The sequence below is a fragment of the Leopardus geoffroyi genome, chromosome B3 (genome assembly GCF_018350155.1).
Source record: "Leopardus geoffroyi isolate Oge1 chromosome B3, O.geoffroyi_Oge1_pat1.0, whole genome shotgun sequence".
Classification (NCBI taxonomy): Eukaryota; Metazoa; Chordata; class Mammalia; order Carnivora; family Felidae; genus Leopardus; species Leopardus geoffroyi.
The window spans coordinates 63,034,184-63,093,953 of NC_059337.1; the positions used below are offsets into that span (position 1 = coordinate 63,034,184).

Below are 59,770 nucleotides of genomic sequence, written 5' to 3' on the forward strand. Positions count from 1 at the left end.
CTCCCTGGGGGCAGGCACCAGGTGTTTGGCTCCTAACTCAGTATCTGGCACAATGTAGGTATTCAATACATGAGAAATGGCCTAGGGACTCTCGCACTGAGAGTACGAGATCTGCAGGACACATTACTCTCTTGGCAACAACCAGCACCACCTCTGGACGCTGCCATAAACAGGATGTGTGTCAACTGCTCAAGCAGCCCTTGCATTCCTGGTCTCTCCTCTCCTCAGCCAGATGCTCAAGAAGAAGACACGAGGGTCCCTTTGGATGTGTTTGATCTGAATGTCACCCACTAACAGCGCCAGACACACGTGTTCTCATGCTTCTTACAGATTTGCACCTGGAGTTTTTTCTGACAGCCTAGGCAGGCGGGAGGGTGCTTTGCTACCAGGCCGGGATCCACCGGGACCCGCACCTTGCACCCAGCGGACACCGCCAGACGCTTCTAAAGGCTTCCGGCTTTCCTCCCCTCCGGTTTGTACGCTCCGTAATTATTCTGGCCATTCCCGAGAAAAAGAAGATAAAAGTCACTTTGGCGCCCCCCCTCTCCCTTCTAATAGAGAGGACTCAGGGACTCTCCAGCCCTTCCCCAGCTTGCGTTAGGAACGGAATCTGCTCGGACTATGGCGCTCCAATTGCGTTTCTGATGGGAGCCGGAATTTCGCTCGGCCCCTTGCAATGTTTCCAAGGGAAGGTTCGTACATTCGTGACCGTCCCTGGCAGCCGCCCAGCCCGGGACTTGGGGCTCCACTCGCCATTGGCCAGCCGTGGGCATGACGCGCTGGAGGCGGGGCCTCATCAGCTGTTTGCGGGATGCCCCGAGCGGGCGTATTTTGGAAACAATACCGCGCGGTGCACAGTGGCCTCCTCCCGCGCCAGCCCGCCAGCTGCCGCTGCCGCCCCTGCCAGCGCCTCCCGCCACCCGCCGCGGCCCGGTGAGCGCGCCAGCGGCCGGGGACCGGGCGGAGTTGGATCGCACCTCCTCGGGGAAGTGGGGAGTGGAGTCGTGCTGCGCTTAGGGGCCCGGGAAGGGTTGGGCTGCGGGCGTGTGGGGTGACCATGAAGGACTGGAGTGCTGGGGTACGGGAACGGGGTACGGAACCCTCATCTAGTGCTCTGCTCCACGAGGGAACTTGAGGGTAGTAGCATTTAAGACCGCAAGCAGTTGGGTCCAGGTGGGTAGGGGAACCTGCGGCTCACTGCTGAGCAGACCTGGGCTCCCGCGAACGGCCCTGCCTCTGGATCTGACTTTGGGGTAGGACAGGGAGTTGTGGGGCGTCCTGCCTCCCTGCGGAGTCTGAAGGCTCCTCTCCTTAACAGCTGGGCTATTTCCCTCCTTCCCAATTGAGTCTGGGCGCCAAGCCCCCGAGTGCTCGTCACGCTGGACCCTGGCGCGGAGCCCTGGCATCACGACTCGGAGGCTGAGACTCTCTCCTGGAGTCACCCAGGTCTGCTGTGTGTTGTGTGGGTGCGTGAGTGTGTATGCTCGTATGTGTGCGTTCCCAAATTTTAGCTCTTGTCGAAGTTCAGAGTGCGTGGCTACTGCCTTCTCCTGGGAGGAGGAGTCTTAAATTCAGCATCCCTGTTAGAGCCCTTAGGGGCTGGGATGGCTCCAGAGCGCTTTGGTTCCCCTTGCTAGGAATAAAGCCTTCCCAGGCAGTGCTCTCAGGAAGTGTGCTCCTCCTACCAGTTTGGACATCACCTTCTCAGCAAGGGGAGTAGAGGGTCTCTTTACAGTATCCCAGTTTACACTTGACCTTGCCCAGCTCCCCTCTGGAGGCTCCCACTTACAGAAGAGCCACCTGCAGTTCCTGTGGAGAATGGGTAGGGTCCCCAGGGCTTGCAGAGACACACCCTATGGCTGCATTTCCCCCACAGTCCAGTCCAGGCAAGGCTTGAACTTTGGGGCTTTGCTGGGAGGGGGAGGGGGAGGGGGAGGTGGCTGGCTTCAAAGGAAGAACCAAGACAATGACTCCTGCTTGTGATTAGCTTTGGAGGGCCCCTTCTTAGGCTGGGATTGCCAGCTTGTAGAGAGAAGGTTGAGGGCAGGAGGGGAGCCCCTGCCAGGTGACTGGCAAGACAGCGCTCCGTCCTTTCAGCCGGAAACTTTGTTTCCTGGTGCTGATAAGCTGAAGATCTCCTACCCTTCTTTGGGAAACACTTTCCAGAGAACACCACATGCCTGTTTTGCCATCCGAGTGGGCGTCTCCTCACCAGGGAAGAGGACAAAGATAGGATCACACATTGCTCATGGACTGGCTGGGATGGAGGGAGTTGAAGCAAGCACCTCAGAGAGAGCTTGCATTTGGGAAAGCCAAGATTCTGAATTTAACTGAGATTCCTTTAAGTACTTTACCAAGCCACAGACCATTTGGCTTGTTCTTCAAAGGCAAGAGACGGAGAGACAAAATTCCCAGGGGATCGCTCAGTGAGTCTGGCAGTGACAAACAGTGTCCCTCTGTATCCTTAACCATTCAGGTAGTTGCAGCTTCGGGCTGCCCCAGGGGTCCTAACAGGTTCTTCCTGTGTGTGTAGGGGGCTGAGTTGGGAGCTAAAGATGCTGGGTGGCTCCAAACTCAGACTTCCAAGAGCCATCAGGTGGAGCAAGAGGAACTTCTTTATCACCAAGAAAACTCATGCCAACAACCTGAGTAGTATACAGGCGGTGAGTGAGGTCACAGAAAGAGGGCTGAATTTCACTTCCTTCTGTGAGGAAGGTTATACCAATCTCACGTTCAGCGCTGACAGGAATGGTAGGCTGTGGGAAAAGAAGATTGAAGTCACGGAGACTCGTGAGTAGTCATGGAGGCTAGTGAGCTGGGGTGGGGGAGGCTGGCCACTTTGCCGGATGTTGGACCTACCATCTAGGCCAAGATGTGGTGGGCAGACAGCTCCCCTTTGCTGTGAGGGCAGTGTCTAACTTGGGTCTTTCTGCCCTTTCTTCCAGGACACACTCTTACCACAGCTTGGAGCCTGTTTGTTGTGTTGAGCAAGCAGGGGGTGGAGACTAGAGGAGATGGGCAGCTGGGCGGGGCCTAGCAGGTTTGGAGGGAACCTGGCTGCCCTCGGATTGCTGGCTTTTGTTTTTGCTGCTGAGCCTGGAGCTCAGCTCAGACTGGGATGAGAGCTTGGTGGTTACTTCTCAGGGCAGTGAGTGAGTGAGTGAGTGTGTGTGTGTGTGTGTAGTGACCACTGTGTGTACAGCCAGTCACAGCACCTCTGCCCTCCCATAGCCACTCGTAGGGCCTAGTCTTGTTGACATTTCCCCGGGTGTCCTGAGTACTTGCCGTGGTTGATCATGCCTCTGCTATTGCTCAGAGTCAATAGCAGTCAGACTTCATGACCAGAACCAGCCCGGGTCGGAAGAAAAGGCCAAGGTGGGAGTGGCTCTGGGAAGGCCCAGGGAGGAGGTGTGGAGCCTCCTTGAGCAGTGAGGCAGGCCACATTTGGGGAGGGTGTCATCCTCAGTGGTACTTTATCACCAGGTCGTTTGTCATCAGTATCGGGCCCCACTTCCCCCAGGTAGAAGGGAAAGGAGAAAGGTAAGGGGGAGTCCTTCAGGTTCGGCCTTGGGGCAGGGGACAGCACCCCAGATGCCTGCATTGCACCCCAGCAGGGGAGATGGAGCCGCCTCAGTGTGTGGAGGAGCTGGAGGATGATGTGTTCCAGCCAGAGGATGGGGAGCCGGGGACCCAGCCTGGGAGCTTGCTGTCTGCTAACCTGTTTGCCCCGAGCCAGCTGGACTGCCCCCTCAGCCATCTGCAGCTCTTCCCTCTCACCCACTGCTGTGGTCCTGGGCTTCGACCCACCAGCCAGGAAGACAAGGCCACCCAGACCCTCAGTCCGGCCTCCCCGAGTCAGGGTGTCATGCTGCCTTGTGGGGTGACCGAAGAACCCCAGCGACTCTTTTATGGTGAGTGCTCTTAGCCTCAGGACTCCTCCCATAGAGACTGGGGGAAAAGAGGGGACTTCCCCTCCCCAAACCTGCGCTTTGTTATTTCCTTCCCCAATTGAGCCGCAGGGGCTATTGATTCCTCGACTCTTGTCACCGTGCTTCTCTGCTTGTTCATGCTCTTCACCTGTGCTCCATGGGCACCAACAAAGGCAAATTGCTATGCCATTATTTCTGCCTTTTTGTCCCTTTCTGCAGGGATCCTTGGGTCCATGGTGTCTTCTTGGGTCGGAGAGAGGGTACCTGGGCCTCAGCTTTTACATCTTGTGGCCAGTTGCGTGGCCCAACCTTTTGTGTCCTGGTAGTGCTATGCCTTCTGCCAATTGGCCAACATTGCCCTGGAGAGGGTTACGGGATCTGTGACTCGCTGTTGACCCTGAAGGGAAAAACCCAGCCCTTTCTGGGAGGGAAGGTTTTTGAAGGCACAAGGTGTCACTTGGGACTTTCTGGGCTTTGGAAGGGGAACTGGAGAAAGAGGTTGGGCCTGCCAGGGCTCAGTGCCAGCAGAGGGGCTGTTTCCAAGGCTCGATCAGACAAGACCCCTTCATTTGTGGGCTTAAATGGTTTGTTTTATGAGTAACATGTCCCTCCTCTGGCAAAGGCACAGTGTTAGACACTCAGTCTTCTTTCTTCTTTTAGCACAAAGCTTATGGAGGGAGAAGAAGGGTTCAGAAGCTATCTTGCTATGTCTGATGGAGCATATTGAAGAGACACTACAGTTATTCCTGGAGGGAGCTACCCCGTAGTTCTTTCGGGAGTCTGGGAAGATGGATAAGGCCGGCCGGCCGGCAGGGAAGAAGGAACAGAGGGAGGAGGGAGGCGGGCACCCCTAGCGGCAGCTCGATTGCCAGCATTTGGTTAGGGTGCAGCGCTGGTCTCGAGGTCTTGTGGTCTGGCCTGGGGCTCCTCCAGAGAGGAACTTGGCTATCCAATGGGTTTGAGGAGTTTTCTCTACCTAGTTTTAGTTCCATTGCCCAGGGCTCCAGGACCTGAGCCCAGCCAGAAGCAAACGCGAAGGCACATTTTGGTTTTCTCTTTCTCTCCCTTGCTTTGCTCAACCTAGGAACTCTAGAGAACTGCCTCCAGTGCTTTTCCAGAGTAGAGCTTCAACCTGCTACTGCATGAAAAATAAATTGTGGTCAAGCGTAGCTTGGTAAATAAGGACAGAGGGCTGGCAAGTTCACCCACGCATATTACTTCTGCCCTGGCACTGCCTGTGACTAGAGAACTACAGGGAAGGCTAGGACCATTCTCTGCTGTTCTCTGAGTATCAGCTTTTCAACGCTTGGGTAACAGGCAGGTTAGGCTACCCAAACTGGGTGGAGCACCCCGATAAAGTCTCAGCCAGGAGTGTTAGGCACGGGGTAGGTGGTACAGTCGTGGAGAATGCTGAGATGTGGGCCCTCTGTCTTTGCAGGCAACGCTGGCTACCGGCTCCCTCTCCCTGCCAGTTTCCCTGCAGGCTTGCCCCTTGGTGAGCAGCCCCCTGAAGGGCATTGGCAGCATCGAGCAGAGGTACAGATTGCCCGAAAGCTTCAGTGCATTGCAGACCAGTTCCATCGGCTTCATATGCAGCAAGTAGGCATGGGGGCTTGGGGCGGGGGGAGAGTCTGCTGGGGCTGGGGGGCCAGGACCTGCCTCAGCAACTCTGTCTCTGCCAGGCCTCGAGGATATGGTCCCAGAGTTTTGGCCTCGGCTATTATGATCCCCATGAACTGGATGGGCCCAACTGGCCGAGCACTCTTGCCCTCACCTCTGAGCTCCACCTTGGTTACCTGCCCTCTGTCAGCTCGGGCTTCATAAAAGCGATTTGTCCCACGGTTTGTCAAGAGACACTACAATCTCTCCTAGGGCCTGGGGTGGCTTTCCTCAGCCTTGCTCAACACACTGTGTCTTCTTGAGGCCAGGTTGGGAGATTGTCCCTCACAGTCCCGAGGGGAAGATTTTCAGGGTGCTGCAGTGAAACTGGACAGTTGGGGGTGCCTGGCCGAGGTGCAGCGGGGAACTGGGTAACCAAGGCCGAGGGATGGGCCTGAGTGGGGGAAAGTGGTGGAACCGGTTGTAACCTGACACTTTCCAGCTGGGGAGGCTGCTCCTCATTGTCTCTGTCTGGGAACTGGGACCTGGGACTCTGGAGAGCGAACCTCGGAGAGGCTCTCCAGACTGGCGGCCGGGTGCTTGGCCGGCAGCCTGGCACCAGCCCCGCCAGGGCGGAGCATCGCGTGTCAGTCGAGCATGTGGCAGAGTCCATCAACAAAGGCGGCGGCTGGCAGGCTCGTGCTGGAGGAGCCCTCCGTGCCACGGGCTGGAGGCTGCCCTGCTCTGCAGCCGCTGTCTGGGCCGGCCCCCAGACACTTAACCCTTCCTCTCTGGGCTGGCTTTCTGGATGGCTGCCAAGGCAGGGAGAGGAGCCCAAGCTGAATCTGTGCTAGTACAACCACCACTGAAGCAAAGGCACGCCACCTGGAAATGAACATGTTCCCCACCTCTGGGACTGTCCCAGCAGTGTGTGTGTGTGTGTGTGTGTGTGTGTGTGTGTGTCTGGAAATCAAGAGAATAAATGTCTCATCACTCTTGGGCAGACCCTGAGGTTAGATGGGTAACTTCAGGGGATCAGAGTAGGTTTGACTTACGGGCCAAACCACTGCCAGCACCAGGAGAAAGAGAAGTTGTCTTTTGGTCTCCTGGTCTCCTGAGAACAGACCGCCGGGGGTTAGATATGGTTCGTGCCTTCTGCCAAAGAGTTCTGAGGGAAATCTAGGGCTAGATCTGGTCCTGGTCAGCTCTCCCAGTCCCTCAGTGATCTGGAAGAGAGAGTGGCCCTATGTTTAGATAATAAGGCAGCTTAGCCTCCTCCTTTGGCCCCACGCTCCAGTCCCCAGTCCCTCCGCTGATTGTTTTCTGGAAACTTGGCTTTGAGTCTCCCCTTCAGTCCACGTGTGGACTCACTCTGATTCTGGATTTCCTGCTCTTGGCCTTCTTCCTGCCCATTCACTCTAGCCTGGTTGTACAGGCCGACGGCTGAGACCAGCTCACAGCTTCCAGTCCCGGTGCTGGAGCTGCTAGAGGACACAGGAGCTGTGGGTCTCCTGGACTCATCTACAGGAGTGTCTGGAAGGTAGCTTTCTTCATTCCCAGGAGACCTCATCTCTCTCAACAGTTGTTTCCCAGGATATTCCTCCCTCCATTGGTGAGTCCCTGTAGGCTTGGTGGCAGGCTGGGAGGATAGGACTAGAACATTGCCCGGGGCCCTTTCTTGCTAACTCAGTCCTGAAAGAGAGGAGACGGTCCTCATCCCAAGGTCTGACCCTGCTCTTTGCAGTTTGGCATCATTTCCCCCAGTCCAGGGCTGCCTCTCGGAGGGCAGCTTTCATCTATCAGCCAGAGCCACCCCAGCCTGGGGGAGGGGCAGAGCTGAAGGAGAACCGTCTCTCCTGCTCTGCACCTCACCCAAAACTGGCTCCTGAGTTCCCTGTGCCCCTCCCCCTCCTGCCTGCTGTCTACTCCTACCTCACAGTGGCAGGAGGCTGGTCAGCTAAGCCTTTCCAGCCCAGAGCTGGTTTTCCCAAATTTTCCATTACAGAGAGAACCAATCTTTTTGTCTGTGGAATCCTCTTGCTTTTAACCCTGTCCTCCCCACTAACCCTGCTCACAGACCTTCTCCAGGAGCTCATCCTGCAGAAAGGGCTAGGATGCTAGCCACAGGCAGATGGAACACTGGCATGCAGAGGAACTTTTAGTAGCTAGTTTTTTTTTTTCTTTTTTTAAGATTATTAATTTTGGGGGGGGGGCGCGCGCGAATGCGCGTAAACAAAAGTGGGGGAGGGGCAGAGAGAGAGAATCCCAAGCAGGTACTGCACTGTCAGTGCAGAGCCCAACATGGGGTTCAGGGCTCTGGGCTCAAGATCATGACCTGAGCTGAAATCAAGAGTCAGACGCTTAACCCGCTGAGCCACCCAGGCAGGCGCCCCTTAGCAGCTAGTTTTAAGAAGTGAGTCATTTTCTGACCTTGATTATTACATAAACCAGTCTACTATTTCATATCTAGAAAGTGCTGTTGTGACTCTTACATTCTTTTATTTTCTTTCTCTATTCCCTTCCCTAATCTTTGCAGGCAAGGAAACTGAGTTACTAGGATTTTTAAATTTAAGTCTCTAGGCTTTGAGTCCAAAGTCAGAAGGCCCAGATTTGAATACCAGCCCTGCCACCTGCTAGCCATCAGGAAGGCACTTGACCTTGCCAAGTGTAGCACCTCTTCTGTAAATTAGAGCTAATACCACAGAATTTTATTGTAAGGATTAAGTGAGAAAATACCAATGAAAGTTCCAGGGACACAGTAGGTACTCTTTAATGCTCGTTTCCTTTTGTCTGTCTATAAGCTTGATCATCTCTCACATTTGTTCTTGTCAGTTCACAGTGCTTTTCCCACTGCTCCCATCAGGCTGATCCCTTAGCAGAGCTGCCTGCCCTGAGCTCCCCTCCACCTGCCCTGCACAGAGAAATTGGTGTCCATGCTGTTCAGTTGTAGGACTCAGCCTCATTTGTTTCTCCTCAAAGAATGGTCATTCCCCATCATTATAGGCTGAGTTTAGAAAGCCAAGAAACACAACTCAAGAGGCAGTAAGATGTTGAGTGGGCTTGGCCATTTCCTTTCTCCTTAGATCTGGAATGGTGTCCAAAGACCAGACCGTGGCCATTGGTCCCTGAGTCCTGTAGGGAGTGTGAGCTCCCACTTTTTGTCCCTGGTTACGGACCTCAGTTATTCTTTTTCTGTATCAGGGGAAGCCTTCTTCCTAGGAGATGTGGACCAGAGGGGGTGGGGGTGGGGTACGATGACCGGGTAGTGCTTTGTAGGATGGCATTATGGCAAATTGAGTGCCATGACCTCAGATTCAAACAGTTGCAAATTCCACTGGATGTCAGTTTTTGCTAGCCATAAGCCCTCCCAACATGCTTCCTAGGGAGCATACAGGATGGGCTTCTAGCCCCATTACCCAACTGATCAGTTCTGGGTGGCTCCAATAGATGGAAAGGCAAGGATTTGAAGGCAGAAGATCAGTGTCAGTGAGGTGCTTGCTGTCAGCTCTTTGGGTCTCCAAAGCAGCAAGACAGGTGGAGGCCAAGTGATTGGAAGCAAAAGCCTTTCCAAACCGGGTCACATGCCCCATCTTCCTTTGACTGGGCCAGGAATAGAACTTTCCTCTCTTTGTTGCTCTGTAGCAGGTGACTTCTTGTGGTCTGCTGACCATGGTCTGCCTTGACTCAGGCTCTGTGAAGGTGCCCTGGTGTTTTTGTGTCTGTCCAGCTTCAGCAGCAAAGAGGAGGTACAGGTTTGCTCCCTCACTGTGTTCATGGGCTGCTCTGGCCAGAAGGTGTGGGTTCTGGTTTCTTTTCATTCCCCCTGCCATGGTCTCCTCCAGCATGGGCCTAAGAATGGATAGTAGCTGCTGCTGTCCTCTCTTGTCCCAGCAGCGCTATCTTGAAATTTATGGAGGGTATTTCTGGGCAGTGTTAAGAACCCAAGAATCCTCAAAACAAGTAGCTACTGTAAACCATTGAGTGAGTAAAGCTACAGGAGCATTGGAATTCTTTAAGTCGGAAATGGCTTTTTTACTTGGACCAAGAGTGGTTTCATTGAGAATAGTCAGATTTGGAAAGTCTTTGAATAGTGATTAGACTTTCTGGAAAATGCCATCTGAGGAAAATTTCAGCCACTCACTAAAAACTATCTTTAGTTGTAATATCACAGAAAGGATCCTAGACTTAGAGGCAGGCCTCAGTTCAAATCCTACCTCTGTCACTTATGAGTTCTGTGTCCATGGGCAAATCACTTAACTTCTCTGAGCCTTCATTTCTGATACCCAGCAGAGCAGATGTGAAAGCCCATTGGAGATTATAATACATATAACTATTAAGGTGTGGGCAGTTTAACACTTTGGGAAATGTGTCAAAAGATGATGTTAGGATTTTGCTTGGACCTGTCTTTATAGTTCTTAGGGAGCTCATTTGGAAGTTGTACCCAGAAGTGGTGTTTACATCTGCCAACAGCCTGGATCCTTTGTTCAGGGTGCCCTTGAGTGCTTCCTGACCCTTTGGGATGCCCTCCTTGTTGCTGAGTGGTTTTGGGGGCTCAGGCTGTGGCTAATGAGGTTGTTCAGGCCCTAGATGTGGCAGCCCCGGGCAGGAGCCCCAGAGATTTGACCTTAAAGTGGGAAGGTCTCTGTGGAGCCAGCCTCTGTTCCAGCAGTGGGAGGTCTACCTAGGAGGGCGCCTGGGGAAGAGTGAGACTGGGGGAGGGGCCGTGGAGGGCCTCTGTGCGTGAGAGCCAGGCCGGGGCTTGGGGGCCCTGTGTTTGCTCTGTGGCTGGCTCTGTTTATATCGCTCACTATATTTAGCTTCTGAGTCATCAGCGTGGCTGACTAGAGGCCGAGTTCCCCACACAACTCTGCACCTGACTACTCTCTCTTCCAGGAGAAGGGCCTTGTAGTTCCGGATAGTTCACTCCCTCCCCACCAAAGCCAGGCCTTGGGAATGGGAGTTTTTTTTTTGTTGTTTTTTGTTTTTGTTTGTTTTTTTCCTTAGGGGTGAGGGGGGGGTGATGGGAGAGGAGGGGTTGGGAGAGGTACTAGAAAAGGAGAATAAAGAAAAATCTTTGGTTTGCCTTTTGATCATGTCTGGCAACCAAGAGGGCATGCTCCCTGACCAGAACGAGAACAGTCAGTGTATGTGGTGAGGAGGAGGGTCCAGCTTTCTTCCATGCTTAGCTTGCCTTGTCCTGTCTAGGGAACCGGCCCCAGGCAGGACAAGAAGAGCCAGCTGCCAAGGCCCCAATTTGGGAGTCAGAGCCTTGGGGTTCCTCCTCCACAGCCTTGTAGATGTACAACGGATCTGCCACTCCTCAGTCCCCTCTCTCCCTCACTCTCGGCCAGAGCACACACCCCAGAGTTGCTTTGTGAGTTCTTTAGAAGTTGTTCAGTAGTTCCCATGGAGGAGTTCTCAGGCTGGGGGAAGTCAGGTGAGGGCCCCAATGGTTCCCGCCCCCAGAGGCTGTGGAGATGCAGCACAAGTCTCTGGGGATGTGGAGGGGCACATAGCCCGTCCCTCCTCTCCCGCCATTCCCCAGTGGCTGAAGCCAGTGGCCTTCAATTGCATTAGAGGAAGCCCTCCTGTCTTCCACTGAGAACCGGCTGGCCCCAGGCTGCCGTTTCTTCCTTGAAGAAGGGATTGGTGTGGCCACGGTGGCAGTCAGTGGCTTCAACGTCCCAGTAGCACTGCTGGCTGCGCTGAGGAAGCTCTTGGCGAGGGGTATTTTTTTTTCTTTTTCCGTTTTGCCACGTTGCTCGTTCCTCCCGCGTCTGGGTCAGAAGCTTTCCGGGGCAGTGGGCCCCTGGACCCAAGGGGCTGCCCTGTGGGTTTCAGAATCCTTTGCTCAGCTTGGCAGCCTGGAATTCTGGGCCCCAGCTGCCTCTAGCTGCCTTGGCCCATCTCAGAGTGAAAAGTCAGGGATTTCCCCAGGACTTCCTAAGTCTGTTGAGAAGATAGCGCTCCCGGGGCGGGCGCTCTGAGCACAGGGTGTTGAGGGAAGTGCTCGGCAAGGTTAAGTGGGGGCCCGCGTTTTCCCTGTCCTCACTGTGGAGAGGGAGCTGCTCAGTGCAGCCACCAGGCCAAGGCCGTACATATACTTTTCTCGTTTGATCGCCACGGCAACCTCGTACTTCTAGAGCCCATTGTCCCCATTTTATAGGAAACTGAGGCTCCCAGAAGGGAGACAGCGTGCCCAAGTCACACTGTAAGTGGCTGCACTGGGAGCCATACAGCTCTGACTCATCCTAAAACCACGGTCTTCGGTCTTCCCGCTACCTATACCTCTGCTCTCAGCGGGAACCTCCTAGAAAACAAGAGCCTGAGGGACGCCCACTTACTGCCCTGACCCAGCTCTGCCTCCTGTAAAACTTGGTTCTCTGCTCTTGTTTTCTTCCCTCAGATTGGAAAATAATTGAGGACAGTTTACATCTTGCTCATCTTTGCGTCCTTCGAAAGTCTTAGCTCGGTTGGGTGCTCGATAAAAGCTTGCTTAATTGAACAAAAATATCTTCTCGACTTCTCTCAAGTGGAATTTTCCTGAAGTGTCTCTTATCTCTGTGTTCCTGTTCTCAGTGGCAAGGTTCTTTCCCTCAGCTCCTGCCAGGGTGAGTTTAGAGTGTGACGGTAAAGGGAAGAGGTAGGAAAGCGTCACTTTGGAGAGTGCGTGTCTCCCTGTAAAACAGCGTATACGAAACTGCATTTTAAAGAAACCGAGCGTGGTTTCTGAACATGATCTGAAGTTATCATTTCGGAGCAGTTTTGGCTTTATTTCTGTTTGATCTTCAGTTAGCTCTGCCTCTGAAAGGTCTATTTTTTCTGGTCCACAGCATCCTTACTAAATAGTTAATGATCTGGAAACAATGTCTTTAAGCATACTAGGGGAGCAGTTCAGTGGCGATTCTCTTTGAAAAGTTAGTACTGTTTTCATGATGCGAATAAACATACTGTAATCTTTTAGTGGAAAAATGTAGCTCTGGAGTCAGAGGCCAGGGGTCCAAATAACCTCCCCTCCCAACGGACTATGCTTAGGGTAATGTTTCCAAGCCTTTGTTTCCCCATCTGTAAAGTGGGATTGATCACACCTGTCCTTCCTGTGTCCCCAGATCTTTGTGAAGAGCAAATGGAAAGATACGAAAGCACTCTAAGCATGAGATATTATAAACTGCTGTCAGTTCAGTAAATTGCCACTGTTCCTTTCAAGCGGGGCCACAGCATAGATTTGCTCTTTCCTCTGTTCTTTGGGGTGAAATTAGCTTTTTGCTAGAGCATCTGGAACACCGGTGACACACAAAGCCCCCAGAGGGTGTGAATTGGATCCAGAGGGAGAGAGGCAGAGGGAGATTGTTATCCGGGGAGGGGAGGGAACGCTCTTTGTGCTTAGGGCAGAGGCCACGTGGGATGAAACAGAGTTTGATTTGTGTAATCCAACCTTGTCAGACACCACAGCCAGCTCTTTTAAAAAAAAAAAAAAAAGAAGAAGAAGAAAAAAAGCCTTTTACTAGTTGGGCCTCTCCCCAGGCAAGAGGCTGATACTATCACATCAAGTACATCTTTAGACCTGGCCAGACATCAGTTGTTCCTGGCCTCAGACAAGTGGGTTATCTTGCGAGGCTGACTCTTCTGTAGTTGGTCCAGCGTGCACTTGTTGAGTACCTACTGTGTGTCCCTGTGAGTTCCCTGGTGCACAGGATGCATGGCTGTGCAGTCACTTGCCGTACCTTGTGCACAGTGCGGGTAACTTGAACACTTGTCAGCTGGTTGCCTTCCTCTGCCGGCCACAGCCAGAAAGTGGGCCGGGGTCAAAGAAGAACCCTAGGTCTCCACTGCCTGGCTGTGCTGTCTTAACTAGAGAAGATATTTTTATCCACTATATTGAGACCCTTTCCCTTGGACCATTCACCTCCATTTTTTCCCTCCATGCCTTGGTCTTACCCTCTGAACTCTGAATTCGAGGGCTTCTGGTGTAAGCTTAAATTCCCAGCAGTATCCCATCCCCTGTCCCTCAGCCCCCTCTCCCTGAGGGCACCCTGACTATGCATCCTTAGAACCCCCACTTTTTTCCAGGTTCCCTGTCTTAGAGGGGTGCGCAAGCTGAGTTTGGGAGAGTTGGGCCTTGCTCTGGGGTGGGGATGGGGCGTTGCATTCACTGATCTCAGATTCTATGCTCTGTGCTATGCCAAGTGCCTGAGAGTCAGAGGCCAAGCATACTCCTTCTTGCTTCCCCCTTCCTTCTGCCCTTCTCCTCCCCACCTTCTCCTGGAAGGATCTGTGTTCTCTGGTGTCTTGGTGTCTTTGTATTCCTCATCCTGTTCAGTGAATGTCGATTTCCTTCCTCCTTACTATTTCTCTCCCTGGCCTCCCTTCGTGCCTTTTTTTCTCCTTTTGTTTAATTTTTTTAAATATTGTATTTATTGTTGTTCCTCATAACCAGGGGATTCTCTGATAGTCTTGGTATGAAGCAGCTTGGTTCATTTCAGAAAAGGGCCTTTTGGGGGCTGCCCTGTGACAAGAGAAGACCAAGTAGAATTTGTGTGGCATCTGCTAGTGCCCAGAGAAGGGCCTTCTGAGGCTGTGCACCGGTTACTAGGCCCTACTCTTGCTGGTCTCCAAGCCCACCCAGACCCTCCAACAGGCAGGCTTGACTCAGCTGAAGGTAATCGTGGATGACAAACTTCCCGTCACAGACCTTAGGGTCGGAAAGCACCTCAGTGGTTTCCAAATGCCTGTCTGTGGCCTGGCTGCCTCAGAACCACCTGGGAAGGATTTACCTCTGGCTTGGCCAAGTCATTATTCTGATGGGAAGAGATTGAAGGAGACCGAAAAAAAATACTAAGTCGTGAAGTGTTTTCTTCTAGTCCATAGGATCACGAGTGATTTTATTTTCTCCTCTCTCATGTCTTGTATGGTCCAGTTTTTCTACAGTTAACATGTATTACTTTTATGACTAAAATATACAATAAATGTTACTTCTGATTTTAAAAATGTCAACCCAGGGAATTTGTTCAAAGTACAAATTCCTGGACCCCTTCCGTAGAGATTCTGACTAGCTGGTCTGGGTGGAACCCTGGGACTCTGTATGTATAACAGCTCCTCAGTGGCTTCTGTGACAGTCGGGTTTGGGAACCACTGGTCTAATAACCGTGCCTGCATTTCACTTATTAGGGAAGTGAGGACTCACAGACAGGCTGGTGGGAAATCCCAGCCTACAGCCAGGTCCTCTGATTCCTGGCCCAGGGACCATCCACCGCCCAGTGCCTTTCTTGCTGATTCATGTACCCTGAGGCCTGTCACAGGCAGAAGCATGGGACCTGGGTCCTTTCCGAAGGTGGGCCTATCTATGTGCCCTGCCTCCTGTATCTAGGCCTGCCTGTGTCACCCAGCAAGACCTCAGCCTTCTATTCTGACAGGGCTCTCTGGCCCACAGCTGTTTCTGGGTCTCCCAACACCCCCAAATGATGGGAGTGAGAATGCTGCATTGCCTCATCCCCAGATGCCTCAGGCCCCAGGAAGTTACCCAGGCAGCAGGTGGCCTCCATTAGGGGAATTTGGGGGGAAACTGAGGTGTACATAAATGGGATTGGCCTAGGCCCCAAATCATAGAATTGTAATCTCCCTTCCTTGGCCATTGAGCTCTTTTGATATGATTTAGAGAAGGGGAGGAGAGAGTGTCTGCTTTGGCATAAAGAAAGGTATATGCTGGCACTCAGAACCTAATGATAATGGGTAAGGACATTGCTCTAGGGCCAGGTAGTCTGGATTTAGTTCAGTCCCTGCCACCGACTAGCCACGTGGCCAAGTTACCTAACTCTTTCAATGTTCTCATCTGTAAAATGGGGATGAGAGTATATAGCAACCTCATAAGGTTGTTGAGAAGGCCGAAGGAGTTTAATGTGTCTCCATGTCCCCCGGGGATCTTGTCAAAAATGCGCATTCTGATTCAGTAGGTCTGCATTTCTAGTAAGCTCCCAGATGATGCTGAGGCTGCTGGTCCATGGACCACACTTTCAGAAGCAAGGACGTAAAACACTCAGAACACAGCCTGGTACATTCAGTGTTACTATTCTTGTCATGATCGTGGTTGTTATTGTTACTTGGCCTTTTCAAACAGGCACCTGAAGAGACTTGGAATTCCAGCAGACTGGCCTCTCTGGGGACCGGTGTTTTCCTGGATTTTCCTCCTGTTCCGCCAAATGACCTTTGCACCTGTCCTGGGCAGCAGCTGGGGGCGGGAAACAGGAGGAGGGGTGCTCTGCCCAGCTGCTGCAGACAGGCCAGAGTCTTCAGGTTTTGCAGCTGAGTTCGTTTTCACGCTACTTTACTCTAACCAGATTTTGTTAAGCCGGGTGTGTTTCCTCTTTTTACTCATCTTTGTTTACAAAACACAAGGAAGCCATCATTCTCCTGCACAGTCTGCCAGGACTCCTCTGTGGCACACCCCAATTTCCCCTCCTGGCAGTAACTGCGACTCCAACTTTCTGGGTTGTTTTCCAGGCTTCCTTCCTTGGGGGAAAGGGGCATGCTGTTGCCCCAGACAGGGGGCGTCCTCTTCACCTACCTTAGCAGGGCCCTGAAGTCGGCCTCAGTTGACATCTCACCTCCCTTCCCTTTGTGGCCTAAGGTAGGGTGAACGGAACCCGCGCTGTTTGGAACCCACACGGGTCCCCGGGGGAAAGTCCCGGAGGCCAGGGCCGGCCGTGCCCATGAAGCTCTGAGGGGGCAGGAGACCTGGGTTCACTTTCCATTCTGCCACTGACTTACCCTATGCTCTTCATCTGAGAGGAGTTGCCTGGTAGGGGCTGGGGCAGTGATTAAAGACAGCCTAAGAAGCGCCCCGGCTCTGCTGACGCTTCACACGAACATGCTCACTGCCACGGCCACTGAAGTAATCCAGGTCCAGCCCGTGCTGGCTTCCTCCTGCACACTAGGTTTTTATTCCCCTATCCACTGAGGACCCTGTGGAGAGGGCCCCCATCCAGTCCTCCTGCCTGGCAGACAAAGACAGCCTCTTCCAGCACCCCAGTCCCTTTGGGGCCTCCCCTGGCCCCCGGGGACATGGTACCTGTGTGGGCGGGGCACCAGCCGCAATCCTGAGAGCCACTGAGAGCCACTGACCCCTGCCCTTTGCCCCCAGCTTCCCTGCCTGACAGTAGGACCTGGGATAACCCCCAGAGAGTAGTGTGCATTCTTTGTTTTTGTTTTGTTTTCAAGTATGTTCTTGCTTAACGTTTAATTGGCTCCAGTCAGTAGGAAAGCGCTCCAAGAGGGATTATTTATGGCTTACTGTCAAGAGCAGCTATAAAAAGGGCAGCACTGAGCTGGAGATGCTGGGAAGGGAGAGAGGGCAGGCACACAAGTGTGTGTGTGTGTGTGTGTGTGTGTGTGTGTGTGTGTGTGTGTATGTGTCCATGTGTGTGCGTGTTTGCACTGGATGAAATCAGATTTTTGCTGCCTCAGCAGTGTGGTTTAAATTGAAGATTAACCCTTTGACCTTCACAGTGTCAAATCACTTGCAGATGGAGACTCCCCCCCTTTCCCCCCTTGTTCTCTGTGTTACTTTGGAGTTGGGGGAGGGAGGGGGCACTTTTCTTTCTTTCTGAAGAAAGTTTGTTGTTCGTGCAGCTGAGGTTTGAGGGGCTCAGGAGCCAATCTGATTAAAAGCAGCACTTGGCTAAACTCTGGAAAATCCTGCAAGCAGGGGAAAAAGTTTAATCCTCTTGTGCACAGTGCATAAAGAGCCTGGTCTTTTCTTTTTAATGTTAAAACTGCAATTGTTTTTGGAGCACTCAACTGTCTCCCCCTCCTCATCAGCCACTCCTCCCATTCCCTCCCCCCTCCCCCAGGGTTTGCTGTACTGATAGGATTAAAGTGCTGCCCTCAGACTTGTCGATCTGCACTTTTATTGGGAATGATAAGGAGTCATCAAGGCTACAGGCTACATTTAGGAATTATGTTGATTTTTTTTTCCCCCCACCGCCTTCCAGCACCAGCAAAACCGCCGTCGAGTGTGGTGGCAGATTCTCCTCTTCCTACACAACCTGGCTTTGAATGCAGAAGAGAACAGGAATGGGGCAGGTCCCAGGTGAGGCTGGGCTGCCCTCCTCGCATGGGGCACCACAGGAAGGACATCAGCGAGGACTGAGCCCGCGTCTTGTGAAGTTTATTCGTTGCTGTTTTGTGTTTGCATTTTAAAAGTTTCTGTGTACATAAGACGTACCCAAGTGAGACCTCTTTCCCTGTTCAGGACCTCACCAGGAATGAGGGCCTTTGTCAAACACTGTTGAAGTAGAGGCTGATGTGTCTGTGATGTGGGGCCTCCCAAGGGCTCTGACAAGTCAAGTCTTCAGTGAGCCATTGAAGATGACCAGGTAGTGATGTTCTCCAGGGAGTGGACTGTAGTTTTCCCATAGGAGCTTGGTTAAGAAATTAGGAGACTGGATTAGACTCCTGGTTGCACCAAAACTATCAGCCTTCTACTGTGGACGTGGACGGGGCCAAGACCTGACAGTCACACTGCCTTCAATCCCCCAGGGCCTCAGCCAGGGGCTTTCCAGCTGAGCAACTTCACTAGGCCAGTCTGCCAGCCCCGTATCTGGGTTCTCCTTTGGCCCAGCCAGTGCCTGCCCCAAGGGCTCAGGGATTCTCGCCCAGCCCCTGTCATCTCCAGCAAGACCTCAGGGAGGGTTGGGTTTCTCCAAGGACCCCCTCACATATGCCGCAAAATGAACCAAACTTCTGGGTAGGCCTCAAGTCTTACTTGGTCTCGCCCAGAGGCCCCAGGATTGGTCCCGAGGTGCCAAACCTCTGCCACCTCTAGCCGCCTGGGACTGGCTGGGTGTCAACCATGGATGAGCCACATAGCCAATGAACATGCCACAGACAGCAGCTTGTGCCTTCGTCAGCTCTTCTTTCAAAAGAGCCAGCCAACACACTGCTTTCCTCCCCCAGGATCAGCACTCTAGAGCATGAAGGGGCAGGATTACGGTGGGGCTGGGAAATGCGGTGGCCATCCCACCTATAATAGGAGTCAGCCCTCGAGGAACCCAGACCCCCTGGTTTCCTTGGAAACAACATACCTCCTCCCGCTTATCCCCATTCCTTTTTCACACCTAGTGGGATACAGGCAGAAGCCAGCACAGTGGCTTTGTCAGCTGAAATGTGTCTTTTAGAGTAACCGACAATGATTAGAGTGTGGAAACGGCAGAGCTGGGTACACGTTTCCTGTCTTCCTTCAGCTTCCAGCTAGGCCGGGAGGGCATGCTCTGGAGCTCCGTGGGATCACAGCTGCCTTTGAACTTCCCTCCTCCCTGCTGTGGCACTAATGGAGAGAATTTAAAGCAGCCAGTCTAGCAGCTCTGATAGTAGATGCGGGGAATCTGGAAAGACACGGGGAATCTGTTAACCAGACACCGCAGAAATTAAATTATAATTTTTGCATAAGTACGACAAGATAACATTGGTGCTAATGTGAAGCAAGGCCCAAAGAAAAGGCAGAGAAGACCTCAGGGCTCCCCAGGGAAATTGGAAGAGCCCAAGTAGACTCTTAACTCTAAACAAGTCCAAGCTCCTCCAGTTCTACAGAGAGGAGGTCTTCAGTACTGTTAAAGGAAGCATTAATCTACTGGATGTACAGTTGGGCAGGTTGTTCACTGCACAAGGGCACCTGCAGAAGAAGAGAATAGATGCTAAAGTCCAGCTCATGCTCTGCCCGCCAGGCTACATGACCTGGTGTCAGGCTACGTCTGCTCAGAGGAAGGGGTGCCTTTCCTAATTTGCACGAAGGTGCCATATGGGCTCACAGTGGCCCTGAGGTGAAGGACCTCAAACTGTGCATTAGCCTTTGTTTTGTTCTGCTTGGATGTTCTGAGGTATTACCTCTTCTTGGCTAGAATTCCATTCTCAGGGTGTGTACCATGGTTTGTCTGCTAAGAAGATGGGTTCCTGCTTACAAGAAGGAGCCCAGGGAACAGGTGAAGACCGGCTCTGGGACACGCTGACCATTGTGAAATGCAGCCTTTCTTGCGTGTCTCCATGCCATTTTATGATGTGCATCGGACATGTGTCGTTTCCCCCCCTCTTCTGGACCGAGACTACGACGGGCAGGGTGCTGATGTGTGCTCCAGTGGCACACATAAGAAAACCACGATTATTTCTGCCAGCCGCTTGGAACCCCTCCTAGTAGACTTCCCACCTAAGCTGAATGAGAGAGCAAAGAAATAGTCTAGGTGCCGAGAGGCAAAGCCGTCAGCTTCAGAGATCTTGCTGGCCCAGGCAGGATGTCCTGTGGCCTGCCCTGAGAACTGAGCCCAGAGTTTGACAAGCCCACCTGAACATTGAGCCTGGGGCCAGGTGGAGGGTGGTCTGACTAGCTGTCTCCATTTTATGTGACGCCAGGAACTAGCTCACTATCCTAAGCAAGCTGGGGCAAAATTTTAAACCCCTCCTTCCTCTTCCCCAAAAAACACCCAGGAGGTAAATAGCCCCAGGAAGGAGAGAGGTTCCTCCTGGCTGGCTGTTTTTAATTGGCCTAGTGATCTAGACTGGCCCCTTCCCCCTCGGCCTGCTGAGTTGGTCTGAACATTCCTCAAGTCCAGCCTCAGGAGACACATCCCTCCCTCTGGGCCCCCTTTCCCCATCCCCCCACCCCCAGGAGCATGGCTGTGTGTAGTTAGGGGGTGGAGAATCAGATTTGGAGGGAGGGAGACTCTGACCTGCCTCCTGACCTGTAACCAGCTGAAGACTTATGGAGTTGTTGTGGTTTGCCGAGGGTGAGGGGTGGGAGAGGGGCTGGAAATGTTCCTTTCATTATAGAAAAGCCCTGGAGGGAGGAAGCCTGATATTCAGGGTCAAAATAGCTCTTCTAATTCAGAACCCTAGAGTAGGGGTTTCTGGAAGCTGGTAGACAGAACTGGGAGAAAACCGCACCCACGCCAGACATCTGACTCCTTCAGTGGGTTGGAGGGCCTGAACTGGCCTCTCTGCCTTTGCCTGCTTCAAAGTTTGGGCTGCTGGAGAGCTGTCCCCGTGGCCTTTTCTTGCTTAGTCCAAGGGAGCGAAAGATCACCTCCCAGTGACCTCTCCAAGCCCTGAGGGGTGTGGGTCTGTGTCCAGAACTTACGTGTCAGGCGTGCTCAGAGGGACCCAGCTGACTTGTCTCACTGTCCCCAGTGGCCCAGCCTCATACGAGGATGGCTCCAGCCGGGGCATGGCAGGGAGGGGGTTGTTTGGGATGGTCAGCCAGGGCCTCCACCGGGAGCTGGAGAGCCACTGTGCCTGTCCTGGTCAGCAAGGAGCACACTGAGAGCTGGCAAGCTTGTGTCGTTTGGTAGACTTGATGAAGAGGGGGTAAGGAGAGTGGAGAGCAGCAAAAACAGAAAGACTTCTGCCTTCACGGTTCAGCGGGGCTTCTGGGAATCAGTGTTCAGCCTGGGCTGCAAAAAGCTACAGGGCCCTCTGGGTGCTGAACCCTGGCTGGACTCGGTCCAGAAAGGGGTTAACTTATCAGCCTTTGAGGCTTGTGGGCACACTGTGGGCAGGGGGCACATCGGCTGGTGAGGACTTTGAGCTTTGAGGGAGTAACACAAAAAGCCGAGCTCTTCCATAGATGCACCAGCCTTGTAGGCACAGGTGCTGAGAACAGGCTCCAGGTCTCCCCGCCCCCCCACCTCCCCGCACCCCCGCTGCCTGCACAAGTGGCCAGCGCCTCTCCCTCCTCTGTGAGCGTTGCCCAGTGGGCTGCCCCATCCCTCGGTCCACAGGGGCTGCAGGGGGAGACCCAGTGAGAATGTAGCATTTTGCTCAGCCCAGGTTAGTTGTCCTGGGCTCTAGGCACTCTGCCTCTGAGAGAGAGACAGGGAAAGAGAGGGAGGGGAATGGGGATCCGTTGTTTTTTAACCTGTACAGAGTATTCGGCTTTATGTTCTTCACATGCGTATATGTGTGTGTGTGTGTGTGTGTGTGTGTGTGTGTGTGTATTTTCCCCCATCAATTGGTACAATTTTTAATAAAACCATTTAAAGCAGAGCTGGTCTTTCTTTTTCAAGGTGTGGTAAAAATGCAAGGGGATCTGTCAGGGAATTAGACTCTTGTCCTGAGTTACCCCCAGTCTCCCTGCTTTTGTCAGGACTTCCTTTCGTCTCTGCGAGTGGACAAGAGCCATGCTGACCTCACCATAAGCAGCACAGGGAAGGCCTCATGAGGTGGAAAAACCAGGGAGGGGTGGGGGGGAGGGGCGGAGTGAGGAAGCTTTGGATCCAGACCTGGCTTTGGATCTGGGTCCAGCCTTCTGCAGGATGAGGGAGGGGGTAAGTGCGAAGGCACTCAGCGGTGGCAGGCAGCCTCGGTGACAGAAAATGCCTTGGCAGACCCTCTTCTCAGCTCTCCCCTCTGGTGTCAAGCTGGGCTTTGGTTTCCTTTTATCAAGGTAGCATCTCAGCAGTTACGCTAGTTGTAGGGAGGACTTCTGGCTTGCCTTGGGGCTTAACATTGTGTCTGACTCCAAAGGGTAATTTAAGGCCCTTGACAGAATTCTGAAAATCCCCGGGGGAGAACTACTTTTGGTCCTATCTGCAGAAAGCTGTGAGCCCAAGGTCACAGCCAAGGTCACGCCTTATCTGCACACAGGGTCCCCATGATTTAGGAGACCTTCAGCTCTCTGAGGGCCAGCTTTGGACTCCAGTTAGTACTCTCATAGAGCGTGGGAGCTTGAAGTCCCATCAGTTGTTTTGCTTTACCTCTTCATTTTATGGATGAGTAAACTGAGGCCCAGAAAGGGGATGTAAGTTTCACTGTGGGCTTTTTAAGTAGCTGAGTCAGTTGGAGGGGGGCCTCCCCTATCCATCTAGGTTTCCATTTGGAAATTGCAGTGCCCTTGCCCAGATTTGCAGGGAAGCTAAAGCTTGTCTATTTTTAATGCCAAATAACTGCCTCTTATCCTGTAAAACATGGCACTTCTGACCGCTCTATATTTGGATGGAGAGGTTTATTTTTGCTGGAGTGTGGTAGAAGCGGGGCCTGGTGCCACATCCGGATGTTATTGTACATTTCACGTGCTGGGTTATAGTCGAGCCTGTTAAGCAGCTCCTATGGGGAACACAGGGAATTAGTAGGTGATTGGTGATGGTAATGTCTTTCAAGTCATCTGCTGCTACTTTGGGTAAGGCTACCCTCAGTTGTCCAGGCCGGAAACCTGAGAGCTCACCCTTGTCCCCGCCTCTCCCTCCCTTTCTCCCACCGATCCCCCCAGAAGAAGTCCCAGGAGATGTTAAAGGCACAGGTGCCCAAGTTTGAACCCAGGCCCTGCTGCGTACCAGCTAAGTGGCATTGGGCAGGTCATAGAGTCTTTCTGTGCCTCAGTTTCCTCATCTGTAAAATGAGAATAGTACCGCATAAGGTTGTTGTGAGCATAAAACATGGGAATACATATAAGAGGCTTATGGAAGTGCTTGGTACATACTAAGTTTTCTATAAATGTTAGCTGTTAATATTGATAATATTATTCCTTTTATTATTCTCTGTAGGCAGCTGATCAATAAGCTCTGAGCATTCTTGCTCAGAAAGGTCTCTGGCACCAATTTTCTTACTATCTCTGCCACATCGCCTTAATATATGTCTGTCTAGACAACTGCAGAGTTCCCTAACTAGTCTCTTTTCTGTTTGCATCCCTCCATCCTTCCGTGCTGCCAAGGGATCTCCCTCCCTTCCTTCCTTCCTTCCTTCCTTCCTTCCTTCCTTCCTTCCTTCCTTTTAAATTCAAGTTAGTTAGCATGCAGTGCAATATTGTTTTCAGGAGAATTCAGTGATTCATCACTTACATGCAACACCCAGTGCTCATCACAGCAAGTACCCTCCTTAATACCCTTCACCTATTCACCCTTCCCCCACCCCCACCCTCCATCAACTGTTAGTTTGTTCTGTCTTTAAGAGTCTCTTGTTGGGGTGCCTGGGTGGCTTAGTCGGTTGAGCGTCCGACTTCGGCTCAGGTCACGATCTCGCGGTCCGTGAGTTCGAGGCCCGCGTCGGGCTCTGGGCTGATGGCTCGGAGCCTGGAGCCTGCTTCCGATTCTGTGTCTCCCTCTCTCTCTGCCCCTCCCCTGTTCATGCTCTGTCTCAAAAATAAATAAAAAACGTTAAAAAAAAAATTTAAGAGTCTCTTGTGGGGCGGGCCTGGGTGGCTCAGTCGGTTAAGCAGCCGACTTCGGCTCAAGTCATGATCTCGCGGTCTGTGAGTTCGAGCCCCGCGTCGGGCTCTGTGCTGACAGCTCAGAGCCTGGAGCCTGTTTCAGATTCTCTGTCTCCCTCTCTCTGGCCCTCCCCCGTTCATGCTCTGTCTCTCTCTGTCTCAAAAATAAATAAACGTTAAAAAAAAAATTAAAAAAAAAAAAAGAGTCTCTTGTGGTTTACCCAGGGGATCTTTCTGAAAGACAGACCCAGTCCCATTACCCCCTACTGGAAAACTTGCTCTACTGGATCAAGTCCACGTTCCCTGGCCTGCCTCTCCAGCTACTCCCTTGTAATATCAGTCTGTATTTGTATTCAGCACAACCAACTATCCCGAAATTTAGCAGTGTTAACACCACAGGCATTTATAATTTCACGGTTTCTGTGAAATTATTCCCTCCTGTCAGGGATTCAGGAGTGTAGCCCGAGGTGGGGTGGCAGTGTGTTGAGAAGCTATTATTAAGGTGGGGATTCCTGAATCCTGTGGCACCTATTTAAATTTTTTTTAATGTTTTTTTTTTTTTTGTTTGTTTTGTTTTTTTTGAGAGAGAGAGACAGAGTGCAAACAGGGGAAGGGCAGAGAGAGGGAGACACAGAATCTGAAGCAGGCTCCAGGCTCTGAGCTGTCAGCACAGAGCCCGACATGGGGCTCGAACTCACAAGCCATGAGATCGTGACCCGAGACGAAGTCAGACGCTTAACGGACTGAGCCACCCAGGCGCCCCTTTGGGGCACCACTTAATTTACATGAAGTCAACTGTACAAGCCCTGGTGGAGGTGGGGAGAGCAAGAGAAATGTATGTAGTGATATAGGGCTCCAGATGGGTCTCCTGCCCTCTACTCAGTGAACACGTGCCTGGAGTGAGTGTGACATGGGCACGTGCATGACAGCCCTTTCCTGGCCTCATATCACACCAGCATCTTATCATACTGGAAGGTAAAATTTTCTGGTCCAGGATAGCCCTAAATGTCAATGGTTTCCTCCATTGCTCAAACTGAGGCAACAGGACTCTCTTCCAACCTGAAGGAAAAATGGGCTGTCTGGAATTTCCCGAGAAATGACGTGTCTGCTTGTTGTCCTTCATGGGTGTCTGAATGGGTTTCCAAGGGCATTTTCTACCTTGTGTGATTTTTGCCTTTAGAACCAGTTCCTGTGGAAAAGGAGACTCAATCGGACCATTCAACCCAGCCACCCTGCCCTCAATTCCCTACTTCCTACGAGACATTTTTGCCCACCTAACTGGACAGGCTCAATGTGGAATTAGAATTGCAATGGGAATTACCCTAAAGAGTAAGTGATATATGTGGTATCCTGTCTGTCTGCTGCTTTTGCTGCCGTTCAAAGGCCCCCGGTTCCATGCTACCTGCAGGTGGGTCTGTCACTAGCATATGAAATAATGTCAAGTCCTACTCATGAGAGAAGACAAGGTCCGTTAAGTGACTCCACAGTACCGTCTGAGCCCCTCACCATGAGTGGGACCCCACTCCAAGCCCATGCACAGATTCAAAAGAAACAGGCCACGTGATCCCTGCCCTCAAAATTATATCTTAGGGGCACCTGGGTGGCTCAGTCATGATCTCATGGTTCATGAGTTCGAGCCCCACATCGGACTCTGTGCTGACAGCTCAGAGCCTGCAGCCTCTTCAGATTCTGTGTCTTTCTCTCTTTCTCTGCCCCTCCCCTGCTCACACTCTGTCTCTCTCTGTCTCTCAAAAATAAATAAACATTAAACAAAATTTTTTTAAGTAAAAAAAAAAATGATATCTTAAAAGAAACCCAGTTGCTATGAAGCAATGGAAACACTACCTGACTAGGTTTAAGTAGACTGGATTTGTAAGCTGTTTCTGTCCGTAACTGCCTGAATTACTTTGGGCGAGGACATTCACCCCTCTGGCCCTTGGTGTCCTCATCTATAACTCGGGGTAGGCCCAGACTGTGTATCTATGACCCCTCCAGCACGTTACTCAGCAGTTTCTTTGTTGGATCTTGAACTCTTTTGAGATTCTGCTGAAACTATATAGGAATCTTCTCCTTGGGTGATGGCACAGAATATACGGACCCAAGAATTTAAGATTTCGGGAAATTTACCGAGTCTCTTTAGCTGTCACTTGGTCCCCGGGTTTAAGGACTATCGTTGCACCGCAAAGGAAAATCAAAGGAACAAGTACTGCAGAAGCCTAGAAACCAAATGAGCCCTTTCCTCATTCTGTTCCTGACTTTGCTCATAACACACGAAGTCACCTCTACCTCATGTACCTTTCACCCTCGGGAGCATTGTGAAGGAGGGCAGGGCAATTCCTGGAGGCACTCATATTTATTGTGCCGCATTCTTGGTTTCAGAGATGCACCCTTCTCCAACAGCACGCTCGGAGACTAAAGCTGTGACAACGGGCTGGCCTTTTGGAGGCCACAACCCCAGCCCAGACAGGGTGTCCGTGGCCACCATTGTCTTTGCAACCCTTCTAGCTTATCCAGCTTGAAGGAGGGCAATGGGCCTGCGTGCCTTTCCATAAACTCAGGGAGGAAAGGGGCTTCTGACTCAGATGTTCATGCTGAATGAGCTGGTAGGAAGCAATCAGACGTTGAAGGTGAAGGAGAACATGGCCTGTGGCTGTGGGACACCCAGAAGCTGTCAAGGGCAAAGGCCTGAGAGCTCTCTATGCCCCAGATAAAAGGTTCTTGCTTTTCACCTGAGTGAGCCCAGGGTTCTGCTCAGTGATTCCATCTTTGAAGTGGTGAGGGTTCAGTGCCTGGTGGCAACCTCATTTCTAACACATCATTACATTTGCCAAGTGCCCTTGAGCATGGGGTATAAACTCCCTAGATACTGTACGTACACTCACACACACACACACACACACACACACAAACACACATACACACTCAAGTGGGCTGGGTACTGTTTTAAATTGCAACCACACAAAAACCCATTAGCCCCCAAATCTGATAGATGGCACCTTGGGCCAGTGAACCCCTTGCCTGAGCCCTAGGGTTTGGTGCTACTTCAATATGCAGCTGCTTGTTGCCATTTCAGACACAGAACTTCAGCGATTCTCTCCTTGAAACGTAGAGAAGAGCCGGTGGCATTTCATGGACTGGAGAAATGAAATCCACCTGGAAGACTGGATTTCATACCATTAGGACCACCTTGTGCCACTGGCAATCACCGTTAACCTGTTACCACCATCACCATTTTCTTGACTCCCAGTGGGCATTGGTATGTGAATGGCTCTGTGCATGTCTAGATAGATTAAAGGCTCCTGGTGGCAGGAACTGGTCTGTCTCATTCACCACAATAGCCTCACTATCCAGCGAACACCTTGACATTTGCAAGGTGGTCAGAGATCTTTGTGGAAGGAAGGAGAGTGGAATAACAACCCGAGGAATGAGCTGAGTACCACTGTGGTGTTCAACAAGATAGGCCATCCACCGCCATATTTATTTCTGAACTCCCACGGGCCCAGGCTGTGGGTGGCAAAATCAGCTTTGTTTCCTTTTCCTCCCCCAGCCAAAGTCTGGAAGTCAGATTCTGCCGACTTTTTTTTTTTTTTTCAATTTTTTAATGTTTATTCATTTTTGAGAGAGAGAGACAAAGTGTGACTGGGGGAGGGGCACAGAGAGAAGGAGACACAGAATCGGAAGCAGGCTCCAGGCTCTGAGCTGTCAGCACAGAGCCCAACGCGGGGCTCAAACCCACGAACTGTAAGATCATGACCTGAGCCGAAGTCGGATGCTAAACCGAGCCACCCAGGCGCCCCAGATTCAGCCGACTTTCAAGAAAATTGCCTTGCTCACTTCAGTAAGATTTGAAGCAGCAATTTCTGGGCCGGGGCAGGATAGGGGAAAGTGCACCCTGACACTGTGCCAGGTGGGCCATGAGTAGTGTGGCACGGTGGACCAGGCAGGGGGCCACCTGCCTTGCTCAGTGTTGGCCTCGAACAGAGCCCAAGCTCACTAAATGTCCGTGGGTCCCCAGCACCTTGGTGCCAATGATGCTGCCAATGGCTGCTGGTGCCTGAGGGTGCAGCCGGGGTGGACTGAGTCAGCAGCCTGCCAGTTTCCCTCTGGCAGTGCTCTGCCAGCCACAACCCTCCCCTTCCTGAAAAGGGGCCATGAGGGGGAGATGTGGTCTAGGCTGCCCTGGTTCTCTTCTCCCGCTCACCCCAGCCATCCAGGATGGGAAGGGGAGGGGCTTCGAGGGGCATGGGCACAGGAACAGCCTGCCTTGTTTAGATGTGAGAACTCCGGGGAAGTTCTATTGGGTAATCTATCAAAAACGCCCCCTCGGACATTGCTCTTGCTTCCAGTGGCTTCGGCCTGTCTCATCCCAACAGGAACATGGGTGTCCCTTTGCAAGCCACAGAAACTCCAGTTTCTGTTGAAGTTCTCTGTTCTACCACGAGGCAGGGACAGAAGCTCCCCTAGGAAGCCTCGAAGCCTGACACAAAGAGGGAGCCTCCCTCCAGTGGTCTCCTCTCAGACCCTTGAAACCTGTGTCAGCGCTCTTTCCCGCTCCCCCTGTGTGTAGCCTCAGGACTGCCAATCGCTCCCTCCCCGCACACAAAGACTTCTCTGTTTCTGGCCAGGCTGGAGTCACATGCTTTCACTCTTAACCCCAGAGCTTTAAAACTAAACACCCACCCTCTTTGGCCCCAGATGACCCTGTTTACGTCTGCTGAGCCAATGGCAAACAGCAACAGTAGTGAAAACTTCTGTCGGGAGAGACTTCTTGACTATTGGTGTGAGAGGACAAATCTTCACTTTGTATAACGTGAGGACTTTGAGAAGTTTTGGGAAATGACTTAGAGGAAAAAAAAACACAAGAAAGCCAGCAGCCTGCCCCAGCTCCTCTGTTTTCTAAAGCGTCTCTTCCCAGAGACCTCGGGGGCTCAGGATACAGCTCGAAATAAACAGAAAATGTGAGCAGAGTTTTCACGGCTGAGGGGAAAGACAGTCTAGATTTTCTTTTTGCGATCCTACTTTGTTTAACCCTTAAGAAGGATATTTTTATGAAGGATATTCTCTTTGCTCCATATCACCAAAGATATGAAAGAAAGATTCCCTTCCTTGGTTTAGGGGAGTAACCTGTGAAACTATGGAGGCTTCTGGAGAGGAGGTCTGGATTGATCCATTTCAAAGTTGTGGGTCAGAAGCACTTGCATTTCTGTTTTCCCCTAGAGATTCCTTTCTTTCAGTCTATGCCGTAGCCCATGTTAGCTGCGAAGGAAGTCAAGTTTCCTTTGATTGTTCTTACTCTGATCAAAGTGGTAGAAGCTGAAGGGAAAATACCAGTGCCCAAGAGTGCTGGTAACATTGGAGACTCCAGATTAGGTCGTGGAGGGGGGTGGAGCCAAGCAAGCCCGGTCCATATCCTTGGGGGTGGGGGAGGGGTGTCAGTGAAATTCTCTCGGCAGGAATGGCAAATAAATTTCATTCATAGTGATGATACTGAGAAAGTGGCAGCCAGCTGTGTTAAGAAGGATTCTCATGCTACGTCTAGGCTTAGCAGAAAAGAGAGCTATGACCAATGAGCCATGTCTGCCGGGCACAGGGAGGAGGAAATGACAACACGTATTTGCTATCCCCAACCTTCCTGACGCGCTCTCAGAAAGTTACATTATTGTACATATGCAAAGATAAGTAGCAAAACGGACAGGACGAAATGGTGGACAGTTACAGAGAAGGGGTAACTACCGCAGAGACAGGGGTGCTCAGGAAACACTGTATTGAGTCCTGCATGTTGGGTGGGCCCATGACAATGAAATATGAATGAGCAGTGAAATATAAGCAAAAATGTTGTGTGTCACCTCCAAACTGGGGCAGAAAATGCCCTCGTGCCATTCTTTATTCTCTCTTCCACGTCCAGCGATATTGTTCCAGATAGTATAGCTATAACATGGTGCAACCTGTCACCCTGGGCCTCCAAGGACTATGTGGAGTGGAGCCCCTAGCCCACTTGGGGGCTTGGAATGAACACCCAGTATAAGACAGAAATAAACTTCTCTGTTGTCCATTGGAATTTCTGAGTTACTTAGTTACTGCAATATACCCTGCCCTGTCCTGGCTAGCGTAGTTACCAGTGAGAACAATTTTCTCTTTTCTTTTTCTTTTTTCATTGTCTTCCCATACTGGAGATCACTATTTACAAAAATGAATAAAATGAGGGGCGCCTGGGTGGCTCAGTAGGTTAAGCATCAGACTCTTGATTTCAGCTCAGGCCATGATCTCCAGGTGGGCACGGCACAGGGCATGGAACCTGCTTAAGATTCTCTCTCCCTTGCCCTCTGCCCCTCCCCTCCTTGCGCTCATGTGGATACTCCCCCCACCTCTCTCTCTCTCTCTCTCAAAAACAAAAAAATTGAAATTAAATGAAAGAAACTTGATGGGGCGCCTGGGTGGCTCAGTCGGTTAAACATCCAACTTTGGCTCAGGGCATGATCTAGCAGTTTGTGAGTTCAAGCCCCATGTCGGACTCTGTGCTGACAGCTCAGAGCCAGGAGCCTGCTTTGGATTCTGTGTCTCTCCTTCTTTCTGCCCCTCCCATGCTCATGCTCTGCATCTCTCTGTCTCTCAATAATAAATAAACATTAAAAAAAATTTTTTTTAAGTGAAAGAACCTTGAAAGTCAACTCTGGTATATGTGAGAGTCGCCATTCGAAAAGTTACCATTTTTGAGGTGGAGATTCTAATCTGCGAACTAGTGAAAGTGTATAAGAAAGTAATTTGAAAGTATAAGCAAAATACAAATATAGTATGTATGTATGCATGTATGTATTTAAGAGAGTAAGAGGGGCAGAGGCAGAGAGAATCTTAAGCAGGATCTTAAGATCCCATGACCTGGGGCGCCTGGGTGGCGCAGTCGGTTAAGCGTCCGACTTCAGCCAGGTCACGATCTTGCGGTCCGTGAGTTCGAGCCCCGCGTCAGGCTCTGGGCTGATGGCTCAGAGCGTGGAGCCTGTTTCCGATTCTGTGTCTCCCTCTCTCTCTGCCCCTCCTCCGTTCATGCTCTGTCTCTCTCTGTCCCAAAAATAGATAAATGTTGAAAAAAAAATTAAAAAAAAAAAAAAAAGATCCCATGACCTGAGCCAAAATCAAGAGCCAGGTATTTAACCGACTGAGCCACCCAGGCGCCCCCCCAATATAACATATTTTAAACATAACTTCTAGGGGCGCCTGGGTGGCTCAGTCGGTTAAGCGTCTGACTTCGGCTCAGGTCATGATCTCACGGTCCATGGGTTCGAGCCCCGCGTCGGGCTCTGTGCTGACAGCTCAGAGCCTGGAGCCTGCTTCGGATTCGGTGTCTCCCTCTCTCTCTGACCCTCCCCCGTTCATGCTCTGTCTCTCTCTGTCTCAAAAATAAATAAACATTAAAAAAAAAAAATTAAAAAGGGGCGCCTGGGTGGCGCAGTCGGTTGGGCGTCCGACTTCAGCCAGGTCACGATCTCGCGGTCCGTGAGTTCGAGCCCCGCGGCAGGCTCTGGGCTGATGGCTCAGAGACTGGAGCCTGTTTCCGATTCTGTGTCTCCCTCTCTCTGCCCCTCCCCCGTTCATGCTCTGTCTCTCTCTGTCCCAAAAATAAATAATAAAACGTTGAAAAAAAAATAATAAATTAAAAAAATAAAAATAAAAAAATAAACATAACTTCTAGTATTGGTACTTACTCTCCCAGTATTACCATCACTGCCTGGGGCCAGACAGGATGGTGAGAAGGATCACTTATGAAAAGGAAAAGAAAAGGCTTCAGATTTATGAAATACTAACATTAGGGTACTCGGGCTGGAGAAACCTAGATAGAAAAGGTGAAAGAGACTGTGGCAACTTAATCAAATGTCAAAGGATTTCTTAGGAAACAATGCTGATTATCCCTAATCACAATTAACAAAGTATTGCCATGCCAGATCTATTCACCAACCTCTGCCAAAATGTTTGTACAGATGGTTCGGTTTATACACGTGTTAAACACAGGGCTTGTTGATCAGTTTTTTGATTGTCTTCTCTGCTGCTCTTCCTTATTCCCACCACAACAATTAATATTTGCACTACTGTGCAAGTGCCTGGTTTATTTTCACTCTGCTGCCGGCCGCTTTCCATCCCCATACTTCAGAAGCCTGTGCGGCATTCACTGTGATTCTAACCAACTATGGTTTTGGTTATTGTTCTTTGGCTCTATAAATCTTTGCATCTCTGATGATTTTTTTTTAGGAAACGTTCTTTTTTCTTTTCTTTCTTTAAGTAGGTTTCATGCCCAGCAGGGAGCCCAGTGTGGGGCTCAAACTCACAACCCTGAGATCAAGACCTGAGACGAGATCGAGAGTCAAATGCTCAACTGACTGAGCCCTCCAGCAACGCCAGGAAACTTTCTTATAAGTGCGATTTCTGGGAGATGGAAGGAATGCTAACTGCTCTGTTAGATAAGCCCCCACATCTCAAAGGTTTAACATAAAAAAGTTTCTTTCTCACTTGCACAGCCGTCTAGTGTGGATGTTTGGTGGGCGGCTTTCACCATGGTGATTCAGGGATCCAGGGTCCTTCCAGTTTGTCACTTGGTCCACTTGAGCGCATACCTTCAAAGCCATTACAGATGGGGAAAAAGAGGGTGGGTCGAGAAGGAACACCTGCTTCTTAGCCACGTCTATTTGGAAGTGATATATGCCACCTCCATCATTTCCATTAGTGAGTACTAGTCACATGGTCCCACCCTTACTGCAAGGGGAACTGGGGAATATAGTCCCTGCCTGGGGGTGGGCACTTCCCAGCATCACCTGCACCCTAAGGAAGGGCGCGTAATTGGCGCACAGCTAACCAACCATCTGTGGCTACAAACAGTATTCCGAGTCCATCTGCCTTAATTCTGCAGGGAAAATCCCAGGTACTGTTGGGTCACATGATTGACTAAGGTGGTTAAAATTTCACTACTTACTTGATTCCCTTCCTTCTCTTATCACTAGGCCCGGAGTTAATCACTTTGATTCTGATGGTGTGATTTTCCTGCCCTGAGTATATCTTTCCCCTTTCACTTTTACCCAGCATCTTGACAATCTTTCTTAGTGGAAATTTCCACCCTCAGTTCTCTTCCCTTTTAAGGGGCAAGACATAATTTTTGCTGACTGCCCTCATTTGCAGCTCTGGCCTTCTCCTGCCTCAGGGTGCCTTCCCCCTTTCTCCAGAGCCTCAACATACATCCCTCTGCCATTTGAGCCTTCTCCAAGGTCCTCCCTGGAAACCAGCCCTCTCTAATCTTTTTGGGATTTCAATTTTCAGAGCGTGTTCCTGCTCGCTCTGGGCTTACTGTTCACCTTGTCTCCTGACCTGCTCACAGTCTTACCTACTTAGTCCTGTCCCCAGATTCAGGGACGGTGCCCAGTTTGTCTCTGGATGGCTTCAGTGCTGACCTTCAAAGGAAGACTTGAAGCTCTGGGCTTATCCTTGGGCCCGGCAGGCTGTTCTGAAGTGAGCGGTTGTATCTGGCATGGCACCTCTCCCTCCCAGGTCCTGTGGACTCATTGTAATCGGGAGGAAAGAGGGAGAACAGGGACACAGGAGTGACATGAACTGTGTATACTTTCCTGAGCACTGCACTAGGTTTTCTGGGGCAGTTAGAATTGACCAAGTACAGTGCTGGGCGACCCTAACGCCTTGGGAGAACTGGAAAACTCCCGATCTGGGCCAGAAGTGACTGCCGCACATTCTCAGCTCAAAGGCCTCTTCTGAGAGCCCTGGGATCCAATAAGGAATAGCCTCAGCCGCTAAGCTTCATCCACAGGAAGGTAGCAGGTGCAGCAAATTCCGCTTTGTCACCGGCTCCTAGGAAGTGTTGCCCAGAAGCAAGTTGTGAACAATCCATCACCTTCTTTCAGAATTGGTGACTGCAGGTGTTCTAATGAGAGATACTAATGTTCCTCTAGTCCCTCTCTTTCTGAGCTTCGCCTTCCAAAAAGCCACTGAGAATCTAACTTCACCCAGGGCGTTGGGGAAGAGATCCCACAGCCAGGGTCGGCTGACTTCTGACCTGCCTTGTACTTCAGATGTTCCCCCCACCTGCTCTTAGGATAATCCTCACGAACAGACTTTTCTTGGTGGGGGGAGGGAGGAGGAAAGACATCAATTTCCTCGAGAGAGGTGGAGCAGGGGAGCAGCCGAGAGAAAGCTTCTCTGTCTGGAAAGGAAGCCAGAAAGGAAGACAGAGTCTCTTTGAACTTCTCCCACCAAGCTGACAGGAAAATTGCAAAAACACCATCAGACTGGATCAGGATGCAAGGGAGCAACCAGGAAGGCATGGCTGCTTTGAAGGTTCCCCGCTCTGCGTGAGGTATAGCTTCTGGAGGGGAACACCAGCTGTAGTGAGGCACAAACCTGGCTGCGTAGACAGACCCCACACTGGAAACGGGCTCTGTGTTGTTGTAGTGTTCCCGATGGGTCACCAGAGCCAGAGCAAAAGAGGGCGTAAGAAGTCGACGCTGACCAGCTCCCCTGGGGATGGGGGAGGATCAGGCAAGGACCAGATTAGGAACGCAGGGGCCTGCAGAGAGGAGAGGGAGTTAAGCAAGGACAAGGGCCATCCTGGATCCTGGAGAGACTGGGCCAGTGAGTCCCAGTAATGGCCTAGAGGGACCAGGACCGGGACGGTCAGCATTGGCCTCAAGTAGGGGGATTGGTGGGGTGTGGGTGGAACCCTCTAAGTCACTTGGGCACAGCGCAAAATGAAAATGGGGTATCCTTGTTCAAAAATTATGATGAATTTATTGTTTTTAAAACTGTTTCAGGGGTGCTGGGTGGCTCAGTCGGTTAAGCGGCCGACTTCAGCTCAGGTCACGATTTCACGGTTCACGAATTCAAGCCCCGCATCGGGCTCTGTGCTGACAGCTCAGAACCTGGAGCCTGTTTCAGATTCTGTGTCTCCCTCTCTCTCTCTGACCCTCCCCCGTTCATGCTCTGTCTCTCTCTGTCTCAAAGAGAAATAAACGTTAAAAAAAAAATTAAAAAAATAAAATAAAATAAAGCTGTTTCATTTATTTTTGAGAGAGCACGAACAGGGGAGAGGCAGAGAGAGAGGGACAGAGGATCTGAAGCGGGCTCTGCACTGACAGCAGACAGCCCGATGTGGGGCTTGAACTCACGAATCGAGAGATCATGACCTGAGCCAAAGTCGGACACTCAGTCGACTGAGCCACCCAGACACCCAAAATTATGACAAATTTAAAGATGGCAACAGCAGATATTAAACTGAGTGCAGGGCCATGTGAGGCTGGCTCAGGTCACATGCCCAAGAGGCCAGCCCGGAGTGTGAGGTACCCAGGGTGGAAGGGCTGTAAGCTCCTGTGTAAACAGACGTCACGAGGATGAGTCCAGGCCAGTAGACGTGAAGGCCAGTAGTGAGGGAGGGGGTGCGGGCGGGGTGGGGGTGGGGGAATCAAACTCCCAGAGGAGTCTTTTGGTTTTAAAAAATATGAGAAAAAATAAAGACTCTCCATTAACAACACGTTTTTAACTGTTTAACAGGCCTTCACATCTCTAAAACTATATAACAAAGGTGACAATTTTACGAGCCAAGTTATGCATAGCACATTTTATGTTCCTAAACGACCTAAGTGATTTTTGTAGGTCCTCAAAGGACACTAAAAAAGTAAGTGTAGGGGAGGAAAAGAGAATTGTACGTATTTCGATTTCTCCATCAAATAGCCATATTTCTTTCATAGAAAAGTCATTCCTCACCCCCATTCCTCGTTTTGTCCAAAACGTCCCAACGTTTCTCCTCCCTAGTCCAGACCTGTTTTGTCTGTGATGTGTCACTGTGTCGTCTGCCACGGTTCGGAGGCCACGACTCGCCAGTGTGGTTGGAGCTGGTGTCACCTGGTGGGCCACGTATTCTCCCCACCCTCAGGTGCTCAGTCCTTCCATATAGCAAACTCCCTCTGAGAACAGAGCTCACGGAAAAGGGAAAGATCTGGGCCTGGAACTTGAGGAGGGAGCCGGGAAACAGGACTAGAGGTGGCATGACAGAAAGCTGCTTGTCTTCCGCTCTCAGGGGTCTGTTTCACCTTCCCTCCCTGGGTAAGGAGGCCGGGTTGGGGGGCGGGGGTCGTACCTGCCTCCGATGCCCCCCTCCACCTGCAGCTCTCCAGCCATGGCCTCAGGGAGCAGGGGCTGTCACCCTGGGCATGTGGCCGCGTGTTTTCTCTTCTCACTGGGACTTCTCAGAGGAGTGATGTACTGACCATCCCCTAATATTTGGAGACTCTGCCCAGCGGAACGAGCTGTGTCCCCTGCTGTCAGGCCAAATCAGCAAAAACTTTGCTGAGCAAGACTGTGAGACCTTGGATCTTCTCAGAGTAGGATGAGGGGTCAACTTGAGAAGACACGAGCGCTGTTCTGTGAAGACACTATACTTCATCGCCCAGGGGAGAGTGTCCAAGGAGATTCTGGGAGCTTGAAGTAAACTTTAAAAAGCAAAGAATTTCCTTTCTCCCCAGCCAAGCCCTGCTTTGAACTGCAACATGAAGAGCTTCATAGCAGAGGGACTTGGGAGAGCTCTCAGGTTGGTTCCCCTGACACTCCCGCCCACTCCCTCTTCAGGGTGGGGTTGCTGAGGTGGAGTGCCAGTGGCCCTGAGGAGTTCCTGAGGGACAGGAAAAGAAAGGCCCACTGGGGACTCAATCTGAAGGCCAGAAATGAGCCCTGCCTCACCTGCTCTTCCTGCTGACAGACACCAACCGAGCTTAGCTACGCCCCTCATTCCTTGCCACTCCCCCCCCACCCCCACTGTCACCCTCCCCTCCCCCCCTTCACCCCCCAGTCTGTGAGGCCACATAGCAACCTGGAACAGGAAGAGGCCCTATCAGGGACAGTCCCCTGGGGAGGACCAAAGGTCAGGGCTGAGGGTCTGGGGGCCCAAGGGGCAGCCCTTCCCCACCAGCGGTGCCGGCAGCCAGCAGGAGCGGGGCCAGCGGGTGGCAGCGGCCCCAGGGGCAGGCCTCATGCCCTCATGGCCAGGGTGACTGAATCTGCCAGCTGTGGGGCCCGCCCGTGCCAAGTCTGCCCTGGCTCCGTCTAGTCGTAATCGATGCTGGCGCCAGGCCAGGCCCCCTGCCAGCTCCGGTCACACTCGGCTAACGCGAGAGGCCCAGCCCATTAACTCCTCGCCAAGGCCCATTGTCTGGGTCCCTGCCCAGTGGTTTATTTACGTGGTTTATTTACTCCCAGGGCTGGACGGCTGGGGTTGGGAGAAGGGGAGGGCAGGGGGGAGTGGGGCTGGAGGCCGCTGGCGGGGAGGGGCCAGCCATGGAGCCCAGTGGGCCTGGTGGACAGGACGGCGGCATCTAGAGCCCCAGGGCAGGTCACACTGAGGAGGGTGGTTTTTTGGTGTGTGTGTGTGTGTGTGTGTTTTTTTTCAAGCCACATCAAAGATTCCCTGTAAAGGCAGAGACAGACAGATGCTTTAGACAACTGGATGGATCCTTAACTCCCAGACAGTGGCCTTCCAATCCTCTCAAAGAAGTTCTAACATTATATACCCTCTTGTATTAAGTTGTCATCTGAACTTTTTCATCACAAGTTTAAATAGTTCCAAAGGATATGATTTCTGGTATTTTATAAGCATTGTTTTCTTTCACTTTCTATGTGCCTTTATTTGACTATGTGCCAGTCATTATGAAAATTCAAAGACAAATGAATATTGATATTTTTATTTTATTTTATTTCATTTTATTTTATTTTATTTTTAATTTTTTTTTTCCAACGTTTATTTATTTTTGGGACAGAGAGAGACAGAGCATGAACGGGGGAGGGGCAGAGAGAGAGGGAGACACAGAATCGGAAACAGGCTCCAGGCTCTGAGCCATCAGCCCAGAGCCTGACGCGGGGCTCGAACTCACGGACCGCGAGATCGTGACCTGGCTGAAGTCGGACGCTTAACCGACTGCGCCACCCAGGTGCCCCCATTTTATTTTATTTTTTAGAGAGGGAGAGAGAGAGAGCATGTGTGAGTGGGGAAGAGGGGCAGAGAATCTTAAGCAGGCTCCAGGCCAAGCAAGGCTCAATCCCACGACTCTGGGATCGTGACCTGAGCCGAAGTGAGAGTCAGACGCTCAACTGATTGAGCCACCCAGGCACCCGAAACATAGAAATTAAATTTTTATTGGAAATGCCTTTCTTAATGAGATGGCAGGGGTAGGTTTTCTTCCTAGTTAATGTGTGTATATGTGGACGACGATTCCTTATTGCTGGACTGAAGGTTAAGCATCTGTTTCATTCCAGTGATAGATTTAAACACTGAGCAACATTGTTCACATAAACAAACACGTAATAGAAACCAATGAGTTTTGTTACAGGGTGTCATTTAATTCTTTGAACTTCCAAATTGTATGCCTCATCTTACTATCACATCGTTTTTAATGATCTGCTGACAACTTGATGAGCATCTCCTTCCCTTTCCTTGAAAGCAAAGAATTGGAAGCCACTTGACTTGCAAAAAGACTTGTTACCCCATCCTTGGAGTCCTTCAAGTTCTCATACCTGCTCCACGATGCCATGTTCCCAGGGGGGTCACATGAGTGAGAGGTGCAGCTTCCTCTGGTAAAGCCCTGTTTCCTCTCGGTGTGAAAGAGGATGTCTGGTGTTAGGTGCCTTTTTAGGAAGATCACTTTTAGGAAAAAGCATAGAAAAATGGAGAATCAGAAAAGGGGTTCTCTTCGAGCTGTCTTGAGTCACAACTCCTGGGATACAACACCCCAACTTTATGACTCAGACTGAAAGTTGACTTGAGGACCGGAACTTACACTTTGATTCCTCTGCTAGGAGTGAGCTCAAAACCCAATAGGATTTAAATACACAGATCCCTGTGGTCACTGCTCCGGTTTTTCATGGCCCTCAGACTGTCCTTCGCAGAGCTAATTGCCCTTTAGTCCGACCTTTCTCAGGTTCATTCCTGCAACCTGCTATTTATCATTGCCCTTTATGGAAAGTCCCCCGAACTAAAGGGAGGAAAGCAGCTGGAGGCTGGGAGAGACCTTGTTCATCTGACTTAGAAACATTCATCTCTGGATCCTAGAGAGGTAGTTTCCGACCAAATGGCAAAATATTGAGAGGCATCACTCCCATCATATTTGTATATTTATAAATCATACACATGTACTACCGTCAACCCATATATTGTGTAGATTAAGCTTTATTTGAGATTTTTGCAAACATGAAGTTTATTTTATTCCCTACTCCCCATGGATTGTCTCAGGAACCTTCTTTGTAACCCGCTGCTTAAGAGCTTTCACTCAGGTTTGCTCTCAAAGCCCCAGGGGAACGTGTGGGGGAAGGGTAAGAGACAGCACTGGAACCTTTGCTCTGGCTCTCTCCAAAGCATGAAGCTCCAATATCCTCCAGCCAGTATTTACCAAGATTATGTGCCAGGCACTGTGCTCGGTTCTGAGAATACACAAGGATACAATCTCTTGTTGCACCATAGCTCAGACATAGTGAATTCTCCTGAACTATACACTTAAGAATGGTAAAGATGGAAAATTTTGCGTTATGTGGTTCTTTTCCACACACACAAAAGACACAGTCTCTGCCCTTAAAGAGATTATAGAGTAGTGAGGGAAATGGAATTCACTCGCTTGTCTATCTGGCAACTTTCAGTTAATGGAGTGCCTGCCAATCATGTTCTAGGCCCCGTGTAGGTGCTGGGGAGAAGCCTGTAAGCAAAATCAGACACAGTTAATGTCTTATGGAGCTGACAGTCCATGGCCTGGCAGGAATGTGCACCCACACTGCCCCAAACTAACTACTGGCCACACTTGGCTTTTTAAATGAATTAAAATAAAATAAAAGATAAAATTCAAACCCCCATCTCACTAGTCAAATTTCAAGTTCTTGACAGCTGTAGCCAGCTAAGTGCTACAACATTGGCCAGCATAGAGAACATTTCCAGCATTGCAGACAGCCTTAAAGCACTGAGCATTGGTCACTACAACAGACGGGGTGCACCAACAGATGGGGTGCTGATCAGGTGGGGCCCCTGTCAGTCTCTCCAGTGCCTTCGTGGCCATTTGTAAAAGCTGCTCATTCTGGGCTGGTGCAGCGCCATGCCAGGAATGAGACCTGTGGAGCAAAATGTGGTCCTGGGCCTGAGAGAGGTCAGAGTCTCGAGAACAGGGAAATGGAAATTACCATGTGGTTACCAGGTCCCCAGAGGTAAAAGACTTGGGAACTCCGAGTTGTGGTCTAATCTCCAATCCCACCAATATACCAGGCATCCTTGCTCATGCTGTTTTCTCAGCCTCTCCCCCATCTCTACACCAAGGAAATTCCCTTTAAGGTCCCAGGTAAAACACCACCTCCAGGCTCTCCAAAGCCTTTCTTGAGCCCTTTATGGGGACTAATTAGCATTTATTGAGCACATACCGCATTTGTGTGACAGGTGGGCACAGCGGGGCAGAGTCTGGTTGGGTGGGGGCACCAGATGAAGCGAGAGCCCCTAGACTTTCAGTGTGGTGGTTTTAAGTCCCCGAACCACATGAGTGGCCACGGTAGCTTCACCGTCAGCAGCACACATTTGTTAGGCAACAGAAGGCTCTGGCCCCAGGACATCGCCTCTCCTAACCTGCGACTTGTCCTAACTGTGCCTGACACATCTTTGTCCTCACCTCCTGCCTCACGTCACATATAAAAGACACGAGATTCATGGAAGGAGTCCACCCTTCCATGCCTCAGCTATCCAACCTGAGAAATGGTGAGGCTAAGCCTCACTGGAAGTCTCCAGAGATTCTCTGAACAGGCTGGAATGTAAATAACCACTTACTCAGCTTAATTCTCACAGAAGACAGAGACACGGGCAGGTCTCACTCTTCCAGGCATCAAAAAATCCACCTCTTTGCCTTCTTCTTCTTCTTCTTTTTTTTTTTTTTTTTTAATTTTTAATGTTTATTTACTTTTGAGAGAGAGAGAGAGACAGAATGTGATCAGGGGAGGGGCAGAGAGAGAGACACAGAATCTGAAAGAGGCTCCAGGCTCTGAGCTGTCAGCACAGAGCCTGACGTGGAGCTTAACCTCACAAACTGTGAGATCATGATCTGAACCACCCAGGCGCCCCGAAAATCCGCCTCTTCTGGGTGAGTTTCAGGAGGGGGAATACTGCTGCCTGAGTTCTGGAGTGATGGCGATGTATCTCAGCAAAACGCTTCCTGCAAGCATCTGGCCAGCTGCCTCCCCAAACCTGCAAAACCTTCCTGGAGTTAGACTACAATTTCTTCTCTTGTTTTTACAGTTGGGGCCTCATGTAGGGCAGCCTCAAGACTTGTCCTGGCGATGGCGATGATGCTGGGGTTGATATGGTCCAGTGAGAAGAGAATCGGCTCTGGAGTTGGGCCTGGATTCCATTCCTGATTCTGCTGTCTGTCAGCCCAGTGACCCTGGGCAAAGAACTCAACCCCTCTGAGCCCATTTTTCCATATTGGCAAAATGGACAGTAGTCCCTACTTCACAGGTTGTGGAGGGACCTGAAAGGACAATAAATCTCTAGCGTATGGTTTGAAGTTAAGGTCCTGGCTCTGTCACTTACTGGCTGTGGGACTTGAGGCAAGTTACCTAGATGTTCTGTGCCTCTATTGCCTTTTCTCTAAAGGGGGACCCTAGTAGGGACTAATTTAGAGGGTTATTGTGAGGATTACTTAATGTCTGACTCAAGGTGAGTGCTCAGTGAATGTTGGCATTTATCACCTCATGTTTCCAACAAATGAGGTAAGCAAGGTGGTGATTATTACCTTTCCCAGTGGATAAGGGAGGATCACACACATCTAGTTTGTGACAACTAGATGAGAATCTGACTCCCCCAGGAGTCCAGGCTTCAAATCAAGCCCCTGGCGAGGACCTTGTGCTGGCTGGTTCCCTGGGCTGGGCCTCAGACTCACAGAGCTGCTAGATTGTGAACAGCTCATCCCTGAGCCATGGCTGCTGGCTTCGTTCCCTTTTAGAGGGCCTGGGGAGGCTCTCCATGTCAGTCTGTGGCTTTGTCACTTGTCCCTGCTAGAGTCTTCCCCACTGCCTGTGGGAAGTTTCCTCTCCTTACTCATGCCTGAGGTTCACTTCAATGCCCAAGGGAGGCCCATGCCTAACCCCCTTGGTTGCTTGGGATTAGAGTGGCGTGGGACAGTGCAATGAGCATTCTGGTGCCAGGGAGGAGGAGGAGGAGGGCAGGCCTTGGCTCTGCATCTCAGCTATCCTGACAGCAGGAGTGTGGTGAATATAAAATGAGGTGCCCAGGAAGAATTAAGCCTTGGCTAAGTGGTGGGGAGGCTGAGACAGGAGGTCAGGGAGAGAAGGAGAGAAAGACCAAGATTTTCACAGGTGGGATGGACCTTCTTCCCTTTCCATCTCATAGGTAAGGAAAATGATGTCCATTTTGCCCACAGTTACAAAAATTTAGCCTCTCGAGTGCCCACTTAGCTTTCCTTCCAGTACCCAGTGCCCACTCACCTCCCATTCTGAACAGTTGGTATCTGGCAGGACTTCTTCCCTGAACCAACGTGGCTGCCTCACTACCACCCAAGGGCCCAGCCTGGAGGAGGAGACTAGGATGAGACCTGTTCTCCCCACCTTCCCTTGAAAGACCATCAGGATAATCCCCTCATGCCTTGCAGTTCTTGTGTTCCTGGTCACCACCAGAAGCCTTAAAATCTTGGTGACCCTCATCCTCCAGACTTTCACTCCCATATAACTCTGTAATCCCTTGATCTGATCCTATCCCCCCCATAACTGCTTCCTAGAACCCATAGCTTGCTATCAGCAAAATTTCCTCATAGGGGCGACTGAGTGGCTCAGTCAGTTAAGCATCCGACTTCAGCTCAGGTCATAATCTCACGGTTCATGGGTTCGAGCCCTGCATTGGGCTCTGTGCTGACAGCTCGGAGCCTGGAGCCTGCTTCTGATTCTGTGTCTCCCTCTCTCTCTGCCCCTCCCCCACTCATGCTCCGTCTCTCAAAAATAAATAAATGTTAAAAAAAACTTTTTTTAAATAAACATAAAAAAATCTCCCCATATACTCAACCTTCTTTCTGAAAATTCTTCCACCTTCTTGCTCTAATGGAAACCTCCCTGATCTGCAAAACAAAACTTCCTGGCAGCCACCTCTTTTTGTGTCTATTTCTTCTCCCACATCCCTCATAACAGTATGCCTAGAGGTGGGGAGTTTTCCTCCTTGCTCCTGATGGCTATTTTTAGGATTTTTCTCCTTCTTCCTCCCACTTTTTTTTTTTTTTTCTAAATTTTTTTTTTCAACGTTTATTTATTTTTGGGACAGAGAGAGACAGAGCGTGAACGGGGGAGGGGCAGAGAGAGAGGGAGACACAGAATCGGAAACAGGCTCCAGGCTCTGAGCCATCAGCCCAGAGCCTGATGCGGGGCTCGAACTCACGGACCGCGAGATCGTGACCTGGCTGAAGTCGGACTCTTAACCGACTGCGCCACCCAGGCGCCCCTCTTCCTCCCACTTTTAAAACTCCATCTTTGGGGCACTACACAGATGACCCACCCAGCGCCCACCACTCCTGTGTGGTCTGTGACCACCTCTCTCCACCAGATTCCACTCCTGTGGCCATAGCCTAGAACTGGGCACCGCTGAATCCCACTCTCTGATCACCCCCTCGTGTGTTTCAGTTCATTTCCTCAATTGTCTCTACTCTACTCTTTGTCCCCGTTGGGACCTCCATTCCACTGAACTTGCCCTCTTTCGCTGTCCCTCAGTCCCTTTATCTCCTCATGAACTTCCTCTCCAGCTGATTCTGTGGCCCGTGACAATAATCACCCCTTTGCACAAGCCCTTCCCTCTTTGACCCTTTCCCTTCAGTTGGGCTCTGCTGACACACCTCGACCTTGCTTAACCCCAAAGCCCTACCTACTCTGCACCTGCACCGAGTAGCTGAACATCACTGGGGAAAATTCTCAGCCGAGCTGACTAGCCGCACTTTACATTTCTGACCACAAACCTCAAGTGGGCACTCAGCTTGCCCAGTGATCCTATTGTGTTTCTCTACAAAATTCACTGCCCCACTTTCCAGATGAGTGTTTCACATCTTCTTCTCTCTTCTCCAACACTCAACACCTCCTCTTTGTTCCCCGCTGTTACTAACCACCTCACTTCTTATTTCACTGAGGAAATAGATGCGATGGTATGAAAAGTACCTGTTTTGTCACCATCGCTGCACCTGCCTTCCTTTCTTACAATGGGTGGCCTCCTCTCCATTTCCTCGTCAGCCCCTCCACTGTGCACCAGATTCTAATCCCTTCATTCCTCCAGGACTTCGCCCCAAATCACCCTTCTCCCACCTGTGCTCCCCAGCTGCCCCTCTCTCTCAGATCCTTCCCCTCAGGGTATCAGCGTGCTGTCACCTCACACCTAAAAAAAACAAACTCTCCTCTGACCCTCTTTAGCTACTGCCCCATTTCCTTCCTCTGCACATCCTCACCCCCATGCCCACTTAGCCCACCCCAGCTAAGCTTTTGTCTCTGTCACTCCATTGAAAGTGCACTTGGCCAACTCACCAGTGGCCTCCTTGTCAGCACATCCGAGGATCAGATCATCTTATTCAGTCCCTCAGCAACCTCTGCACCCTAGAGAAATCGCTCCTCCTATGAACCTTGGTGTCCAGCCCTCCACACTGGTCTGGCCTCCTCCTACCTCGATAACACCTCTTTCTCAAGCCCCTTCACTGGTTCTTCCTCTTCTCGTTATCTCAATTAGCACGGTGCGAGGACTTCTTCCCTACTTAGTGTCTCTCCCTGGTTAGATGCCATCTAGGTCCACGTCTTTAAGTTTTTTTGTTTTTTTTTTGAGAGAGAGAGAGAGAGAGAGAGCGGGGGAGGAGCAGAGAGAGAAGGGGACAGGGGATCTGAAGCGGGGTCGCTGACAGCAGTGGGCCCAATGTGGGCTTGAACCCACGAACCGTGAGATCATCACCTGAGCTGAAGGCAGACACTTAACCAACTAAGCCACCCAGGCGCCCCAAGGTCTGTGTCTTTAAATGCCATCAAGCTGTTGGAATCTTTAAGAGGCAATGGGGAACAGAGTAGAGAATGAAACAGCAGCTCCAGTTCTGGAGCTCTTGCCTGGCTGCGAATCCCTGCCCTGCACTGATGTGCTGTGTGACAAAGTTGTTAAATTATCCCTGGTGCCTTAGTACGATGGAGGCTTACACAGGTTCTCCCAAAAGTGGAGCCTGACACAAAGGCTTAAGTGCGAGTAGTTAATTTGGGGGGACAGGCCCAGGGAATGGAAGTGAGGAAGAGGAAGAGTGAAACATGGATAGAAGGCTGCTGATCAAAGGTGTGGGGACAAGGTGGCCCTCTCTATTGGGTGACTGTTGCTCAAACCCGCAGGATCTTCTGAGAAGCTTTGTGAAATGTCTCAGAACCTGTGGGAAGAAGGAGGGGCACTTACCCATGGGCTCCTGTCAAGTTACTCCATGGACATTAACTTCTGGGTGGCTTATGTGTCAATGTCAAGTGGGTTCCATGGACGTCCCCCGCACCATGGAGTCAGGAGGTAAGAGGCATGTCAGGGACACTGTAAAGCTGCATTTGCACGACACTGGTCAAGGCCTGTGCAAAACTGGTAACAGCAGCAGTGACTGGAAACAGAAGTGAGGCAGTAGGGGGTCTGAAGTTGTACCCAAGACATGTGGGAACAATGACAGAGCCCTCCTCATAGGGTTCCTGGCCCTTAGCATTTGGCTGTCTCTGTGGTGGTGACTCTGACCCTCACGTTGCCCCTGCCTAGTAGACATCTCGGAGGCCTATCTTGTCCAAAAGAGAGCTCTGGTTCTCTGTCCATTCCCCAATCCAAATTTTCTTCCAGTCTTCTCCACTGAAGTTTGTTTGCTTGTTCATTATTTTTATTTATTTTTGAAAGAGAGAGCACAAATGGGGGAGGGGCAGAGAGAGAGAGAGAGAGAGAGAGAGAGAGAATGCCAAGCAGGCTCTGCACTGTCAGGGCAGAGCCCGATACGGGGCTCAGACTCACGAACCATGAGATCAGGACCTGAGCCGAAATCAAGAGTCAGATGTTTAACCAACTCAGGCACCCCTTCAACTGAAGTTTAACTGGCCTGGTTTCATCTCTCTCCCTCACCTCTCACATCCAATTTATTATCAAACCATAGCTTTAAAATATACCCCAGTCTGACCTCCTCGTTAACTCTGCTCGCAAAGTCACCAGCCCAGGCCAAGTCACCATCCCCTTTGGCTGGCCTCCCAACCATCTCCCGCCTCTGTTCTTGCTCCCTTACAGTTTATTCTCCCACAGCAGACTGAATGATAATGCTACTCCCCTGATTAAAGCAGTCCTCCCATTACGCTTTTAAATAACAGCTTTATTGAAATATAATTCACATACCATATAATTCACCCATTTGAAGTATACAGTTCAGTGGGGTTTTTTTTTTAGTATATTTACAGGATTATGTGACCATTACCATAATCAATTTTAGAACATTTTCATCATCATCACCCCTCCCCCTCTCCAAAAAACCCTGTATCCATTAGTATTGACTGTTCGTTTCCTCTTGACCCTCCCGGCCCTGGGCTAATCTACTTTAGAGACTAGTCCAGTTTCTTTCTTTCTTTCTTTAAAAAAAAAAAAAATGTTTTAGTGTTTATTTATTTTGGAGAGAGAGACAGAGTGCAAGCAGGGGAGGGACAGAGAGAGAGGGAGACACAGAGTCTGAAGCAGGCTCCAGGCTCTGAGCTGTCGGCACAGAGCCTGACACGGGACTTGAACTCAAGAGCTGTGAGACCATGACCTGAGCCGAAGTCGGATGCTTAACTGACTGAGCCACCCAGGCACCCCTAATCTACTTTCTATCTCTACAAATTTGCCTATTTTGGACATTTCACATAAATAGAATCATGCAACATGTGCCTTTGTGACCAGTTTCTTTTTCTGGTTATTCTTAGGTTAAGACCCAAACTCGTTGCTGTGGTCTGGTACCCACCTGAGGCTCCCCAGTGTGCTGTCTGCCTCTCCTGGTCCACCTCCTCCATCCCTGCTGATTGCGCTGTGAATAGGCCCCACTCCTTCACCCTGGGGAACCTTGACCCTTGCCTTGCCTTTGCCCCGAAATACCTTTCTCAGATCCATGAACGGGCTGCTCACCATCCAGTTGTCTGCCCAAATGTCACTTCCCTTTTTTCCAATAGCCTCCCCGCCCCCTGCCGGCTCTTCCATTTCTACCCTTTCTCCTTACTGTCTGAAATGTTTACTTATTTGTTTTCCTTACTTGTTTACCGGCTTTCTCCTCCTCTAGACCTCCATGGTGCAGGGATTTTGTCCTGTTCACGCTTGTATACTCAGCACCTAGAACAGCGCCGGGCACGCAGTTGGTATTTGGCTTTTTCTGCACAAATGATTGGGTAATGCTTCTGGGAATCCCACCGAGAGGTTCCCACAGTTCCTTACACTCACTAAAACTGCATGAGATACCTTCAAAGTTACAAGTTGTTCTTGTATTTGAACACTTGAAATTGAAAGTGCTCAGTAGTCATGTTTGGGTCTCATGAAAACCCAGCATGCTGTAGTTCACATTTATTCTCTTTCCGCTGGATCTTGTGGTCCTTACTCATGTATACCCCCCCCTCATCATGCACACACACCAACTAAACTCACTCTCCTCATAGAATCTTTTCCTGGAGTCCCTCATTCCCCTAGGGAAGGGTACCCTTTTTATTGGCTGTGGGGGTTACTACTCGAACACAAATAAGACACCATGGCCTAGGACACCCAATCCTCAGCTATCTGTGCACCATCGTCCGCCAAGCTTAGTGCTCCGGGCTGCTGCTCTGGACCTGGCCTTCTGCTTGCCTCACTGCTTCGGTGTTGATATTGACTCCTTCCTTGACTTTAAAAAAATCTCAGCCTGGTGGGAAAATAGGCCTTTTCCCACATTGCCGGTGGGAATGAACATGGCACAACCTCTTTGGAAGACAGTTGCAATATTTCTCTAAATTACAAATGCGTGAACCCTTGGACCCTGGTACCTGTGCACATTGGAAGGGACACATCTGGCACCGATTGACCGCAAAAGATTAGAGACTGGTCACCTAGTGCGTTAATAGAGGAGTGGTTTAGAACAAGAAACATTTGGGGCACCTGGGTGGCTCAGTCGGTCAAGTGTCCAACTTTTGATTTCAGCTCAAGTCCTGATCTCACGGCTGTTGAGATCAAGCCCCACCCCACGTCAGGCTCTGTGCTGACGGTGCGGAACCTGCTTGGGATTCTCTCTCTCCTTCTCTCTCTGCCCCTTCCTTGCCCACATATTCGCTCTTTCTCTCTTCCTCACAATAAATAAATAAACGTTAAAAATAGAATAAAGAACACTTCGCAGCTATAAGAAAAAGATGGAGAACCCTCTATGCATGGATATAATGCAATCCCCAGAACATATTATCAAGAAAAACCATGATTACTTAGTAGTAAGCTACCTATTGAATAATAAAGAGACAGACTAAGAAAATATATTTACATAAAGAAATACTGGAAGGATCTGTGAATTTTTATATGAGAAATGGGAACTGTTAGGGGAAAATTAGAAGGAAGACTTCTCACTGAGATTTTTTTATATCATTTTTATGTTGGAACCATAGGACTATATCACATATTTTAAATTTTAAAAATATTTATTTATTTCTGAGAGAGAGAGAGAAATAGCATGAACAGGTGAGGGGCAGAGAGAGAGAGAGGAATGGAGGGTCCAAAGTGGGCTCCACACTGACAGCAGTGAGCCCGATGCAGGGCTGGAACCCATGAATCTCGAGATCACCACCTGAGCCAAAGTCAGATGCTTAACCTACTGAGCCACCCAGGCGCCCCCGTATTACATATTTTAAAATTAAATACATAAAAATATATTGAAAAAATCACAGTCCTATTTGCAGGGGGAAGTTCTCATTTTCTAAGGACTTTACGATCTTTTTTTCAAGAAATTGAAAGTGCTCAGTAGTCATGTTTGGGTGCCCATAGTTGGGCCATGTTGGGTGCCCATAGTTGGGCCATTCCATGTTGGCTGTGACGTGAGCTCACCAAGGAGGGGTCTCGTTTATTCATCAGTGTGTTCCCAACAGCAGCACAACGGCTGGCACACAGTAGGCACTCACTAAAGATTTGTTGAGAGAAATACAAAATAAATGCATGAAGAGAAAGATCCCTAACTCAGTAACGGAGCGTTTTGGTCTTGGAGAAGGGTCCAAATGGATGAATTGGAGCAAAGTGAAAAGCAATGCTGTTAAGTCAGAAGTCAGCAGGTGGCACTCCGGATGTGTGCCGTAGCTCTCCCAACGATAGAATTCCTGGAACGTTCCTGACGCCTGGGGTCTGGATGCCAACATGAGTAAACGCTGAACAGTGTAATAACAGCAATGAAAGCATCAATCACTAAATAGACGACCTAGCGTAGGCAGGATCACCTCCTCATGGGCCTTCTACACTGGCTGGCTCCCCCTTCTCGGCTCAGAGTTCTCTCACAGGGCCTTGCCTCTGTATGCCTGAGGGTAAAACATAGTGGGCATCTGACACCGGGCCGGAACTCCCCGCTCTTGGCCACGTGGCGCTGCAGCAAACCGGCCAAGCACAAGTCTGGAGTACACGATGGACTCCTGGCACTCGCATGGGTGGTTGGCATCGGTTATACCCTTAGGAGTGTCAGGTTACAAGAGAGCCAAGAGCAAAGCCTGCCTGGCACGTACCCTCACCTCCCACAGGCCTGGCTGCCACCTTGCAGCAGGCGTCTTCCTGAGGCAGGGGACTGAGGACCAAATTCGGGCTTCTGCTGGGCCCTCTCTCTGCCTCCTCCCCACGTCTGACTCAGGGGTTTCTGCAGATGGGTAGCTCTGTTTCCTTTCAAGCCTCCTTTGCCAAACAGCCCTCCCTCTTTCCATCCTGGGTGGAGGAGTTGTCTCCTAGGGGAAGCTGGGCTTTTTCTGCAGACTGGAGGCCACCGAAGCCCTGAACCAGAGGCCACAGGGCCTCACAGAAAAAGTGTTGAATTGAAGCAATTTGCCTGGAGCTGGACGTGAGATAAGCCAGAGCCCTGGGCCCGGTCCTGGCCTGTGCCTATCAGATTCCTACCTTCCCATTCTTCCATCTCCCCAGCCTTGGCTCTGGACCCAAGTGAACAACCCTCAGCTGTTACCCGGGGTGGAGCGCTCCTTATGGCATCAGCCAGATGTCCCCCTGAGATCTGGGTACATGCCCAGAGGCCAAGGGCGGGGCATTGGGCAGTTGGGCAGGCTGTTAGCTCTGGGCTGAGCCTCAGGACCTTCTGAACTTGTCCTGAGGGAAATGTCCCAGCAGGAAAGCTCCCACACTTATTGCTTTGTTGCCTCGCGAATAGAGTTCAGAGGCGTCCCTTGAACACATTTGTCTGGCCGAGAGGTCAGCTGGGTATCTTCCCAGCCTCTGTGGCAACCTGCCCTTCTTTAGGCTACATAGAGAACAGAGACCGTCAGAATCCTAGTATGGTGGGTTCAAGGCTGTCTTGACCAGCAGAGGCCTGGCTCTGCCAAATCTCACTTCCTCCTCTTCCTTCCTGTCCTTCCCTCTCACCTCTCACACTCAACTCACCCTGTCCTGCCTTTAGAGGAGCTCTGTTCTTCCCCGCCCCCAGGGAGAATGCCAAGCCCACGCTACAGAGATCATCAGCTTCTTCCAGAAGTCAGTGGCATTGAAGCAAGGGAGAGGCTGAAAGTCCCGGTGGAGAGGGTCTTGGCCACCTCCCCAACTGGAGTCCGTGCCTTTGGCTTTAGCAGGAAGCCCAGCAGACCCCTCCCAGCTTTGTTCACTCAACCGGAGCACTCCCTATGTTGGGTCCAGGTCAGAGGGCTACAAGACCCTCCCGGGCCACCCCCAGCAGCCTGACCCTGGGTGAGAAGCCCCTCCCAGGCGCCTTAGGCCAGGGGCCTCTCAGGTTCCCTCCAAGGGAGGGGGCTGCTGCAGAGCCAGCTGCAGCTGTGGGAAACCACACACCGCAGCCTGCAGGTGCAAGGGGCCTGGGGGAAGGGGAGAGGATTAACTATTTCTTGGGAGCAGGCCTTCTCCATTCCTCCCATTCCCAGACTGTGGCTTTCCTAAGATGCCAGGTACCATGCTCGGGAGCGTGAGGTGGGTACATGATCACAAAAAGCTCAAAGAACTTGTGGTCCAGGGGTGCGAGAGAACCATCCCCGCCCCCTCCCTCCCCCCCCTCCCCCCACCCAGCCAGAGAGTCCCTGAAGCCTGCAGAGAGAGGCCAATGTGCCATCACTGACTCTGGCCCACCTTGGAGGCCACTGAGAAACCTTGGGTATCATGTCCCTTTTCATGTCAGGCTTCCTATGTCACGGGACCCTGCCGGGGGGAGAGGAAGGGAACCCTCATCCTCAGAGCGTGGCACACAACACCCGTCAGCCTCTGGGCCTGTCGCAGGGAGCATTAGGCTCGGCCTCAGAGGAGGGGCCGGTGGCTGAGCTGGCCTGCTCTCTCTCAGCCCGGGGCCTCCCAGTGGTAACCATTAGTGTTGAGTAAACCATGGTTTGGACACTGCTCTAGGGTTGTCAAAGGGGCTGGAAGCCATTCAAGGGGAAAGCTTCCACATGGTTCCCAGAAGGGTTCCTCACAGCTACGCCTGCCCCCAAGAGGTTACTGTGGTGCTCCATGGTGTCCATCTGCCTGCCCACTTGCCCGAGGTCTTCTCATCCTGCCAGTCTCCCTGGCTGCTGACAGAGTACCCAGCAAGAGCAGTCTTCTGGCAAGAGGCCCGGGATGTGCAGGATCCCGTGGGAAAGGCCAGCCTTACCTCTGTTTTAAGCACCCCCCACCCCTTTCTTCCTGGTATAACTCATCCCCCTACTGTCTTAATCTTTCCTAAATCTGAGAAAGGTGACATTTTCTAGGAGGAAGTGAATTCATTCTACACACATGTCTGAGCACCCACTACTTGTAAGGTGTGCTAAGGCCTAAAATGTAGAGATGTGTCCTTGCCCCGGAAGAGCTCACAGTCTGGTGGAACAGACATTCATACTCTGTCATACTCCATTCGGAGAGATAGATATTCACACTCTCTTCAGAGAGACCGGGCTCTTCAAGGGAAGGCACCGAGTTCTTCAGGGAAGAGGGGTCAGTGACGATAGCGAATGTCTATAGAGAGCTCACAAATGTTATACAGGACACACAGCGCTGGTTGAAGCAGAAAGGCGTAAGGCAAGGTGCTTAGAATCAAATTAGGGAGATTATAATTATGTCATGACATAGGGCAGTAGGGGACTGACTGACTCAGACGGCATTTGGAATTCAGAGCAGGGTAACTTCCCACTGGGGAATCAAAGAAGGCTTCACCAAGGAGGTGGTATTTTTTTTTTCTCAATGTTTATTTATTTTTGAGAGAGAGACAGGGAGAAGCAGAGAAAATGAGAGGGAGACACAGAATCTGAAACAGGCTCCAGGCTCTGAGCTGTCAGCACACAGCCCGACGCGGGGCTTGAACTCACGAACTGGTAGCCACGAGGCCCCTATGGCCGTGAACACTCACAACGTGGCTAGTCTCAGTGCAGATGGGTTGTGAGTACAAAACGCATGTCAAATTGCAAAGTTTGGGCACAAAAGATATAAAATATCTCGAGAATTTTCATACTGATTACTGAGCCGAACTGGGAGATCGGGACCTGAGCCCAAGTCGGATGCCTAACCAACTGACTTCGGCTAAGGTGGTATTTGAACTGGGGGCAATGACAATAGGTAGGGTTGAGAGAAGGCAGACCTACGTCCTTCGGGCCTTGGTGCCAGTGCAGAGACTGAGAGATGCCTCTTCCTTCTGGATGAAATACCTTGGGGTAGACTAAACATATTATTTACATAAGATGAAAGATTGTCAAGATACTAAATTCGGGGAGTTGTCTCTCCTCCTTTTGCTCTGCCTCCACTTTCTTAGGCTGGAAGTCGGTGCTTCCTCCCTCTCTTACCATTCCGTTTCTGACCTTATAAAATTGCCCCTTCCTACCTTTCCATCCTCAGCTCCACCTTATTTGCCCCACAGGAATAGTCTATTATAACCGTGGTATAATAAAATATGTATATTTGGTCTTTGACTCCCTTTCCTGGCACAGAGCTTCAAAAACCCTTATTACATCCTGAGTAATAGGAGTGTCTTTTTTTCTCTTAAGGAGCCCTTTCCACCATCCCTGTTTGTGCTAATAAGATGACTTAGGGTGGGCTCTTCGATAGTTTTCAGGGAGGGGCTGGCCCTGCCGGAAATGACAGTGGGAAGACCAGAAAGGTGTGACTAGAGGGTTGGGGATTTCACCCTCATCCCACTCCCGACCTCAGGGGAGAGGAAGGGGCTAGAGATGGAACGCACTCGTGTGGTTAATGATTTAATTCATCATGCCTATGGAATGAAGCCCCGTATAAAAACTCTGGACACTGAGGGGCAGCTAGGTGGCTCAGTCGGTTAAGCATCCAATGCTTGATTGATTTCGACTCAGGTCACAATCTCATGATTGGTGGGATGGATCCCCGAGTAGTAGTGCAGAGCCTGCTTGGGATCCTCTCTCTTCTCTCTCTGCCCCTACCTTGCTTGCTTGCTCTCTCTCTCTCAAAATAAATTAATAAACTTCAAAAAAAAAAAAAAAACAAAAACAACAACCCAAAACTCTCTGGACACTGAAACTCAAAGAGCTTCCTGGTTGGTGAACACATTGATGTGCTGGTAGGTGACACACCCGATTCCATGAGGAGAGGGCATGGAGCCCTGCTCCCCCCACCCCCCACCCCCAGCTTCCCTAGATCTCTTTCCCTTGGCTGGCACGCTCAAGTTGTATTTTATAATAAAACTCTAAGTATAAGTATAGCACTGTTAGTGAGTTCTGTGAATCATTCTAGCAAATTAGCGAACATGAAATGGGGTAGTGGGAACCCTGAACTTTTAGCTGAGTCCTACAAAAGTTTGGGTAGCCTGGGATCCCCATTTACCTCTGGCATCTGAGTTAAGAGCAGTCTTTGGGGACTCTGCCCTTTTTTTAAAATTGTTTTTATTTTTTTAACGTTTATTCACTTTTGAGACAGAGAGGGGCAGAGAGAGAGAGAGAGGGAGACCCAGAATCTGAAGCAGGCTCCAGGCTCTGAGCTGTCAGCACAGAGCCCGATGCGAGGCTTGAACTCACAAACTGCGAGATCATGCCCTGAGCCGAAGTCGGAAGTCGGACGCTCCACTGACTGAGTCACCCAGGCGCCCCAACTCTGTCCTTTAACCTGTGGGCTATGACGCTAACTCTGGGCGGTCAGTGTCACGGCTGACACTGAATCGAAGGGATTCAGTTGGTGTCAAAGATGTGTCAGAACAACGAAAGGGGCCTCCTTCTAACCTTCCCTATAAATCACGTGCACTCCCAATCTCTCCTCTCGCCTGAAATGTCGCTTTCACTTCCCACTGTACTAGTCCAGGACTTTTTGCCTTCCCAAACCCTTTCTTCCTTCCGAGTCCACCTCCTTCACAGCTTGGCACTGGAGAAGCTGCCCCGAGGCCCATCCGTGTTTGCCCAAAGTCTTCCCTTCCTGCTAGACAGCAAATATTTTGAGGTGGTACTTGGTGAGTGCCTCAGGCAAAGGAGTGGCTCAGTCAATGCTCCTTGGTGAGTAGGAGGGGGCTGTACTGCCGTGAGGAAGGCTGCTGGCCTGGCCAGTAGTCCTAGAAGACGAAGCCTCTGCTGCAGGCCTCTCCACCTCTCCTCCTCCTCTGTTTCTATGAGAAGCAGATTTGGCGGGGGGGGGGGGGGGGGGGGGGGGGGGGGGGGGGATGGGCAGGCGCCTGGCGGTGGGAGGCTCTGCTCTAGAGCTCCCGGCACCATTGGCCTTGATGGTAAATGCAGAGTTTCGGCATCTTCTTTTTTGTGATGGCCAGTGCACGCCCACGTTAACAAACACCCCCCTCTCGTTGTGCACGTATGCCTATGTGCCCACGTGGGCGCACACGCGTCCGGGGCACGCACAGGTGGGAGCATGCCGAGCCCATGTCTACATTGCCCTGGGCTACGGTGGAGAAGCACGACACATAGTCTCGGTTTGGCCTTCCTCCTCTCTCCCTTTGCTTTTTGCCAGCATCGGTCTTGGCAGCGTGCAGCCCTGCAGACTAAAGGCCAGTAGAGAGTGACGTGTCCCGTCCTCCCACACCCTCGCCCCCTCCCTTCCACTCCACACACTCCACCCTGTGCTGAAGCTGCCTTCAAGAGCCTAGGGTTGTGGTTCCTTTTTAAACAGTTTCAGGCAGAGTCTGTTGCACCTAAGCCACACGGGTGATCTGATGGGGAGGCCAGAGAGGAGTGTTACCAGCCTCTCCCCCACCCCGCTCTGGAAGCTGAGCAGGTAGCAGATCTATGGGAGCTCAAGTGGGCTCTTCTTCTCAGGGGCTGCCGGGGCCCGGAAAGTATGTTGTGGAGGGTCAGAAAGCAAACCAGACACATTTAGGAAGCCCAAGGCGTCTCCCACATCACTGCCCGCAGGGAATTGGTCTGAGCCAGTGGGCCTAGATCTGGCTTCAGAAAAAAGCATGACATCTGTGATATCTGGACCTCCCCTTTCTTCCTCTCCCACTCCTCACAGCCTGGTAAAGCCTCTCCCGGCATACCCTGGGGCCGAGAAAGGTAGACTCTTGTCAATTGCACCATCATGAGAATTTAAATGCTCCCTGGCAAGGTTTAGCTGTAACTGTGGCATGAAAGGATTGGTCCCCAGTTGAAGGAATTGTAAGGAGCAAATTATGTGGGGAAGAGCATTGGGAGGGCTCGGATCTTTCCTTTCCGTTATCTCCACACCCCATCCTCTGCTCTCAAGCTGCCCCTTCTCCCAGTTCCTTCCTTCCAAACTGGGCGTGAGGGGCTCCGACTGAGGATGACCTCAAACTCTCTGGAAGGATTCTAGCTCTTCACCAAGCATTGGGGAATCCTGTATAAAATTAGCTCTTCTTGAGGTTTTCTCAGTCCAGCAGACCCACATCTCTTTGTCGTGGGGATCTGGGGAACTGAAACCATCCATCTCAGGTCCTAAATTGAATCCGATTCCATTTTATGTAGGCCTCAACTGGATTCCCATCCTAGCATCTCTCCCAGCACCTGCCAGCCCCAGACAGTCACTATAGCAAGCCCACAGCTATCTCGGAGTACCAGATTCTCATATTTTAAAACTGGAAGGACCTCAGAGCTCACGAATTTCAACTTCCCACGTTACAGGGAGGAGACTGAAGTCCAGCCAAGGGTCCTGTCGTGTCTATGGTCACACAGCTGCTAAGCGGGAGGATTAAGATTAGAACTTCAAGTTTTGACTTTCAGCTGCCATTCTTTCTGCACTCAATTTAGACTTGGGGACCTGGAGTTTAGCTCCTAATTATTATTATTATTATTATTGTTTTTTAGGTCCTAATTTTAGAGACATCTCTGGAAGTCCCAAGATGAGGTCCTTATTAAGAGTCAGTCCTGTTTCCCCACAAAGGTCTTGTTTTGGGTTTTGTTGCCTCAGTGAACTGCAGCAGGGCTCCAGGGGAGGAGGCGGGAGTGAGGGGGGCTGCTGAGCCGTGTCACAGCTCTGCTGGGCTCCCAGCCTGGGCTGATGGGGGCTTGTCCAAACCGACCTGGGGAGCAGGTGTGGGCCCTCTGTCCCCAGAGCTTCTCAAAGAACAGTTTGTTCTGCAGGGGCTGAACCAGGGTGGAAAGAGAGTGACAGACACCGGCACAGCCCTGGAGCCTACCGCAGCTGCTTCCTGTTGTCAGAGGGCTTCTCTACGGAGGGGCTGAACTCCTGGGCCCCCCCACACCCTGGCCAAGCTCTCCACGTGGTCACCTGCCTTGGTAGGCCAGCCGCGTCCCATGGACACAGAGAAGGACTGTGTTCAAGGAATGAGAGCACAGAGGAAGGAAGTAGCTCATGGCCAGGCACGTTTCCAGTCTTGTTACTGTGCAAATGTGGTCCTGCCCCTTGAATGTACATGTGCATTCCTGCCTTGTCTCCCCTTCCCTGTCTTGGAGACCTCTCCCACCATCTCTGCAGAGCCATTCTCCCCCAACCTGTGGGCCCCCTCGGCCTTGTCCGCAGGGACTACCCCTGCCTCCCCACTGGCCATACTGGACTGTCCAGCACGAGAATGGGGGCCCCAATCTCACACTACCTTGTTTTGTGGTTTGACATTTTACCTGGGTTTGTCTTGTCTCCTCTTTAAGACTTAAAGACAGGAGAATTTGGGTCCCTAACCACTACCTCCTTCTTTAAACAAGATCTCCTATGGAGCTGAGCTCAGAGCCGATCCTGCTGTAAGGGCACAATAAATCCCCATGGAAGGTCCCAATGTCTCTGTCTTGATTCCTGCCTGAATCGCAGTCACCCCAGACTAAGGCATGTTGGGAAGAGAAGGAGGATGACTTGGGTTCCCCTCCCTGGAATTTTCACCTGGTAGTCATGATGCCTCATTACAGGAAGCTGATCAAGGCCTTGTCCCTCTCCCAGCTTGTTTACAGGTTCCCCTCTGACTACTAAAAAGAGTGTTATGAGCTGGTCTGAATGGAGCACCTCCTGCCCTACAAAGAATTTCCCCAGCGCGACTGCTTGCTGGTGCATGGGAGAAGAAAGAAGGGTGGGCAGCTGCCACAGGTGGCCCCCACGCCCGACTCCAGGGCACTGCCCCTAGAACACTACCAATGGGGACTCTCCAGTCTCCATCTCCCTTCCTCACCCCAAATCTCATGAGGGGCCTGGCTTATTCTCCCCAGGGGGTCTAAGAGGGGCTGAGGTAGGGGTGGAGTGAGCAGTCACCCGGGACTCTCAGCCCAGCGTTCTTCCCCCCATTGTGAAATGGCCTTGGATGAGGGCCAAGCAGGAAGCCGCCTCCTATAGCCTCTAATCCGAGGCCTGGCGCCGGGGGGTGTGAGGATGGGCCCCAGGCTCTTCCCTCCCCAAGGGAGGGCTGAGGCTGACACTGAGCCCACCTGCCAGGAGACAACCTGAATGGTCCTTTGGCTAATTATGAGGCCCATGCCTTCCATCCTACCCTCTGTTCCAGCCCCATGGGGGCATTCACAGGGGTATAAAGGGCAGTGCAAAGTGCATGGGCCTGGGACTCAGGGCTTCCAGCCTCTTCTCTACCATTACCAAACTTTGTGACCATGGGCAAGCCACTTTCCCTCTCTGGGCCTCAGTCAGTTTTCTTACTTGTGAATAACTCGATGGTAATGGGTTGGACTAGAAAGATCTTGGAACCTCTTGCAGTTTGATATGGTGACTCACTAAAGTCAGTGATTCATTGATGTTATTACCAGGACTTGGCTCGGATCTGACAGGGAGTCTGTTCATTGTGTCTGTCTAGGTTTCCCTATATAAATCTGCGTCTGCTGGTCTCTCGGAGCGGTGGAATGGGCTCCCCCGGACAATCGAGGATGAATGATGACAGAGGCCAAGAGATGAACAGCATCTGTTACTTTTGGGAGTTAAGACACCTGGGTAATTTGTGCAGAAACTCTTGCTATGTAATTATCTGTCCTTGACTTCCAGGCAGGAAATTAAAAATGTTGGGACCCGTAATCATTGTGAATAAAGGGGCTCCTCCTCCCACTCACTAGACCCATGGGGGAGGAGGAAGCCTGGCTGGGACTGATTGAGCAATAGCCATGCATGCTTTTCTTGGTCCTGGTTTCCCCTGTACAGTACGGGGAGTGGTGGCCCTCTCCTTCCTGAGGTTCAGCAAGGAAGGAAATTATTGATGAGAAGGGGGGAACCTGTTAAAGGTCACTGTTTCATGAGTGCCACCACCCGATTCTGTACACAGCAGACCTTCCAGGCACGTGGCCCAGGGGCGCTGGGATTTCCTTTGCCTGTCCCCACAGTCCCAGCACCTGAAATCCCACCATTAGAGCCTTTGTTTAATGTTGCCCAAGTTTCTTCCAAAGATGGAGTGTGATGTATGTAATCATTTGTCATGAACCTGTTAGCATGATTTAGCTGCCAGATGGGTTGCCTCTGTGTGGTTAGCTGAGGTCAGTGAGAGACTAGGGTTTTGGTGGGGGTGGAGGGGAGGGTGTTTGGAGGACTGAAATTTGTACTCGGGGCACTGCCTGAGTAGGAGGGGGAAATAATGATGAAACACAGCCTTCCTACCAGGCTTTCTCACTTATCAAGTACTTTTATATACATTATCTCATTTAACTCCCGCATAGCAGTGGAGGAAGATATTCCCATTTTACTGTTGAGGAAATGGAGGCCATAGGGATCAGAGAAGTGACTTTCCTTTAGAGACAGCCATGCTGAGCCAATTGTCTCAGCCAATGCTGAGTTGGGCCTCGAATCCGAGGATTAAGGACCAGAAGGCAGGATTCTGCCAGTGCATGTGGTGGTGGGGTAGGGCTTGGAATGGGGATACGTACCAACGAGGAGGGAGGGGATGGTGATAGGTGGAGAGTGGAGTCCCGGGTTTTTCTACTCTGCCCAGAGTTGGCCAACTCTTCCCTCCCTTCTCACCATCTCCTGCTCCCTTCCCAGCACCTCTTTGGGACATCTGAAAGTTTCGGGCTGTGCTCATTTGCCTCTCCTGCACGGAGACCGAGCATCAAGATGGGCGGCCCTGAAGGCAATGCGCCCAGATTCAAATCTTCATTCCACCTCTTACTGGTGTGTGACCAGGGCACTTCATTTCACCTCAGCCGGAAGATGAGCATAAAACAACGCTCACCTCACAGGATCATTATGAGGGCTCAAGAGAGAATCTATTTAAGGCACCTAGAAGTGAACCTGGCACTTAGTAAATTCTCAATAAGTGTAAGTGAGCTGTTATCTGAGAAAAAAAAGCAATGCCTCCTCTAACGCAGAACGGGGTCGGCTTCCTGTGACCCCAGCACCTAGAGTAGTGCCTGGCATGAGAGGGTGTTGATTTAGTCCTTGCTCAATGATCGACAAACGTTCGTGTCCGTGACGCAGACACCTCTAGCCTCGGTAGAAGTGATTTTGAAAACTTTGGATGTCCTTACGTCCCTGGTGATG

At 51.0% G+C, this 59,770-nt stretch overlaps 1 protein-coding gene and 2 long non-coding RNA genes across 3 annotated transcripts; 2 read left to right on the forward strand and 1 right to left on the reverse strand.

The window, feature by feature from the left end:
• Nucleotides 1-811: 811 nt before the first annotated feature.
• Nucleotides 812-21,554, forward strand: BMF (Bcl2 modifying factor). The gene is given in 7 exon segments (XM_045450063.1): nt 812-876; nt 878-933; nt 1,319-1,357; nt 1,360-1,446; nt 3,615-3,911; nt 5,368-5,528; nt 17,516-21,554. Coding segments are annotated over 7 exon segments (807 nt in total). The 3' UTR covers nt 17,618-21,554.
• A 939-nt stretch (nt 21,555-22,493) lies between these two features.
• On the reverse strand, nt 22,494-34,359 carry LOC123583181. Its single transcript, XR_006704764.1, has 3 exons — nt 32,212-34,359; nt 22,841-22,895; nt 22,494-22,613 (listed from the first exon to the last, which is right to left on the reverse strand). It is a non-coding gene; the product is annotated as an uncharacterized LOC123583181 (long non-coding RNA).
• An 830-nt stretch (nt 34,360-35,189) lies between these two features.
• On the forward strand, nt 35,190-41,278 carry LOC123582184. Its single transcript, XR_006704268.1, has 2 exons — nt 35,190-36,286; nt 41,006-41,278. It is a non-coding gene; the product is annotated as an uncharacterized LOC123582184 (long non-coding RNA).
• The last annotated feature ends 18,492 nt before the right edge of the window (nt 41,279-59,770 follow it).